This window comes from Lontra canadensis, unplaced genomic scaffold, assembly GCF_010015895.1.
Source record: "Lontra canadensis isolate GAN:19392208 unplaced genomic scaffold, GSC_riverotter_1.0 scaffold12, whole genome shotgun sequence".
Classification (NCBI taxonomy): domain Eukaryota; kingdom Metazoa; phylum Chordata; class Mammalia; order Carnivora; family Mustelidae; genus Lontra; species Lontra canadensis.
Genome location: NW_022631006.1, coordinates 6,110,126 through 6,178,161, shown reverse-complemented (window position 1 = coordinate 6,178,161; position 68,036 = coordinate 6,110,126). Strand labels below are relative to the sequence as shown.

The following is a 68,036-nucleotide window of genomic DNA, read 5'->3' as shown; positions in this document are numbered from 1 at the left end:
ATTGTTCCATACCCACCAAGCTCTTGTTATGTTATTAGAAAGAGCAAAAGTCTTTCCAATTTACATTCTTTTAAAAGTGATCTCTTTTTGAGGGGTGTTTGGGTGGCTCATTGGTTAAGCCTCTGCCTTCGGCTCAGGTCATGATCTCAGGGTCCTGGGATGGAGCCCCATGTCGGGCTCTCTGTTCAGCGGGGAGCCTGCATCCCGCCCCCCCGCCCCCGCCACCGCCTAGTTGTGATCTGTGTGTGTGTGTGTGTGTGTGTGTCAAATAAATAAATAAAATCTTTTAAAAAAATAAGTGATCTCTTTTTGAGTGTCAATGCAGATATATTTTCCTTAGTGTGTAAAATGTGTATAAGACCCTTCCACTTTGGAGAGCGAAACTTGGACCTGGACTCTGCACTCACTAGTTCTATCTCTTGGACAAATCAGGCAGCCTATTAGAGGTTAGTTTTTATCAGTAAAATGAAAGAATATCTGTCCACCTCACATAGTTGTTGTGAAGGGCAAATGAGAAGACGCAGGAGCGTGAGAACTGTGTTATAAATAGCAAGACGTTCTTGAAATGTTCTAAGGACTATATGAGACCATATGATTCTTCTCATTTCAAACCTCATCTCTTATTGGTTCTGGGGGAAATATTATTGCATCTTTAACTATTGACTTAGTGCCCTTTATTTTTGTCTGCTAACCCAGGAAGTCTAACTATGCAGAAATTGCGATGCTGAGCTCTGTCCCCTGCAACAGCCCTCCTGAAATGTTTCATTTCTTAGTTTAGTTTCTTAAAATTCTGGATATATTGCTCAAGGAGTTTTTTTGTGTGTTTTTTTTTTAACCGATTTAAGTGCAATTTCTGCTTTGTGCAGCCGAAACAACACTCTCAGTTTGTCTTTTGCAATGATCATTACCTTCATGCTTTTTAATTCTGAACTTCTCTCCCTTGAGAGGATACAGTATCCCACCATTTCTTTGAAAAGAGGCTCCAACCGTTTTCTGAATTCTGTGTGTGGCTCCCTGTGGGTGCTCTTTGTCAGGGTTAATTAAAACAAAGTTTTTTATATGTTCTCTATTCTTTTTTGAGTGATGACACTTTTTTCAGGGACAATTTTTCCAGCTTAATGCATTCTCCCTTAAGTTACCCTAGTGACTAATACCTACTGTATTACTGAAAATTCTTTAGTACAATTTCTGGTTGATTTTAATAGAATTTGTGATTAGGAGGTTGATTGGGTTTCCATTTGTAAGGACCTATTTAGAAACTGTCCCTGCTCCCCTTCCCCCAGGGGATTTACTTGGAGACAAGTCCCGGAAACCAGCTTCAGGTAACAAAGCCCAGATACAAAGGTGGGTCAGGGCAGGTGGAGACATCGGATCAGTGGGGGGATGCATACTGTCTCCCTGGTTACCGAGGAGTATGGGCCCCGCCCTTTGGGAGCCTTTTGGATGCCAATCCTAACCAGGTGTGATAGGCTAAATCAAATGTCTACTAGGGTAAATTGTAACTCAATTGGTCACCTAGCATCACTGTGGAGTTTCCTGTGTGTGTTACAATCTCATTGGCCACCTGTGAGTGGCCAGGCCCAACCGCATGGCCTTTGCCCTTAAAAGCTAGACTGTGAAACAGAGAAGGGTCACCCTCTCTTGTAAGAGGTGCGGCCCCAGGGGCGCCTGGGTGGCTCAGTGGGTTAAAGCCTCTGCCTTCAGCTCAGGAATAGAGCCCCGCATCGGGCTCTCTGCTCTGCAGGGAGCCTGCTTCCTCCCCTCTCTCTCTGCCTGCCTCTCTGCCTACTTGTGATCTCTCTCTCTGTCAAATAAATAAAATCTTAAAAAAAAAAAAAAAAAAGAGGTGCGGCCCTGAACGTTCAGTTAGATTCTTGATGCTTGGCGCAAAATAAAGCCTTGCTTGACCTTCGCTTTGTATCAGTCTCGCTCCTTTAATCACGGACCCATTATTGGGGCATAACACATTCACTCCACCATCTTCCTGGATAATTTCCCTACCCTGTCTGGTCTTTCTATCTTTTGGTTCAATAGTCTGGAAAGAACCCAAGGACCAAAGATGGGGTTAGAAATGGAGAACCAAACATTTTCAACAGAAAATTGGAAAATGCCTTTTTGTTGCTGCTGTTAAGGTTCATGCTGAACCTAATAAAAGGGGAGCAAGGATGGAGTACTGAAATAAAATCTTACCACAAACCCCTTAATAACTCGATGTAGTAACTGCATTCCTAAAGTTTCTGAACCTTCCAGGCATTTTGCAAGCAGCAGAGGCTATGTTGATTTCTCTAGCTACAAATGAGGGAGATGCCAAGTTATTTCCAAGGTCTTTCTCCAGCTCTGAATTTCTTCAACATTAACTAATATTTAACCTTTAGATTCGGGCCCTTATTGATGCGACCAGAATTATCTCCACTTCCTGCTACCTCACCTTCAAAATGCCCACGTGTGTGTATGTGCAAATGCACGTGGGTACACACATACACACGCGCGCACACACACACCCTACTCTGATTTCCTCATTTGTAAATTTTTCGCATCAACCGTTATTAAACGTAAAATGAAACTGTGAAAATGACAGTGAGGGAACTGAAGAGAGAACTGGTTTCTCTGGAATCATGGAAGCTCTGCTCACCCAGATCTGCTCCAACACGTGAGGTGCCTAAAAGTAGAGCCCACAGGACAGCACCCACAGCCCTGTATGGGTGAGGCTTCAAGTCTCCACCCGGTCTGGACTCTGAGGGGCAGCCCTGCGGCCCTCTGGTGGACACACTGTGGAATCGCAGCCTTCCAGCCTAAGCAAGGGCACAGGAGCCCACCTGAGAAGAAAGCCCCTGGGGCTCTGCGGGAGGGACCTGAAACCCTAACCAAGGGCCTACCCACCCCCCACCGACCAGGTCCTTTCCTCAGAAATGGTGGTCTCATGTCATTTTGAGGCACACTATCCTTGCAGCTGTTAGACTTGAGGTTCAAGAAAACTAGGCTGGATTTCAAACTAGGCTATATTGAAGGGCCTACATCTTTGTTAGTATTTTGGGTAATCCCAGCAAGAGAACGTTTTTTGGTGTTTTTTTTTTAATTCAGGCGAGTCAGAATGAAGTTTCCGGTGCCAGGGCTCTTGTCTCTCTTTTGAACTTCGGTTACTCTTAGTTTACACAGGCCAAACTTTTGTCTCAAGAAGATACCTGTGGCAACTACTAGCAGGGAAGTGAGGTGTGGGATACTTTTGACAGCCTATGAATGGGAGGGTGTGGTTCCCTTAAACCACTGATCCCCCAGTAATGAATGCTGTCCCTTAACATAGTCATTCAGGTAAGCAACAAATATTTGTTATTCAGGGCTATTTGCTCTCAGATCTCTTCCGTGTCCTCTCCAAGCACTGTTCCCTGTTTACCCTCGCCAATTGCCTTCCAGCTGCAATGGTCAATGGGAGCCTCTAGCAACAAGTGAGAGGTTGGCAAGCAAGAGAAAACAGGTTATGGGGAAACCTGGGTGGCTCAGTGGGTTAAATCCTCTGCTTACAGCTTAGGTCATGATCTCAGGGTCCTGGGATCGAACCCCACGTCGGGCTCTCTGCTCGGTGGGGAGCCTGCTTCCCTCTCTCTCTCTGCCTGCCTCTCTGCCTGCTTGTGATCTCTGTCAAATAAATAAATAAAATCTTTAAAAAAAAGAAAAGAAAGCAGGTTATTTTTTTTTCCATCCCTCTCTCCGTATTTTGAGCATCATTTTCCTGCAATGAGCCCACCTCCTCACAAGACAGCCCCTCCCTGCAGGCACCTGGGCGGTGCCTGCCTTGGTAAAGCCTCAGCTTCTGATTCTAGGGACACCATCCCTCCTGTGCGTCCTTCAAGCCCTAATGGTAGAAGCAGTTTCTTGTGGCTGCTAAGAGCTGGTTGTTTCTTCAGCCCATTCAGCTTCTCACCTCTATCCACTACCTGTGTGATCCATGCCCTGTTTTAAAGTCCCTCTCTGAAGTGCCCAGGATGATGGTGTTGTAGTTGGGACTAGGGACATGACAGTGAGCAAGACAGGCTCAGTTCCCCATCCCATGTTGCTCATAGTCGATCATGGAAAACAAATACGAAATAAACAATCTTAGTGTAAGTGTTTCAAAAGGGAATTCCATAGGAACATAGAGCAGAGAGGCCTGATCTAAAATATGAATAAATTTTGCAGCTTCACAGGTAACACTAGAGACTCTAGGTAAGGGGCACCTGGGTGGCTCAGTCGTTAAGCGTCTGACTTTGGCTCAGGTTATGATCCCGGGGTCCTGGAATCAAGCCCCATATCAGACTCCCTGCTCAGTGGGAAGCCTGCTTCACCCTCTCCCACTCCCCCTGTTTGTGTTCCCTCTCTCGATATCTCTCTCTGTCAAATAAATAAATAAAAATCTATTAAAAAGAGAGAGAGAGACTCTAAGTAACCGGGTCTTTATGCCAAGTTACAGGGGCGGCACGGCAAGTGTGAACGCGGCCTCTCAACCTGCCTGGCTCCAGCAGGAAAGAAAAGGAAGGGACTCTAGTGGAAGGGGCAAGTTGGAGCTTTCAAGCAGGAGTCCGTTCATGGTTGCTACAGAGAAATAGGATTAGGGTTGTTCCGTCAGCCTGCAGTTATCTTGTCTGCCAACTAAGCTCTGCCTGGTCTGGCCAGAGAAGGAGCCAGAAACATGGATGAATGTATCATCCACCCCTGCCAACCTCCAAAAGCCTGGGAGTCAGGTGATGCCCAGGCCAAGCCCACCTCCGAGAAAATGCTTTCCCGAACACTGAAGCTGCAACGTGGCAGGATTTTCTAGGCATCCTCCCAGCCCAGCCCTGCACAGTGAGAATGAGGACCAGTTCCTAGTCTGTCATGACAGTTTCCTGTTGTTGTCCTGTTGAGCTCCGGGCGTCCTTATCTTCTCTGTGTAGCCCATCAGTATTGATGAGTTCCAGATTCACTCAATAACACCTCGACTCCTCTTGCCAAATCATGAAAGCTCTAAACTTAGAGATCAGATGAGGCAGACATACTTCCTTCACCTTGGCCTTTTAAATCAGTGTACAAGATCAAAAGTGTGTTTTTTGAATGGAGGTTTTCCAACTGCCTACTACAAACGAGAGTCATTACTCAAATGTTTGGCCATTCCAAGCCACCCTGCCTTGCAGAGTTCCCTGATACGGAATGAGGGAGAGAACATGTTAGAGAGACCTCTCCTCTTTCCAAGTTCACTGCCCAGTCTCGGTTCTTATTAGACCCTAGTACAGATAATAACATTTCAACTCAACATATTACCACCCACAAGGCTCTGGTCTTGACTTTGAACTGCAGTTACTTAAAGTGTCAAAACTCATGACTTGGAGTGCCTGGGTAGATCAGTGGGTTAAAGCCCCTGCCTTCGGCTCAGGTCATGATCTCAGGGTCCTGGGATTGAGCCAAGCATCGGGCTGTCTGCTCAGCAGGGAGCCTGCCCTCTCCCTCTCTCTCTGCCTGCTTTTCTGTCTACTTGTGATCTCTGTCAAATAAATAAATAAAATCTTTAAAATTTTTTTTAATTAAAAAAAAACCACTCATGACTCAAGAAGTCATGATGAGTAGGACACTTGGATGGCTCAGTCAGTTAAGCATCTTGCCTTGGGCTCAGGACATAGTCCCAGGGTCCTGGGATCGAGTCCTGCATCCATCTTCCTGCTCAGTGAGGAACCTGCTTCTTTCTGTCTCTGCCCTCCACTTCCCCCGCTTGTGCTCTCTCACTCTCTCCCTCTGACAAATAAATAAAATCTTTAAAAAAAAAAAAAAAAAAAAAAAGGTCATGATGAGTCAGTTATGGTAACTGAGTCAGGCCAAGAAAAGGAGGGAGCCCAGGTGTTGCTTGAGACTCTGGGCTCCATGAGAAAATGAAGTCCTAATGCCCTAAGGCATCTATTGTATGTAATAAATTAACCCACTTCTAGAATGGTACTAGCCATGTACTATCCTTGGGAGAATCGAGAAAGGGTCGCCCGGATAATATTCTAGAGACCTCAATTCTCTTCCAGAGCCCCTGTTGAGTAAGGCTGGCTCAATAGCACAGAAGCTGGTTCCAGGAATACTTCTGTCACTCTCTTGAACCTCTCTAGTTCAAAGGGCCACACACAAATGATTACACGCACAACATTAGCACTAGTCTGGGAGGAATGTTTATTTTAAGAATATGGGTATATTAAAGGCATATTGAGAGAACCTGGAAAAGCAACCAAAGGAGCCCCCAAGAAGTCCACATTCTGGTCTCCTGATGGCCTTTTATCTTCCTTCTGCAGGTGTGAGACTCAGCAGATGCTTATCAACTTAACAAGGCGCCCATTCGATGAACCAAACCCATCCAATTTTAACAGAAAACGATCAAAACCAGACCTATTTTTATCTGACCTGATCACCTTTGCAGGGTCCATTTTCTGGAGAGATCTCCATAGGAACGCCTACTCCCAGCTACCCCCACAGAGTCTTGAGGGCAGGGAGGGGACTAAGACACTGGAGTGAGGAGCAGGTGGGGCTCGGGCTCCAGAGGAAGCATTGTGTTATCTCCCTAGAGCCTCCAGAACCCTGCTCCCTGGGGGGGCCAGGGAGAGCTGGTGGGGGGGCGGGAGATGCAGTGGAAGGGTGGGAAAGAGGGGCAGATGAATAACACTTAGTTTAGCACTTTTTTTTTTTAGCAGTTGTTTTCTGAATGTTTCATTGACATGTCCTAGCCCCTCAGTTAGATTGTAAATTCCTTGAGTGCAAGGACAAAGTTCATGCTGTAAATCTTGAATCTCCTACAGTGTCCAGCACAGTGCTTTTCCTACAGATGCTTAATCAGTATGCTGTTGATTAATTAGAATCTGCTTTGGGGAAAAAATGTGTATCCTTGCAACAATTACAGTATGAGGTTTATGTGAAAGTACTGTGCGAATATCACAAAGCTTAAAATACTGTATACCTGGGCACTATGAGCCATCCCGCCCCACCAAGCCTCATAGGAGCCCTCCCATCCCACCCAAATGTCCCACAGAGATAGAATCCAGAGATAGCTAGGGTTCCTCACCACTGGAACTGAGCAGAGCTTCCCCCTGGAGACAGAGCCTAAAGGCTTCTTTCTCAATTTTCTAGAAACAGCAGTCAGGGCAAAAGCTGAGGACAAAACTAACCCCCCCCACCGTCCGTCCCCCCCCATTGGCCCCCCTCCCCACACATATTTCACTGCTGCTCTGCTCCCTCAAGTCAAAGCTTTCTCTTGCCACACCCCCACATGAACACCTCCTTTAGGGCTGAATTCTAGAGTCTCACCAATAGTCAGGAACCAGCTTATACTGCCTCCCCCAGGGTTTGCAGCTCAGCTGGGCTGGGGTCTGGTGATCCTCTCTGGATCTTGGAACCTGTGAGATCTGACTGTGCATTTCAGGACAGGCCGCGCAGGGTCCCGACCCTTGGCATGGCTCTCTCACTGGTCATCCTAGAACCTAGACAGTCAACACCTTGTGGGGTAATATGATACTGACTCTCAGAAGCCAAACTCACATGAAATTGATTTGGTCTCAAAAATCAATGGGGTAAGGGTGCCTGGGTGGCTCAGTGGGTTAAAGCCTCTGCCTTCGGCTCAGGTCATGATCCCAGGGTCCTGAAATCAAGACCCGCATTGGGCCCTCTGCTCAGCAGGGGGCTTGCTTCTCTCTCTCTCTCTCTCTCTCTCTCTCTCTCTGCCTGCCTCTCTGCCTACTTGTGATCTCTGTCAAATAAATAAATAAAATCTTTAAAAAAAAAAAAAAAGAACTTCTATTTATAAAAAAAAAAAATCAGTGGGGTAGATTTCGGGGGGAATGTTATCTCCCAGTGATGAGAAAAGGTGTCATTGCGATCCACACCTGCTACCTGGAGTAACAATCCAGTAGCAGTGGAATGAATGCAGAATCAGCAGGCGGGGGGGCGGTTGACTGGTGCTGAAGGATCCTTCAACCAGAAGGTGCTAACAAGCTTGACCTTGACCGTGCTAACAAGCACCCACCTCCCAGCATGCCTTTGGGGTGACCCAAATGGCCACATCCACCAGAAAACATGCTTCTTCCCTCGGACAATACTAGAAACCCTCTAAATTCTTAACTCACAGCTGTCTTCAGCCTAAACCTCATAAGCTGAGCTCTCCTTCCTTTTTCCCTAACCATTCCATGGAATTTTCAACATAGCTTAGTTCTTTACTAAATATGGACCCCATCTTGCATCATGTATGGACAAATAAGGATCTTCACATCATCGACACCATGATGGCAAGGGTCCCAAGGCTTTTCTGGGAAGATGGGTGTCTTGCGCTGTCTTTGCACAGCCTTCCAGATTTCATCTCCACTGTACTGGGGAGCTATTCTTTTCTCTCCATGCATGGACTCCAGTGACTTTGACAGCCAGGTCTGCCCTGGGATCTCTACTGATCTGACCGACAGAAACTCATCTGACCCCTTTGCTCAGTCTGATAGGCTGTTGGTGAGTATTGTGATCGGTCATCTTCCCTTCCTTTAAGGATGCTGCATTTATCCCCTCAGAGGGTAATGCAGAGCAATTCTGAACACCCAACCTCTCTCCACCAAAGGCCTGAGCTCTGGGATGACTATCCTGCCCTGCAGTCAGGCATGCCCTCTGGCTCTGTTCCAAGGCAAAGTTGGTCTTCCTATTTCTGCTAGTTTTTAAAAAATTAATACTCGGGGTGCCTGGTTGGCTCAGTGGGTTAAGCCGCTGCCTTCGGCTCGGGTCATGATCTCAGGATCCCGGGATCGAGCCCCGCATCGGGCTCTCTGCTCGGCAGGGGGCCTGCTTCCTCCTCTCTCTCTGCCTGCCTCTCTGCCTGCTTGTGATCTCTGTCTGTCAAATAAATAAAATCTTTAAAAAAAAAAATTTTAACACTCAACCATCATGACCTTTATACCATATTTACCAACCTCAGCATAGGGAAATCTGGACTTTGAAAGCTATTCGGCAGGCTTGACTGCCCAAAGAAGTTCAAAGAACAGCCTAGCCAATTGTGTCAAAGTTGATGGTGTTCTCTAGACCCATGACTAATACATTTTTATTCAATATATTTTAAGTCGCTGTACTCAAAAGGCAATAAGACCTGAAAATGATATGCTGTTCTGATCCTGGAGCACCCAGGAAACTTTCCAGCTCAGTGAACTCTACACAAATAGAGACAGCTTAATATGCTCTAGGACAGTGGCTTTCAACCTTTTTAGCTCCCCAGTAAGAAATGCAAGTTAAATGGCAACCCAATATACAGACACACGCATGCACGCACGCACATGCACACACACACACCCACGCACTTACACACCTCTACCTAATGGAAACAATTTTTTCTTAAAACAGTACTGTCTTAGGGACGCCTGCATTCGGCTCAGGTCGTGATCCCAGGGTCCTGGGATCAAGTCCCACATCCTGCTTCTCCCTCTGCCCTGCTCTGCCTGTTCTGTCTACAGCTCTCCACACTTCTGCTCTCTCTCTCTGACAAATAAATAAATAAAAATCTTTTAAATTTTTTTTTTAAAAAACTGTACTGTCTTAGAGAAAGATGCATGTGAAAGAGATTTATTAAGAATTATCTTCAGGGAAAAGAGTTAGAGGAGATGAAGAGGCTAGGTTGCATAAGGTGCAATAATCCAGCCCAAGTCACATAGAGGGTACTCTGGACTCGGGGGAGGCAGGGGATACTGTGGGTCACACCTCAAAGGCATCTCGGTGAGAAGACAAAAAGAGTTAGAGTATGTACATCTCATCCCCAAAGGTCTTTGGGTGAGTGCTGTCGAAGGAGGGAAGGGACATTCTTAGGCCCCCAGTTCTCCCATACCTTCCAACAACATGCTGACTTTGGGGAAAGGTCAGGCACTGGATTTCCCCTGCTGTGTGCAGAAGTACAGGGATCTCAGGTGACATGGGCAGAGCAGAGACTGCTACATTTTCTACTCTGGTTTTTCATTGCTGCCTTTTGGTTTTTATTTGCTGGCCGTGAATTTAAATATCAGCATAGCCACTTATGATCTGTTATTTAACCTGCTTGAGGCTATTCTTCGTTCTTAAAATGAGAATAATAATTATCAACTTTGCTTGTTGTGGTGAGACTCAGATTTGACATAGATATCCCTAGCAAATAGTAGGCACTCAACGTGTAGCGATTATGGTTAATAAATGTATCCTCAAAATGACGCAAAAGAGTAGTACAGAAATTTCAGTGTGCTCTTGACTGTATTCAAGACAGGCATGCATAAAAACCCAAGTGGTAGAGTATGGGCGCCTTTGCAGAAATACAACAGGCATCTGCACAAAGATTCACCACCTCCTGCCTCCAAATCTTTGTTTTTTGTTCCCTTTGACTAATGAAGCTCATTTGAGCTCATCTTGAATGTCTCTCTTTCATAAAGCTTTTCCAGACCACCCGAACTAAAAATACTCTCTCCCTCCTTTGAATTGCCATGCCATTCTACTTGAAATTATTTTATGGCAGTTTTTCTACTTTCTTTTTTCCTCTCTGCAATAGCTATTAAAATCCTGACTTGGGGGGCGCCTGGGTGGCTCAGTGGGTTAAGCCGCTGCCTTCGGCTCAGGTCATGATCTCGGAGTCCTGGGATCGAGCCCCGCATCGGGCTCTCTGCTCAGCGGAGAGCCTGCTTCCTCCTCTCTCTCTGCCTGCCTCTCTGCCTGCTTGTGATCTCTCTGTCAAATAAATAAATAAAATCTTTAAAAAAAAAAAAAAATCCTGACTTGGGAACAGATAGACAAACCAATGGAATGAAATAGAATCCAGAAATAGGCTCAAATACATATGGGAATAATAAAGAAATCAAGGCATGGGGGAAAAACTCCAACAGGGCTGAGATAACTGGCTAGCCATTGGGGGAAAAAGTTAACATGGATCTCTATCTCACTTCTCATACAAAAACAAATATCAGATGGCCCAAAGATTTAAACATACACACAAATACTGAGTAACTATGTTACTCATGAAAACATGAGTGAATTTCTTTATACTCTCAGAGTAAAAAAGGCCTTTCAGAGCATGACATAAAACTCAGAAGCCATAAAAAAAAAAAAAACTCAGAAGCCATAAGAGAAAAGAGAAAAAAAATTGATTCCACAAAAATTTAAAACATCTACATGACATTAAAAAGACATAAATTCAAAAGCCAAACTGAGAAAAATATTTGCAACTCATGACAATCAGACAGTTAATGTCCTTCCATAAAGAGTTTATAAGAACAGATGAGAACACAGAGTAAACAACCCAATAAAATTGGACAAGGGACATGAATAAGTAGTTTATGAAACAAGAAATACAAATACCTGTAAACATATGAAAAGATATTCAATCACCTTAATAAAGAAATGTAAATTAAAAAAAAAATTTTTCACCCAGATTGGCAAAAATTAAAATGTTCGGTGAAACTACGCACCAGGAGGGCTGCGAGGAGCTGGGTGCCATCACACTGAATTGCCCTTTAGGAAGGTTCCCAGAGACCAGAGAAGGGCAAGCTTTTCTGGAGGGCAACTGACAATTTCTATCAAATGCCAAAAGTGCATACCTTTGGCTTAATGACTCAACTGTTGATGTGGGTTTAGTATGATTTCTAGCTATGTGTACAAAGAACACTATTGCGACATCACCTATATTTGAGGAGAGTCAAAAACAACTAAAAACAAAAGGGGACTGACAAATGAGAGTCCATCCAGATAATAAGAGAAGGAACAAGAACGAAGTAGGTTGGTATGGCCCTGCTAGTCAAAGATGTCCAAGAAATACCAAGTTGAGCAGTGCATGCACATACACACACACACACACACACACACAAATATACACAAATGAATGCACATAAAAAAGGAACACTGACAAGAGCCTTTGCTCTAGATAACTGTACTGGATCATTGCATCACTGTTACTGTCCCGGTCTTGGTACTATGTTACAGATGTCACCTCTGTAAGGTGTCCTCATTGGGGGAGGTTGAAGGAAGCATACACAGGGACACTAGATACTACTTTGGAGTCTATTGTTGTTTCAAAATTAAAAGGTGTTTTTTTTTTTAAGGCGTAGAATGTATGTATCATGTGATTCTTGGGTTTTTTAAGAAGTATCAAAAGGTAAGAACAATCCCTATGTCATTACATTCAAAATGAGTGGGTAGAGCACATGCAATCAGAAGGACAAACACACCCATCCCCTTCACTCCCAAAGGTTTGCTTGGGAAAAAAGGATAATAAATGCTTAAACTACCCCCATTTCCTTTACAGAGATTAAAAGGGGTGCAGTTTTGCTCAAGAATTTGATCTGGCCCAACAAAGGAGAAAGCCCTCAAAAGTAGACTGCTCTGTCCTTTGGCAAGGTTCGTGACGGGCCTTATTCACTTCTTCCCACAGGCCTCTTACACTGTTCTAAAAGCAAGGTAAACGAACTGAAACTGCTTTGCATAATAATGTCAAATGTTATCTCCAGAGAGGACAGGCTGGCACTGCCAGGGACACAGTTCTGTTTCTCAATGTAGCCTTGAGTGGCATTGTCCCTAAGAATGGCTGTTGGTTCTTGGAAGAGTTTGTGTATATGTGTGTACGTGTGTGTGTGTGTGTGTGTGTGTGTGTCTACGTGTGTGTTCAGTTCCTCACAGGAAAATGGAATACCTCAGGAGAGTCAAGGAGACATTTCTTCGTCTCATCCTACCAGTGAGATCTCACGGGAAACACAATGAGTTCCAGAGCAGGACTTGAACTATTGTTCTGGCCAGAGCCAGCCAAAGCCCACCTTGAAATTTTCTACCAATGCCCCCCCACCAAATAAGTCAAACTGGCAGGAATTAATAGCTTCAGGAGACTCCTACTTCAGAGTACTCTGATGTTCTGATTCCAGGACAAGGACAGATCCTCTGGGAGAAAAACCCTTGTTGTTGCACTGGAAAGATTCTGAAGACAATGTTAACTGTATTTCAAGGCTATACACCTTTAACCCACTGACCTGGGCCCTCTAGTTGATAACTTGACTTCTTTGAGATGTCAACACAATACTGACTCTGGGGAAATAAGAAACCAGATATTCTAAGAAGATCAAGCTTGACCACACTAGAAACTAGCCTCCACTGATGCTAGCAAGTCTGTCCAAGATCATATCAAGAATAGTTAACTGCTGTTAATTATTCAGGGACTGCTTCCCCTGAGTGTGGACCCTCACCTGCTTCCCCTTTAAAAACCCCTGCTTGGTCCAGGACTTTGGAGATGGTCCACCATCTTCCCAGGTTACCCACATCATAAAGAAAGCAACCTTTCTTTCCCAACGGACACTTGTCTCTAAGAGTATTGGCTTTCGAATGTCAAGCAGCCAACCTTGGGTTTTGGTAAGAAAAGAGGTTGCCAGCAAGTCTTCAACAAAGCAAATGCCTGGTTGGAGTCAGGAATCAGAAGGGTTGGGGGAGGGGGGTAACACCTGCAAAAGGAGAGGGAGGAAGCAGGACTAAGCACGAGGAACTGTTGGACCTGAGGCAGATCTGACAATAAGGCCAGCCCAACAGGAAGCTCTAAAGCAAAGATGGTGTGTTAGAGGAGCTGCGAGTTAGGCAGAAAGGGGAAGGTCCTTATTCCGCTATTGTGCTCAGTCAATGGCTGGTGTCAGCCTGAGAAGGAATTAACTGTCTGCTGAAGGCTGGCAGCTAATCAGGCTCCCAGCAGCCAGCTCGAGTCCTTTCTAGAAGGAGAATCTGAGCTGTTTTCTGCATCTCCACATCTGTATCTCACAAGGACTTTACTTTTAATTAGTTGCCTACATTAAAAAATCAAAGAGTTCATATTAAAATCCAGATTTCTACCTTCTGTTTAAAAAATCCTAAGATCTGGGCCCCTGGGTGGCTCAGATGGTTAAGTGTCTGCCTTGGGCTCAGGTCATGATCCAGGGGTCCTGGTATCAAGTCCCGTATCGGGTCCCTGCTCAGCGGGCCTGCTTCTCCCTCTGCCTCTCTCTCTCTCTCTCTCATGAATAAATAAACAAAAGCTTTTAAAAAAAATCCTAAGATCTGGCATCACGGGGCTGGTATCCTCGATGGAAAACATGGGCAGAAGTGAATACACATCAAGCAGGCAGGCTGGGTTCAGCAGGACCCAGCAATCTCTATAAACTCCCAGCCACCAAGGCCACACTGTGTTGACATTCTTAATGAGCTTCTGACATCAACTGAGTAAAGCATTCTTTTTTTTTTTTTTTAAGATTTTATTTATTTATTTGACAGACAGAGATCACAAGCAGGCAAGGAGGCAGGCAGAGAGAGGAGGAAGCAGGCTCCCCGCAGAGCAGAGAGCCTGATGCGGGGCTCGATCCCAGGACGCTGGGATCATGACCTGAGCTGAAGGCAGAGGCTTTAACCCACTGAGCCACCCAGGTGCCCCTGAGTAAAGCATTCTATGTACTATGCAAAAGAGCGTAGGATGACAGGTAAATTCACTTTAGAAAAATCAACCCATCGGAACTGGTCATACCCTTTCTTTCTTTCTTTATTTTTTTAAGATTTTATTTATTTATTTGACAGACAGAGATTACAAGTAGGCAGAGGCAGGCAGAGAGAGAGGAAGAGAAGCAGGCTCCCTGCTGAGCAAAGATCCCGATGCGGGGCTCGATCCCAGAACCCTGGGACCATGACCTGAGCCGAAGGCAGAGGCTTTAACCCACTGAGCTACCCAGGCGCCCCAGTCATACCTTTTCTAAGGTAATTTGATCAAAGTCATCAACTGGAAACATTTGACCCAGGGTACAAATGTATTTGCACCAAACACAAAAAATACATACTTCCAAGCTTGCACACTGTAGCATTGTCTGAAATAGCAAAATGAAGCAAAAAGGAAGTGAGTTAAATGTTCATCAATAGGAGAAAGGCTAAATAAATTATGGAATATCCACACAATAGAATACTGTACAGCTATTTTGAAAAGGGAGAGAGAGAATAAAGTAGTTCTATTATGTACTATTCAGAACATTCTCTAAGAATGTATTTTAAGAAATGAAATAAAGGAAAAGAAGAGAGAAAAGAAGCAAGCAGTTTGAAGGACAATATGTTTAGTGTTCTTTCATTCGTAGGAAACATTTTTAAGGGAAAAATGCATGTAAAGCATAGGAAACTTCTAGAAGGATACACCAGACCAGGAGCTATATGGGGAGCAGGTAGAAGCAGCATAGGAAAGAATTACTTTTTTACTTTTCACTTTAAAACCTTCCATCTCTTTTTAAAATCATGAACATGTGTTATTTGTATAATTTAAAGACCAGCTATTTAATGATTAAAACAACAGTGCTGAAAGTAAAATTCCAATCGAAAGAAAATTAATTTCCATGAAAACTCTCATTCCCCAACAACATCAGAAAAACGAAGCATAGCTATTCAACGTACACAGCAGGTCAGATTGTCATGACTCACTATGATTTCACATTGTGGATAAAAATGCCTCACCAGATTAGAAATATTCAGTAAAACTTATAAAAAGCACCAAACACTTGCCACACTTAATAAGTGGGCACTCAGTAAAGGTCACTGTTATTCCCCAGCCCTCCCCTACTGCCTATCCTCACCTGTGTCAATGACCAATCTAGGATGATTATTGCAAAATGCAAGATTTGTATTCCACCCCAGGTGAACAGTCACCCCTCAAGGAAGATGGGAGCGTCTCCCCAACAACAAAGGCATTTCCTCAGCTCTGCAAATGGTACTACCTCCATACATACCAGAGCAATCCCATTGCCTATTAATGTTTCCCATTCCCAAAAGATTCCAACACACCCCTGTATTTCCCTCAAAGATTTCCTACTCCCCCCACTCCACCCCCAGTTTCCAACAAACCAACTTGATGAAGAGTAGGAGCTCGAGACTCGCACACCCCTTGCCTTCCCTCTACCCTTTCCTGTCCACAGATCTCCTCCCTGATGTCCCCTGTGCTCTCCCCAAATAAATGGCACTGGAGACCCAATATCAACCCTACCCAGACAAGGAGGGGCATGTGATGTTCACTAAGTTTCCAGGCCAGAATTTTCTTTTTTCAGAACCCTCTGCTCTTTGAGGTGTGGGCTCCCTCTCCCTCCCCCAACTTCAGCTGCTGGATCTGGCTGACCACCTCTGGGCAGGAGACAAAGAGAGATCAGATCTGCCCTAGAGGCCTGTCTCTGTGAACCCAGAGCCCTGAGAACCTGAGTTCCCATCCTCCTCCATACTCTCCCCACAGGTCCACAGGTGCAGAGCACTGGGAAGGGTTTCCACAGTGCATGAGCTCTGAACAGAGGAGGAGGAAGAGGAGTGTCATGCTATCCAGCCTCTGTTGTCAATAATTCACGAGATTCAGACTGAGGGGCACCAGTCAGAGTCAGTTTTCCCAGGACATGGGGAAAATTAGACTCAAGCTCTCTTATCTCATCAGGATGTGCTAAGTACCAAAGCTGAGTACCACAGCTGCAGCTCCTCAGCTGACGAATATACTATAAATCCAGTGCTTGCCTGATAGATCACTTGCTACCCAGACTTCCCCTTTTGAACACTGAAATCCCTTTTTAGCTGCTCTGCAGAACTACACATATACTAAATGAGTCTCTAGCAAGTATGAATTCTATTAAACAGCAATTCCCAGAACTGAATTGCACAGACCAGGATTCTCTCTCTTCTAACTGTAAGGACTGACAGAGTTAGTTGCCAGACTGGTGATTTCACCAACTAACAACACTTTTCTCAACCTACCCATCTGCTTTCATCATCTTTTCTTAACAAAAAGACTAACACCAAAAAAAGAAAAGGAAAAAAGGGAAAGAAAAAGGAGCAAAAGCATATCCCTGAATAAGGAACTGTCAAGTTAAATAAGCTTAGCTTTATGAAACTCACTATATTGTCTTTCTCTGTCTCAGTTTGTCTAGAACGAGTGCAAACTTTGCCAGAGATCAGCACCACTTCTCAGTCTAGCACTGGGAGGCCACTGGGTTAAACCAATTCAGTCGCTGACATTTAGGTCTCTTGGGGGCTTTTCCACGGTATCCCATAAGCCATCCAGATTTATTAATTCTCCCAGAAACCCAGAAGGGAGATCATTTGGACCCACTTGGCGGAAGTGTAGGGTGAAGTCTTGAACACAGAATACATAGCTTGAAAGGACATTATTCATCATCTCCCCCAGCATCCTGTTTACAGATGAAGAGCCTGGCCTGTAGCAACAATAATAGTAATTCTATGATGGCAATAATTACTATGTGTTTAGTAATTTCCAGTTTTTAGAGTGCTTTTATAGTCAATAAATATTTATTGAACCGGGATGGAGGCTAAGACCTGGGGACATGGTGATTAGGGAGAATTGAGTACCACCACTGGCTGGGAGACCCTCTCACCTTTTCTACCACTTACGACAATGGGGCAGGCCCTTGAGGCGGAGGTACCAGAAGTCTAGTCCAGTCAGGATCTTTTTCCCTGCACACTGGTTACCATAGCGATGGGCATCTGCCCTCCAGAACTGTGAGGATGGAGGAGACAGTGTGTGAAGGGCAGTGCCAGACCTAGCCCAGCCGCTTCACCTCATCACATCTCTCTCCCAGGCTCCTCCACCCTCACCTGGTGACTCCGTGTGGACCACAGGCAATCTCAAAACACTGGCCCTCTTGTGAGCTATCTCACGTATGCAGACCCAGACTTTCCAGGAGATGGAGGTCCATCTTGAAGTTCTGGGAAGGTAAAGCAACCAACTCAAAGCTCCCCTGCCCTCGAAAAATATCAGGGTCAAGCGGCAGGACATTGCCGAGGGTGGGGGAGTCTGTGGGTCCCCGCAAAGGAGCGGGCCCTAGAAGAAACCTGGGGCGACCGCACAGTCCCATGGCTGCCAGGGCGAAGCCGAGGACAGCGGGGCACGACAGCCGTGTGCCGGCAGGGGGCGCCCCACGGCCACCGCCCGCTCCGGGTACGAGGGGCGGGTGCCTGGCCGGGCTAGCCAGCGGTCCCGCGCGGGGGCTGGCGGGGAGCGGGACGGAGGTGGGGCCGCAGGGCTGGGGACGGAGCCGGAGGGAGGCGGAGCCGAGTGAGGAGGAGGCAGGATCCTCCTTCCTTGGCTTACTGGGGTCATTACCTCCCCTTGGGTGTGCGGAGAGGCGGCGCCATGCGGAGGGCGGGACTGTTGCTCGCTCTCAGCTGCCGGGCGTGGAGGTCTGTGCGGATGGCCAGCTCCGGGATGGCGCGCCGGGACCCGCTCGCCAATAAGGTGGCTCTAGTCACGGCGTCCACCGACGGGTGAGTGCCGGGGCCAGAGTCTCTGAGGCTCCCACTATCCGGAAATAGGTACTAACCGCTTGACCTTTGCTTCTCTGCTGGAGTCCTCAGTGGACCTCACTGCCGGGCAAAGTCTGACCCCCGAAGAAGGGAACCACGTGGTCGGCCTGCAGCTCCTCCGAATCCTCTTGCATCGGTCCCACTTCTGCCAGTCTCCTGTCACCGCTGCCCCTGGCTCAGCTGCGCCACTTCAGTCTCCCGGGGCCCTGGGCCGCCCCCGTCAAGTGGCCCCACCTAGAGTCTGGGAAGACCAAACACCAGAATTCCAAAACACTCCAGATTTCAAAAAATCCTATCCCACGGCCTCCCTCGACCCTGCACATGTTCCAGACACCCCATTTGGCGCCCCTTTCCTGGACGGGACACAAGACCCATGTGTCCAGGTTTTTGTTTAGCTCAGTACATTTTGCCCTTGCCCTGTTTCTTACCCACCTCTCTTGTCTAGCCGTTTCTCGTCCCTGCAGGACTTTGCTAAATGCCTGCATTACACAAATCTAAAGTAAAAATGTATGCGAAATGCTAATGGCTAATAACTGCAAAGTGTGGAACCCTTACTCCCAGGGGAGTAGTGTAAAAAATGGACATTTTTTACTAGAGACCCATCCTTTCACATACACCCCCACATGTAATTAACAACAGAATTTTGAGATGATGTAGACTAGTAAGGGAGGTATCTGGGGACAGGGGGTCTTTCGGGTGAGACGCTCCAATCATGCAAGTGGCTGTTGCTACACCCCTAGCTCCTTTCTCTCCCCTCAGTCCCTGCAGGGTGTGGGGCCTGTCACTGCAGCGATCCCTGTGGAAGGTAATGACAGTTCCTGAGAACCTAGCCCCGGGGGCCAAAACCCTAGAAAAAGTAAGTAAATGAGTGCTAAAAACACGCTAAGCATGTCCATCTGTATGGTAACGGCTCTTTTACACATAGTGCAGACTGGAGGCCCTGCAGAGGGAGAGCTGGAATTCAGACCTGGGCATTCTGACTGCGGAGCTCATCTCTCAACCACTTCCCCCTGTACTGGCCCTGATAGACATCTCTCTCTGCCTCAGGATCGGTTTCGCCATCGCTCGGCGCCTGGCCCAGGATGGGGCCCATGTGGTCATCAGCAGCCGGAAGCAGCAGAACGTGGACCGGGCAGTGGCAACGCTGCAGGGGGAAGGGCTGAGCGTGACGGGCACCGTGTGCCACGTGGGGAAAGCCGAGGACCGGGAGCGGCTGGTGGCCACGGTGAGCAACAAGGGTATGGGCACAGAGCCAGGTGGTGGTGGAAGGGAGCCTGCCTGAGCCTCCTTTCCTGCTTTCCTAGACAACACTGATGTGATGCAAGCCAGCACTATTAACTGAAACGTAACCGGTCGTTCTGCGTACCATTCCACCCACACATTTTTTACCGTGTGCCTTTACTATGATGTCTCTCAGAATCATCCCATCCCAGTCAGAGAATAAAAAACCACTCTAATGCTTCAACCCTGCATCACCAACCCTTAGGTTACCCAGGAAAACAGCTGGCCCTGGTTCTCCAGTAGTTTCCAATCTAATTGGGCAGATGAGGAAGGTAAATGCGATTGCAAAACAGATGTCTCCACCCACAGACTATTATAATAATCAGTGTCCTGTTCTATAGCTTGTTGAGTCAAGTCTCTGGGAACCTCTTCTGTGAGGCAACCTACCATGTTTCATCCACTTACGTTTGCTATTCTCTTTGTCCAGAGGCTTCACAGGTTATCTCTAAACCTGACAACAACCCAAGCAAGGCAAAGACTATTCTCCCGGTTTTCAAACATTCGGAACATTCCACTCTGAAAGCTAGAGCAAAGTCCCGGGGCCCCACAGCCAGTCAGAAAGAACTATAAATCAATCCAGACCTGCCAAGCTGACTACAGACCACCAGGCATTTCTCCATTAGCATCAGGGCAGGTCTTTCATGCCCACTTGGACGTTAGTTTCAAAGAAAGTGTCAAAGGCAGTGTCAGAGCTGGAACTTGGCACCAGCCTTCCAGCGACACAAGAAAATGAGTATCTGGTAAAGGAGGCCGCTCTTCCCTCAGGCTCAGGACATACATTTTATTACCTAGAGTAAAAAGGAGACTCTACCCTAGATGGAAAGTAGAGCAGACTGGAAGGCTGGCAGAAATAATTTGATAATCGTAGAAGAAGGGTTCCTTAAACAGTGGTAAATGATGGTATGACAGGATAAAGTCATTCCATTTGGGGGGAACCATTTAGCAGTGCACTGGGGAGAGCCAAATGTGTGTCCAAGAAAGTAACTTTGGGGCACCTGGGTGGTTCAGTCAGTAAAGGCCCTGACTCCTGACTTTAGCTCAGGTCATGATCTTGGGGTCCTGAGATGGAGGGCTCCAAGCTTAGCATGGAGCCTGCTTAAAATTCTCTCCCTCTCCCTTTGCCCCTTGCCACCTCCTTTAAAATAAATACAATTTTTTTTTTTTTTTTAAAGGAAAGAAAGTCACCTTGTCTAGCATAGGCTGCTGGATAGAACCTGAGTTTGGGACCTTGATCCTGAGGGTGAAAAGAGCCTCTGGGATCCTGGGCCAACTGGTGACTAGCCATGTGAAATGTGCCTAGCAACTTAATTTTAAAATCCTGCCAGGGAAACAACCTCTAACCCCTACCAGGTCCACTTACCCTGTCCTACAGCCCTGGCCCAGAGGTGGGGCTTGAGCTAGACCTCCCAGAGGGGGTGAGACTGGACAGATGGAGGAGTGACAGGGTTCCAGATGACCCTGCAAAATGAGCAGGCAGCCAGGGAGGGCCTAAAGGGGAGAGCAGAGCACTGTGAATCCACAGCAAAGAGCATGGGCTCGGGAGTGCCGGTGGAAAATGGCCTGGTGGGAAGGATAAGGGACAGGGGCTCCATAGCCTCCCAACGAAGGTTAGATGTTCTTGGAGGAAATAAGCCACACGAGGTTTTGAGCAAGATGAATATGGATGTATTTGAAAAAGATAATCTTGCACCAGTAAGAGGATATATAAGAGTAGAAAAGACTCTGAGCCAAGGATGTTAGCAAGGAAACTGTTTCTACCATTCAGATCTAGAGCAGCAGCAGTGGTACCAGAATGGATATGCCCAAGAGATGTTTAGTGGGAACCAAGCAAGATTTTTTTTCTTCCTAACGCAGTGTCAAGAAATGGTAAATAGGGGGCGCCTGGGTGGTTCAGTGGGTTAAAGCCTCTGCCTTCAGCTCAGGTCATGATCCCAGGGTCCTGGGATTGAGCCCCACATTGGGCTCTCTGCTCAGCGGGGAGCCTGCTTCCACCTCTCTCTGCCTGCCTCTCAGCCTACTTGTGATCTCTGTCTGTCAAATAAATAAATAAAATCTTTAAAAAAAAAAAAAAGAAAGAAAGAAAGAAAGAAATGGGAAATAGGAGGGTTGAGTTGAAAACCACCTGTAGGGGCTCCTGGGTGGCTCGGTCCATTAAGCGTCTGCCTTCAGCTCATGTCATGATCCCAGGGTCCTGGGATCAAGTCCCACATCAGGCTCGCTGCTCAGTGGGGAGTCTTCTTCTCCCTCTGCCCCTCACCCCTGCTCATGCATTCTCCCTCTCTCTCTCCTGCTCTCTCTCTCTCTCTCAAGTAAATAAAATCTTTAAAAACACACACACAGGGATCCTAGGTGGCTTAGTCATTAAGTGTCTGCCTTCGGCTCGGGTCATGATCCCAGGGTCCTAGGATCGAGTCCCTCATCTGCTCTCTCCTCAACAGGGAGTCTGCTTCTCCCTCTGCCTGCTGCTCCCTCTGCTTGTGCACTCTCTCTCTCTCCCTATGACAAATAAATAAAATCTTAAAACACACACACACACACACCTCTCAAGTAATTTGTATGGCTAGTGTCAGGGTGGAGAATGACCAAGAGGGTACTCATTAGCTATTGGAGATGGGTTCTGCCTGTTGCCAACTGTTAACCTATAATGGGGAATGCTGCTCTTTAAGAAGGGTATCAGGAGCACCTGCGTGGCTCAGTCGGTTAAGTGGCCGACCCTTGATTTCACCTCAGGTCATGGCCTCTGGGTCATGAAAATGAGCCCCATGTGGGGCTCTGAGCTCAGTGGGAGTCTGCTTAAGATTCTCTCTCTCTGCGGCCTCCAAGCACACGCGCTTCCTCTTTCTCTCTCTCAATCTCAAATAATAAGTTAATTTTTAAAAAGATTTTATTTATTTGACAGAGATCACAAGCAGGCAGAGAGGTAGGCAGAGGGAGAGGAAGGGAAGCAGGCTCCCTGCTGAGCAGAGAGCTGGATGCGGGGCTTGATCTCAGGACTCTGGGATCACGACCCGAGCCGAAGGCAGAGGCCTTAACCCACTGAGCCACCCAGGTGCCCCAATAAGTTAATTTTTAAAATGGTTACTATCCAGTGGCTTCCTAATCTGCGCCACAAAGCTTCTCAAAGGCATGGGGGAGCAGAATCCAGATCACTCGCTTCTCCACTTGACTATACTTTTTCTAAAAAATATACCTACCCAAAAACAGAGCACCCAACTCCTAACCACTTTAGGGTAGCGATCACACAATTTAGGGCAGGCTTACGAGACACCTGGGTGGTCATAGCGCCTTTCTCATGAATCTTCTATGGTTCTCTGTTCAGTCAAAACCTAGACTTCTCGGGCGCCTGGGTGGCTCAGTGGGTTAAGCCTCTGCCTTCGGCTCAGGTCATGATCCCAGGGTGCTGGGATCGAGCCCCGCATGGGGCTCTCTGCTCAGCAGGGAGCCTGCTTCCCTCTCTCTCTCTCTGCCTGCCTCTCTGCCTACTTGTGATCTCTGCCTGTCAAATAAATAAAGAAAGAATCTTAAAAAAAACAAAAACAAAACCCCTAGACTTCTCCCCTCTCTGAGCCGTAGGCTCCCTGCCGCCAACCACACAGCCACAGAGCAGAGCACCTATCCCTTTGTAGCTTCCGGTGCACTTCACTCGTTGCAAGTCCGTAGGCGAGACTTACACAGAGCCAAGGCAGGTGACTGGGGCTTGGTGCTGGGATGCCAAAACTTAGCACCAGACAGTATCGATACCGGTTTTAAAACCTTACGTGATTTTCAGTTTTGTTCAATTTACATGTTGACAGCCCAAGCCATTCCTTCAGCAGCGTGGAAGCAACTGAGCTTAGCACCTAGTTAGCAAGAATAATTAGTTAAAACAGGAACTAGCAGATGGTACACATAGTTAATAACGCCCCTCCATGCGCCAAATCATGAAGCACAAAGGTGCTTAAGGGCCTGTCGTGCTGCTCGCCCAAGGCATCCGAATTGCCTGTTCCTCTGCTCCTCTCAGAGCCCTGTTTTGTTGGCAGATTCTGTTCAACCACTCATTACTCTGGCACGTGCCTTCACCACCTACTTTCAATTTATTAGCGAGGCGAGATGTTGCCTTTCTTGGCCTCCCCAGTTTAAATCTTGGTTTCCACCTTGAATCTTCCATGCCTCCCAGCCAAAAAAAAAGGCGGGGGGGGAGAAGATGACATCATAACTGAGTGGGAAACTGCTTTAAGCCCAGGCTGGTGTCTTCCTCACCATGGCTCTTGCATAACCAGTTTCCTAGTGATCCCAACTCACTTTCAACGACTCTTTAAGAATTAGCTCTGCAGCAGAAGGAAGACCGACCTCAGATCTGCCACCACTAACTGACTAGCTTTGTGCCCTCTGCAGATTATGTGGACTCCCCCAAAGACCCAGTGAGAAGGCTCCTCCTGTTCCTTAACCAGCCCTTATATGTCATTACTGAGAAATTCACTTACCTGGACCTCAGCTTCATCCCTTGTGCCATGAGGACACTGGGCTGGGTGATCTAAAGACGGCTCCCAGTGGTAACATTCTGTTGGTCTATCTAAAACAGTTTCTCGGGGCGCCTGGCAGGCTTAGTCAGTTAAACATCTGCCTTCGGCTCAGGTCATGGTCTTGGGGTCCTGGGATCAAGCCTCGTGGTGGGCTCCCTTCTCAGCAGGGAGTCTGCTCCCTTTCCTTCTGCCCCACCCCCCATTCATTCTCGGGCTCTCATGTGTTCTCTCTCTCTCTCTCCCTCAGATAAATAAATAAAATCTTTATACCAAAAAATATAAATATAAATTAATAAATAAAACAGTTTCTCTATTCAGATAGGTATGGACAGATTGAGTTTGAGATCACGGTAACTCAGTCAAGGAGAATCGGACAGTAAGCACTTGGACAAATGGGGCTGGGACTTGGTGCGAAAAGTGTAAGGGTCTGGAAATGGATTTTGAGGTGGGACCTGAAGCTGTGAGAACAAAGGAGCTCCCCCAAAAGGGAAAGTATAAAGAATAAAAAGTCAGCAACAGCTCTAGAAGGGGGGGGTGGCAGGAAGAAAAGCCTGCAAAAGAAACTAGACCTGAAATGTTTAGCAGCAGAACTTAGGGTAGCTGGGAAGAGAGATGTTTCAAGAAAAAGAGGTATCATTTTGACATCATTCTGTCCTAAGAAGGAATTCTTTATCCACATTGATAAGTGCACCTCCCTTACTGACCTGCAGTCCTAATTCAGACCTTACTCCTCTTTCTAGGCCGTGAGCCTTCACGGGGGCATTGACATCCTGGTCTCCAATGCCGCCGTTAACCCTTTCTTTGGAAACCTAATGGATGTCACCGAGGAGGTGTGGGACAAGGTGAGAGGGGATTAAAGGATTAGGGGATAGGCCTCAAGAAACAGCCAGAACAAACTCAGGCTGCTTTTAGAATGCATTTGTCAAGTTCCTGGTAAATGTGAGGAATCCTTGCAATCAGCACACACCTGGAGTGCACCTGGTAAAGGGCAGGTGGGGGGTGGCTTCCTCTCTCCTTGCCCGCCTTTCATTTCTGCTTCTCCCATTTGCTCTTCCATTTGCTCCTGGCTAGCCTTCTTCTGCTTCACTCCCCAGCTCTCTCCCCCCACATGCTCATCCAGACTCTTCTTCCAGCTCTATTTCCAACAGAGACATGCCAGCTATCTGCCTAATAGCTAATACACATAAGCTTACACAACCCCGACCCCTTTTCAGAGGCCAAAAAAGAATGATTTTGCATTAGCTGGAAAACTTTAATAGCTGCTAGTTAAGCAAAATGACTTAAGTTACCGCTTTATAACTTAAAACCTTTGAAAAAGACCCATGGCACTTTTCTTCTTAACTGCAGTGTCAAGGAAATAGGAGATCCCAATGTCTAAATTCAAGTGTGGAATATTGGGTTTTATGTGAACGTGCGTAATTACGTTTATGATATATTTCACACACCTACGGATTTTAGTTATGAAGCCTTAATTAAAATATTTGTCTTTGTTTACTAAGGTTAATATTCCCACATGATTTGGAAATGCTAAATTTTTTATGATCTCCCCTGGTTTAGGTTTTCACTCTGATGTCATCAATAACTTCTCAGCACTGAAGTTTAAGGATACTAAAATATTATAGTTTGTTTATCAGTGTTTCACAGACATAAAGACCAAAGTGCTAAATGTGCTTTAGTGAGTCAGTTCCTGATTGATATTCTTTAAAGTAGAGAAACATCTTTCATGAGCCGTCTGAATAAAGACCACATGAAAATCAGTTTTAAACCAAGTGATTTTTCTTTTTAATTTGCATTTTTTAAAATGTCACAGTACATCAAATATAAATTCAATGGCTGATCCTCAATTAAACTCTGGATTTTTTAAATAAGGACATGTGGGGAGACAATTGGGGAAATTTTGTTAGGGACAACCTATTACGTAAAATCATTATTACCAATGTTAAATTTCGTGGTGTGATAATGGATGGTGGTATGTAAGAATGTCCTTATACTTTAGGAAAAATGCTAAAGTTTTACTGATAGAACACTGTGGTGACTGCAACTTATCTTCAGTAGTTCAGGAAAAAACTGTACAGATACATGGATAGGACACATGGGGCAACATGCGAACAATTGGTGAATCCAGGTAAACAATATCTGGATATCCATCATATTTCTATTTCAACTTTTCTCTAAGATTAAAATTTTCAAAATAATAAATCGGCATGGAGAGCTTGGTAGGGGCATATTCCAGCATGCCTAGAACAATGTAAATGAGAGTCATGCCTTTGTTTTAAATGATGGATGTGGGGTTTTGACTGGAGACTGTCCCAGCGGCCCCAGAAGTGCCCCCTCATGATCCCACGTTCCAATAATGGCCAGCCAGACAGCCCATCCAGGAGGGCCAAAAACATCCGACTCCTTAAACTCAGAAGCCAGAGAAATGTTGGAATGACTCCGAGTGCCTGAGGTCAGGCCACGTTTTCCCTGGGCAGCATGGGCCACTCTGGAGTGGAACCAGTAGGCCAGCCCACTTCCAAGTTCTCCCTAGTTGGGAGAAACACAGAAAATCCAGCTCAGATCCAAAGAGGACCTGCTAATATAGGCCAAATCATGTGCAGCTGGTTAGGTAACAAGAGGGACCAGGTTCCTTTCTTTCTCACGCAAACCTAATGGGTCATTCTGTAGCTGAATATGCCAGTGACAGGGGCTTTTCCCTGGGCTTCAGCTTCTGCTTTTGCCATGTCCAGGTAAACCATCTCTGAGGTCTGCACTGGGGCCCCAGAAACATCCCAGGAACCCCGCCGTGAGTCCTCATTGCCCTGCCTTCTCCAGCTCTTCCCTCATGCTCTTTCTCCTTCTCTCTTGGTTTCAGATTCTGGACATTAACGTGAAGGCCACAGCCCTCATGACAAAGGCAGTGGTGCCAGAGATGGAGAAGCGAGGGTACAGACAGTGAGAGGGAGCCTGGGTGCAGTGGACCTCATGTGGGCTGAGGGCCAGGGTTCCCACTGAGAAGAGGGTCACTCTCTTCTTTTTCCAGAGGCGGCTCAGTGGTGATTGTGGCCTCCATAGGAGCCTACTCTCCGTTTCCTGTAAGATCCCCCTTCTTTGCTACTTCCATCCCTCCCATCGTGCATTTTTTCCACTCCCCCAGTCACCCTAACAAGTGTATGCCCCCTTTTGGAATCACACCACCAAGCCCCTTCCCACGAAATAGATGCATTGCCTCGAAAAACCCTAACCTGGGGTGGTTCACCCACAAAACAGTTTTCTGGCTCCCTTAGAGATGCCCTATTATCTACTGCCCTATCCAAAAATGAACTGGAAACAAAGACACTAACCCACTGTCTCCTTTCCCCAGGGCCTGGGACCCTACAATGTTAGTAAAACTGCCTTGCTGGGCCTCACCAAGAACCTGGCCAGAGAGCTGGACCAAAGGAACATTAGGGTGAACTGCCTGGCACCGGGACTCATTAAGACTAGCTTCAGCCAAGTGGTGAGGACCGCAAGGACCCCAAAGGGGCATCTTCCTAGACAGCAAAGCCCCGTATCTTCTGCCCCACCCCACCCCAGGCTTTTCAACATTCCCCCTCCATACCATACATCCTCCTGTCTGGATCAGACCCCACGGGCACCTTTCTTGAGGTGTGTGTTAGAGACCAGAATTCAGACTCTGCTCACACCGTTCCATATCTCCTTAAGTGGATGAGAATTGGGGAGAGCCAGCAACAACCTCACTAGCACCTGCAAAGAAGACAGTGGTAGGGAGCAACTGGGAACTGAGGAGGGCTAGGAAGTGGAAGGGGCCTCCCTCCAGCCTTCCTCGCAGTTGCCATGAGGGCAGCACTTCCTCCCCTCTCTGACCCTCTGTCTCCTCTTCTGCCACATAAAAAGATGTCCCTTTTTTCTGCAGTTGTGGAAGGACAAGGAAAGGGAGGAGAGCATAAAAGAAATCATGCAGATAAGAAGGTAAGGCTGTCACAGGGGAGGGTTAGGAAGGACAAGGATGAAAGGTCCAGTCCCTCACACAGCCCACATCTCACGGTCTTTTGGTCCCACAGACAACACAAGCATGCGCTCTCCTGCCACAAACACATAGTTTGCAATCCTTGTGTGCTGCGTCGCTACAGTGGCACATGAGATGGGCCCACTTCCATTGCAAAAACCAAACAGAGGCTCCGGCTTTCAGCAGAGCACTGCTCCAGGAGAAGCCCTGACTCCTCTCTCCACCTGGCTGTGGCCTCCACCTTTGGCCATCTGTAGTGCCCATGGACCAAGACCAAATCCATGCTTTTTTTTTTTTAAGTTCCCCTTGAGTAAAATGCCATGTTTCCAAAGCTCAGTTGGACTAAGGCCCGAAACTCCCCTTGCAAAGAAAACTCACCTCTTCCCTCTTCCCCACAGGGCTAGCCAGACTGCTCAGGCCCCTTTGGCTCCTTTTCTCTAACCTCCCTGCCTCTCTCCAGCTTTTGTCTTGTCCATCTTGTCCCCTCAAGGACACATTCCAGCAATGCCTACTCTTTACTGGTCCGGACATCCCAGAAGCCCTCAGGTGCCCCGCAAGCTGCTCTCATGCCAGGCATGAGCTGCACACCTAGTTCACAACTCATTAACAAGTTGGGGTACTGTCATCCTGGAGCCCCGGTGAATGTCTGTGCCCATGCTTCTTGGTCTTGGGTGTGCACTGTTCCAGTGTAGGACCTGGGCATCTTTTGGGGGGTGGCAGGGGGGAAGGAATTTAAGCCTCCTAGATGATGACAGTGTGCAGCTAGGATGGAGAACCACACTGATCCAGGCCTTCTAGGTTTGAGGTCCCCACTCTACCCACCTCAGAGCGTCCTGTGGCAGTTAAGGTTACAGCGTTCCCGAACTACACAATTATGGATACAAATCCCGAGAATTAGCACATTCTCCCAAAATGAACCTAACTTTAAGGGCCAAAAAGAGATTCCTGAAAAAGTTGTCTGTGAGTTGAAGCTACACAAATGCAGGGACTGAAAACAAACTGTTTACTGTTTCACAGACTCCCTGACACTTGAACAGTATACACACAGGCAAAACAAAGTTGCTGCTCACCAGTGTATCTGTATGACTTGGGATTCTGCTGTCCTGAGTTGTCTGAAAAACAAAAATGTCTCCATACTGTTTGAATATAATATGTGGTGGGTTTCGCAGGATGCAGTATTTACTATAACAGCTTATCTTCACGCTAACTCTATTTGACTGACAGGAAGCTTGTACACTGGTCCTGGATAAATCACCTGATACTTTTTGATTAAGCAAATTCATTCCCTGTGGGCCAGTTCAGGAGCTGACTGTTGAATTTTTACTCCCTTCCTTGTTGCCCCTCTTCTCCAGGATAGGCAAGCCGGATGAATGTGCAGGCATCGTGTCTTTCCTGTGCTCTGAAGACGCCAGCTACATCACTGGGGAGACAGTGGTAGTGGGTGGAGGGACCCCATCCCGCCTCTGAGGACTTAGAGAGGCCTCACCGGGGTAGAGATTGGGCTACAGCTCCTGCACTCATCGACTAGCCTTTCCCACCTCTGCCCAATATACTGCTCACCTTACACCCCACCCCAGCCCCCAAATCAGTTCCACCCTGTGAAAAGATCCAGCCTTCCCTATGATCAAGGTATGGTCTTGGGATTCGCTCTGTTGCTGAAGCCCTGAGTAGAGACTTCCACTCAGAGAAAAGGGCAGGCCTGCTGAGAAAGCTGAGTCTATGTTGCAAAAAACAATACTTTTTTTCCTGGACTTGGGGGAATTTGAGGGAGACGGGTTTGAAGGAAGCAGGGTGGAAAATCAACAACTTGCAAAGAAAGATACAAATAAAATGCAGATGATCATGTTGCTTTGAATTGGTGTATTCATTTTTCATTGTGGGGTACAGAGGTGTGGTAGCCAAGCAGAGATTCTTTGTGGACTACATCTCTGCATCCCCTAATCCTCCTCCCTGTCTCCAGTACCTAAGCGTGGAGCTCAGGGGTGGATGTGTCTGCAGAACTGCCAGCTGGGAGGAGGTGGCCCAGGAACTCCCGGGTGATACTCTCGGCCTCACACCCGCGGGGAAGATGCCAAGGACGCTGCGGGGATCCCTGAGGCTGGGCAAGCGGGAGGAAGGATGAACACCCACAGATCTGGCCAGGTCCTCTCCTGGCATCGCCTTTGGCTCTGAGTTCCCTTGTGGGTCAGTGAGTAGGAGCTGGACGCATTCTGAGCGGTAGGGCAAAAGGAAGGTGCCTTGCAAGGATGACCCAGGGAGGGGTACCCAATACCACAAAGAAAAGAAATGGATTCTGCTCACGGTGCCCGAGGAGTGGATAGCACGGAAAGTGGACGACACCCCAGCCCGGGAGACGGCCCAGGCTCCAGGCGACACGCACCAGGCGTCGCAAGCCGGAGCCGGCGGGAGGGGTGGGCACCAGCGCGCGCGGGATCTCACGCGGCTCGGAGGCGCGACGCGCATGCTCAGTCCCGCACCTCTCCGGGCGGGGCGAGAGACCCGGGCTCCTGGGCCTGCCGGGGGGCGGGGGGGGGGGAGGAGCGCTCGCGCAGCCGCCCCTGACTGGAGCGGGCTCCGCGGCTGCTGCAGCGCTCAGCGCCCGGGCCCTACCGGAGCCAGGTCTAGCATGTGCCGCGGCTCCCCGGCGGCGGCGGCGGCTCCTCTGCAGCAACGGCAGCAGCAGCAGCCGCCATGGCCAAGCCCAGCGCGGAGCTCACCCGCGAGCTGCAAGGTACGAGGCTGCGGTGGTCTCTGGGACGCCCCGTCCCGGAGCATCCCAGACCACTGCGTTCCTCCCGCGGTACACCCCATTCCCGGTGCCTCCCCCCCTCCCCTCGCCGCGTGCCTTCCGACTCCAAGGCAGCCCCCTGCCCCTGCATCCTAGCTCGGGGTATCGCTGTCCCCGGAGCATCCTCGGCTGCACGCCTCGCCTCACCCTGTCGGGACCTTCCAGTTCCAGAGCCTCCCGTCCCGATCTTCGGTGACAGGTGCAGTCCCCTGACGCTCCCTGGGGCTGACTCTCATTGATCCTGGCCCATCCATCGGTGAGGTGTCCAGTCTCTCCTCGGAGGAGTCCCCAGTTCCCCGCCGGGCGGAGCCCGGCCCGCTCCGCCCGGCCAAGGGAGCTGCCCCCCGGTCCTGACCGCCTCCTGGCTCGGCACCCTCCCTCCTCCCGGCCCCGCCCCGGAACTAGCCCTGGGAGCCCCTCCAGCAGCCCCGCAGCTCCCAGACCAGTGGGGCAAAGAAGGGAGTCGGGGAAGAGGCCCGGGATTGGAGCAGGGTCTCTGCAGCTCGCCTCCCAGAGCCCCGGTCTTAGCTTGCCCCTTCTCCCTACTCACGCCCACACCTCAAGGTCTCTCCTGTTTGCATGGCCAAAACCCGACCCCCCAGCACTACCACAACCATCACTCACCCCCGGCCCCAGGTCGGGGAGCACAGGCTAGACCACGCAGAAATCAGGACGTTCAAGGATACTCAGAGGCATGCTGCACCGTGGCAGTTTCCCATACCTACACACACACACACACACTCACTATCAGATGTGTGTGTACACACATCTTTAAAGAAACGGCACCCCCATCACACACACACACCCACACACACACTGGGATATCTGGATGGTTTTGCTAGGAACTGGGTACTGAGCTCATTTAAACACTAACTCCTCACAGCCACCACCACCACCACCACCACCCCCCACCTCCCACCCCTACCCCCTACAGCAGAGCTGTCTTTCACAACTACAAGCACAGCACGCTCATTCACCTATCCACTCCTACCAAGGCCAAACACAGGCTCCCTGGTGTCTTCAGAAGGCAGGCACACATCCATAGTAAAAGGCAGATGCTCACAGACCACCCAAAATATAGTCAAAGGGACACCCCCACGCCCCCACACACTGACTCACTATGTATGTTTCAATGGCTGCTGGAGTGCATGGGTTGGAAAAATCCTTCACACCCTCAGAAGTGTAAGACACACCCTCCCACAGACAGTGTCACTCAGCAACTGTCCCCTGACTCAGGAACATCAGGAGCCAGAGTTTTCTCCACACCCCCCTCCTCTCCAATAGGAAGACAGAAGCCACCCAAGAAGGAAAGCTCTCTCTGTTTATTTCTCCTCTCATCTGACCCCACACCTGGAGAACTCTGGGGAGGTAGGGGTGGCCAGGGTAAGGGGGAGCTCTGAGCAGGCCCCCCACCCACCCACAGACAGCATCAGGAGGTACCTAAGCCAAGGGGCTGTACTCCAACAACATCGGGTGAAGCTGGAGACGAAGCCCAAGAAGTTTGAGGATCGAGTTCTGGTGAGGGCACTGGGCTTGGGCTGGGGAGGTAGGGGCAGGCAGAGGGGGCCTAATCAGGGAGAGCTGGGCTGCTGGGAACAAAGAAACTGGGAGGCAGGGTGGACTGGGGATCATGGGGGCACAGAGGAGATGAAGCCTAAGGAAGGGAGCAGGCTGGACTTGGTGGATGTCCAGGAGCCCAGGATGGGGCATGAGAGAGAGGGAGGATATCTGGAGCAAAGGGCCACTGCTGACAGGGATTGCACACAGGCTGAGGGTGCTGAAGGAGGACAGGAGGCCTAGACCTCAGGAGCCACCATTTGCTGCTGATGTTCTTTTCCTTTCTCTGAAGGCCTTGACCTCCTGGCGCCTCCACCTCTTCCCCCTTAAAATACCAGCCAAGGTGAGATGGGCTGAGGAGCAGGGGTGCACCCACCATACTCCCTCCAGAATCAGGCAGCCAGGCCCTAACCTTGAAATGAGCATCCCTGTGCCTCCCACACACAGGTGGAGAGTTCCTTCAATGTCCTAGAAATCCGAGCCTTCAACACGCTCAGTCAGAACCAGGTGAGTGGCACAACTTGGGCCCTGCTCTTGGGGCCAGCAGGAGGAAGGAGTTGATGTCTGGGGCCCTGGTACTCCCTTTCCTCCAGATCCTGGTGGAGACGGAGCGTGGCCTGGTGAGCATGAGGCTGCCATCGGCTGAAAGCGTGGACCAGGTGACACGACACGTGAGCTCTGCCCTCTCCAAGGTCTGCCCTGGCCCGGGGTGAGTGGCAAAGGAGGAATCTCTCAAAGGATTAAACAACGAGGAGAATTCCCCCTCCTTCCCCTGGCCCTGGGCTCCCGGAACACTGAGGAGAAGAGCCCTTATGTCCCCACTCCTGCTTCTTCCTGGGGACCCAGAAGCTATAACGGAAAAAATCGACAACCTCTTTCCACCCCTGTCTGGGATGGATGTTCATTTTCCAGGTGTCTAATCCGGCGTGGAAATGCTGACACCCCTGAAGGGCCCCGGGACACATCCCCCAACTCCGAGACTTCCACATCTACCACTCACAGTGTCTGCGGTAAGCAGGGGCAGACCTGATGCAAGTGGAACCTCAACCCCCCTGCCCTTGTCCAGAGTCCTTTGCACCTGCCTTGAGGACTCCATAGCTCCCAGACCTCAGAGGTTCATGGTGTCGTAGGAACCCAGGACACTGGCCACATAAAATGACCTCGACCTTTCCTTGAACCCCAAGCCTGTTCCCCATGCCCTTACTCCTCATGGAGCCAGCTCATGCCCTGCCCCACAGGTGGCTTCTCCGAGACCTATGCTGCCCTGTGTGACTACAATGGGCTGCACTGCCGTGAGGAGGTGCAATGGGTACGTTGGGCAGGGAGCTGGCGGTTGGGCAGGTGGGACCCAGAGGGAGAGGGCAGGGGGGGTGGGGAGCAGGTATGAGCCAGTTCCACCTCTCTAAGGATGTGGACACCATCTACCATGCTGAGGATAACCGGGAGTTCAATCTTTTGGATTTCAGCCACTTGGAAAGCCGGTAAGCAGATGGAGCAGAGACTCAATCCCCCTACCCCAAACCCTTCCAGCCTCAGCCTGACCCTGGCCCTTTCAGGTTCTCTCTTCTAGTCCTACCTACAGCCCCAGCTCTATCTTCCCAACTCTACTGCCCCTTGCCTTCTACCTGGCTAGACTTCCCCAGCCCAATCACCCCATCCCTAGATTCTTCTGCTCACCACTTTCCTGCCCCTTCAATCTGCCCACAGAGACTTGGCCCTAATGGTGGCAGCCCTGGCCTACAACCAGTGGTTCACCAAACTCTACTGCAAGGATCTGCGGCTGGTAGGGACTAGGATGGGTGGGAGGAGGGGCCGGAGATTAGCGCCCACTTTGGCTCCTGATCGGAAAAACCCCCTCTGTCCTTAGGGCTCTGAAGTGCTAGAACAGGTGCTACATACCCTGAGCAAGTCGGGGAGCCTCGAAGAGCTGGTGCTGGACAACGCCGGGCTTAAGACGTGAGGCCAGCCTCCTCCCTGGGCAGCGGTGCCCCACTGATGTAGTCTTAGAACCTCAGAGCATGATACAGGCCTCCACGCTATCTCCTCCAGCTCCTCACTTCATAGAAAAGGAGATTTAGGCCCAAAAAGGTCACACAGAAGTTTGTGGTCAAGCTGGGACTCAGACCTAAGCCTCCTGGTGCCCCAGCTTCATGGCCTCTCCCAGTATGCTCCCTGCCCCATCCCCTTCTTCTATCAACTACCCAGCAGGGGGGCACTGCTCTAGCCTCAAGGACCCAAAGCTCCGCTTTGTCTTGGCACAATTTCCCAGGTCCTTCGGAGTGATGCAAGCTCCCTGGCAGGCGCCGATTTGGTCCCCATCTGTGGGGGCCTCTGACCTTTGCAGTCCCTTGCAGGCAGGCAGGTGGATGAAGAGGGGAAGCCCAGGGGCTGGGACAAACAAATCCTTCCTCCCCTTCCCTGAAGGGACTTTGTCCAGAAGCTGGCCGGGGTGTTTGGGGAGAACGGGAGCTGTGTGCTGCATGCCCTCACTCTGTCCCACAACCCCATCGAGGACAAGGGTGAGCCCCAGCCCTGAATCCTACCCCCACCGCAACACAGACCCCTGTCCTCACCCAGAGCCCAACCCGGGGCCGAACAGGGGCTCTCCAGCCTGATGCCAGCCCTTGCCCCAATACTGCTGTCCTTGACCCCAGGCCTGTACCCACTTCAAGACCCCACCCTGACTCTGCACCCACCCCGTGCGTACTGCCAGCCCCTCATGGCCCATTTCTCTCTCCACTCCCCAGGCTTCCTCAGTCTGAGTCAGCAGCTCCTCTGCTTCCCCACTGGCCTCACCAAACTGTGCCTGGCCAAGACTGCCATCTCCCCTCGAGGTACTTCCACCAGGGGCCCTGACCTCTGACTTCTGCTCCTCCTCCAGAACCCTCCAGAGCCTTGTGTCCCAGAGGTGTAGTAACACACTCACATAGCATCCCAGGGATCTGAGGGAGGGAAAGCCACATCGTAGGGTGGTGTGTCCAAGAGGTGGGGATGGGGTCCAGTCCAGCTCAGTGCCCGCTGTGCTCAGGGCTCCAGGCACTGGGCCAGACCTTCGGGGCCAACCCAGCCTTTGCAAGCTCCCTTCGATACCTGGACCTGAGCAAGAACCCTGGGCTGCTCGCCACAGACGAGGCCAATGTGAGTCCACAAAACAGAGCTCAAGCCCTGTGGAGGAAGGCTCAGGCTTCAGGACCCGGGCGTCTCTGCCCTGTAGCTTGGGGGTGGAGGGGTTCTATCACCTGTACCCTGGCAGCCCCTCTGTCCTTGTTCCCAGGCCCTCTACAGTTTCCTGGCCCAGCCCAATGCTCTGGTGCACCTGGACCTGGCAGGAACCGACTGTGCCATTGACTTGGTGAGGGGTTGGTGAAGGGAGAGCCAGCCTGAGGGGATTTAGGGAGGCCAGCGTGGGTCCCTGCCTCACTGCCCGTGCCTTGAGTGGGCAGAGCTGGTGGGATGACTCCAACTTCAGCTGAATTCCAAAGCAACACCCACAGCTCACACCTGTGGGGCATGCTGTCCTGGTAACTGCCCAAGGTTGTGCTGGCTGTGCCTAAAAGCTGGCCCTCCTTCCATTCCCCAGCTGTGTACCCTGGCATAGGGTTGAGACCTTCAGGAGGAAAGGATTTTCCCTGTCGCTTGAACAAGGCACCTTAGGAGCCCCTGGTAGCCCTGGCTTTGCATTCCCTGCCCATGAACCTCTCTACCACTCCTGGGGGTCAGGCAGGGAGTAGACCCACTCTCCACAGAGGGGGACACTGAACCATTAAGAGGCAAAGTGGGCATTCACAGAGGGGCTCACACAGACTGCCTGCTGAGGGTGATGAGCCAGGACCTTGAGGGGGTGGGAGGGAGGAGTCCTTGCCAGCCACTCCCAACACCCCTCTCAGCCTCTGTGAGACCCGCCATGTTTCTCCCCACAGCTTCTGGGAGCCTTGCTCCACGGCTGCTGCTCCCACCTAACCTACCTCAACCTGGCACGCAACAGCTGCTCCCACAGGTGGGAGCACAAGGGCTGCAGGGAGGGATGGGGTGAGCCGTCGGCATCCCCCTCCCTTGCTGACCCCAGGAGTCTCCGCAGGAAGGGCCGGGAGGCCCCACCAGCCTTCAAGCAGTTCTTCAGCAGCGCCTACACATTGAGCCACATCAACCTGTCTGCCACGAGGCTGCCCCTGGAGGCCCTCAGGTCGGGTGGGTGCAGGGTTGGGGGGAGTCCAAGTGGGAACCGTTAGAGAAGAGGGTGGGGGTAGAGGTGGGCCTGCTGACCTTCCTCCCACAGGGCGCTGCTCCAGGGCCTCTCCCTCAACAGTCACCTCAGTGATCTGCACCTGGACCTCAGCAGCTGTGAGGTAAGACTTCCTTTCCCCAAGGCCCCTGCCAGTCCCCTACCCATCGCCCCACTGTTCATTTCTCCGACCTTCCTCAGCCCCTGGCTCCATATTGCCTCTGTGCTGCACCGCTGTGGCCCTTGGACCTGACCACACCTCCACTTTCCCTTCTTAGTCTGCAGTCTGTGTCCCTCTTTTCAGAGGTCATTTTCAAGTTTATAGCCTTCCCACTGAAAGCTTTGGGGTGGGAGATACCAGACTTTCCCACCAGAGGGCAGGAGAGAGCTATCTCCAGAGTCAGGGCCTGGAGATATTTCTGGCTAAAGGGAGGGGAGAGAGCCTTAGGAAAGGATCTGGTGTGGAGAAGGGGCCTCCTGATTTCACACCTGCGACCTAGAATGTCCTTGAGTCCTAGTGTGACTACTCTAGTTTCTAAGCATTAAAGGTGCCCTCTCCCCCTATCCCTGCTTTCCCCACTGTGTCCCCCGCAGCTCCGCTCAGCAGGAGCCCAGGCTTTGCAGGAGCAGCTGGGGGCTGTCACCTGTGTGGGCAGCCTAGATCTGTCAGACAATGGTGAGTAGGGGCACTTTCCTTCCTGGGGACCAGTGGGGCATAGAGGAGAACCCCTGAGGATACTCCAGTGAGCCTCAGGACTCAAGGCCAGACCTCTCCCATCTGTTGGCTAGCGTTTGACTCCGACCTCCTGACACTGGTGCCTGCACTTGGAAAGAACAAGTCCCTCAAGCACCTGTTCCTGGGCAAGAACTTCAATGTCAAGGCCAAGTGAGGCCCCCTCCCTATAGCCCCCGACCTCACTCCACCATCCACATACCCTTTTGGCTCACTGTATTACCTCTGGCCTCTCCCTGCTCAAGTCACCTCCTGCTCCTCTAGTAGCATGACCCTAGCCCCTCCCCTCCTGCTCTGAGTCCTGACTCCCCACAGGACCCTGGAGGAAATCCTCCACAAGCTGGTGCAACTGATCCAAGAAGAGGACTGTGTGAGTGCCTGGGCCTGGGGAGGGGACCCATGGTGACAGGGGCTGCAGGGGGTGCGGGGACTGGGCCCAACTCTGCTCTTGCCCACATAGTCCCTACAGTCGCTCTCGGTAGCAGACTCGAGACTGAAGCTTCGCACCAGCATCCTCATCAATGCGCTGGGCAGCAACACCTGCCTGGCCAAGGTGGACCTGAGCGGCAATGGCATGGAGGACATCGGGGCCAAGATGCTGTCCAAGGCCCTGCAGATCAACTCCTCCCTCAGGTGCAGCGCACAACTGGCCCAACCTGGGGCCCCAGCCCCCACCCTCAACACGCCCTCCCTGCTTGCCCCGTTGCTCTGTACCCCAGCTTCCTGGACACCCTCAGGCCCAGGGTCAGAGTCAGCTCCATCACCCAGGAAAGAAGGGAGGACTCCAGAGCTTGCTGCGTGAGGGAGGGGTCACCAGCAGCCGTTCACTCTCTCCCCAGAACCATCCTATGGGATCGGAACAATACTTCTGCCCTGGGCTTTCTGGATATTGCAAGGGCCCTGGAGAGGTGAGCAGAATGGGGCTCTGCCTTGACCCCAGCCCCAGCCTCCGTGAGCCTGGACCCTGGGCCTGGACCTGCTACAACAGCCCCTACCCCAGCTTGCTCATCCTATTTGCACAGAAACGTTAAGAAAGGCCAAGGGGGAGAGAGATTGTCAGCAAGGGGGATCTGGGGAGCAAGGGCCCTTCCTCACCTCTCCCCCTCCCAGAGCTATGCCACTGTGCCCCACAGCAACCACACGCTCCGCTTCATGTCCTTCCCCGTGAGTGACATCTCCCAAGCCTACCGCAGCGCCCCTGAGCGCACGGAGGACGTCTGGCAGAAGGTAGAGGCCTAAATGGTGGGGGCAGGACAGCAGAGGGAAGGGCCCACATCCCAGGCCCTAACGCCTCCCACCCTGTCTTTTCCAGATCCAGTGGTGCTTGGTGAGGAACAACCATTCCCAGACATGCCCCCAGGAGCAGGCCTTCCGGCTGCAGCAGGGCCTGGTGACCAGCAGCGCCGAGCAAGTAAACGTTTCCCTCTGGGCCATGTGGGGCATGTGTGCAGTACACGGGGCTCAGGCGTGATGTGATAGAGCACGGCACGCCAAGGGGGCGGGGCATGAAAGAGGCATCCTGTGGCTGTCATAACTGGACTCCGCATGCGGATGAGCAAAAGACAGCGCCTTTGTGGTCTGGCCTCAGACCTGAGAGAACAGGTGGGGGACCCCAGACAAGGAGTGTTCAGGACTGCAGGAGTACCCCTGGGAATTCAAGGGCACCCCAAGAAGAAGAGAGAACAGGCCATCCAGAGACACCACTACCCCATCAGGGCCAACAACAGGAGCACTGCCCCAGGGGACCCAGAAATGGGGTGCCTGGGGTCCCACCTGGGAAGATGAAGGTGCAAGGATACCCCCCCCTGACGCTTTAACTGGCTGTGCTCCAGATGCTGCAGCGGCTGTGCGGCCGAGTGCAGGAGGAGGTTCGGGCCCTGAGGCTGTGCCCCCTGGAGCCTGTGCAGGATGAGCTGCTTTATGCTCGGGACCTCATCAAGGATGCCAAAAACTCACGGGCGGTGAGCTCTCTGCAGCCCTACCCTCTGGCACAGACTGAGAGCCTAAGAAAGCTAGCCACACTGCCCCACGAATATCCGGGCCCTGACCCGCACATCTGCCCTCCCAGCCCAGGGCCCCCTGGGATGTGGTCGGGCCCAAAACTGACCCTCTGCTGATAACCCTTCCTTCTGCAGCTGTTTCCCAGCCTCTACGAGCTGGGCCACGTGCTGGCCAACGATGGGCCTGTACGGCAGAGGCTGGAGTCAGTTGCCAGCGAGGTGTCCAAGGCTGTGGACAAGGAGCTGCAGGCAAGTCCAAAGTGTTGACCAAGGCTCAAAGCTGAGGGCTGAGGTCAGCACAGGGAAATTACTGGGGATAAGAAGGAAATGCAGAGTTGAGGCCACTGTACTTCCAGTGTGTCAGGCTAGAAAACAGGGTTTGGATTTTTTTCTGCTAGCTTCCTCTTGGCCCCCAACTCTGACCTCTCCTCTTTGGACTCTAATCCTTGGACTGACTCTCCCCCGTCCATACAGTAGGGTGGAAGGGACACTGGCCAGGATGAGGGGAAGCCTGAGTGTCCCAGGCTCTGCCTGGTAACCAGCCCTGGAATGTTGGTGGGTCCCTTGGTCTCACCAGAGGGAGCTGGAATTTACCCCAATTTACCCAGCTCTGTTCTACCAGAATAGACTAGAGTCTCTTCTGTTGTGGCGCCAGCCTGACCCTGTGCCCCCCTGGGGCTCTGGCCTCCCTTCCCCCACACCAGGTGATTCTGGAGTCGATGGTCAGCCTAACGCAGGAGCTATGTCCCGTGGCCATGCGAGTGGCAGAGGGGCACAACAAGATGCTGAGCAATGTGGCTGAGCGCGTCACGGTGCCCCGGAACTTCATCCGAGGGGCGCTGCTGGAGCAGGCAGGACAGGACATTCAGAACAAGCTGGAGTGAGAGGCGGAGGGGGTTGGCACTGGGATGGGGCTGGATTTGGCCCAGAGCATTTAGGGACTTGGGGCCCAGATATCAGCAATGAATAATGAATGGCACAATCTCCATTACAAGGGATAAATCTTTAACTAACTGCAACCTTGCTATTAGGGTCTCACTGGTCTTTGCCCTAGAAATCTAAGTGCTGAGCCTGAGTTTAGGAGCCTGGCAGTGCACACACGGGTGTAAACACACACACACATAGTCACATGTGTGCACTAAGAATCACTTCCCAGAAACAAAGCACAGCTTCCTGGGGAGGCATGGACAAAACTGATGAGTAGGGGTGCATGTTCTACACTCTGCCCCCCCCCGAGTTCTTGTTGCCAACCCTCCACCCCCACCCAGAGCTCTCATTCTGGGTGCCCCCACTCACCAAAGCAAAGGAAAATGATCACGCATACATGTGAAATAGCTGTGCTCAAGAAGAACCAGTTTCTGGGCTTCCAGCAGAGACCAGCAGGGTTTAGTCAGCACCCCAATCTACCCAGCTCTGTTCTACGGGAACTTCGGGAGTCTGGCGTGGAGCCCCCTTGCTCCTCCTCCTTCTCAATTCCTCTTGGCGCACCCTCCCAATCCACACACACCTATGCTGGGGGTCAGTGGGTGGGATGGGGCATGCATTTATGAGACATAAGGGAGACCTAAGACACCTCTGTGGATGGCCAGGCCAGCTGCCCAGTCCCTTAGGCATCTGGGGAAGGGCAGGGCCGAGGCTCAGGGGCCACCGAGGGGGTAGCTGAGCTGTCCCACCTGTGCCCACAGTGAAGTGAAGCTCTCAGTCGTCACCTACTTGACCAACTCCATAGTGGACGAGATCCTACAGGAGCTGTACCACTCCCATAAGAGCCTGGTAAGGCTTCTGAACCCCAGCCAGGCTCAGGTACACCCCCCACCCGACGTCATCCCATCTCCCCCAAGCAACCATCTCCCATAGCCCTGGAAAGTGGACAGCTTCCCAGGGAACTGGTTCACATCTGTCCTTCCCCAGGCCCGGCACCTGGCCCAGCTAAAGACACTATCAGATCCACCATCGGGGCCAGGCCAAGGGCAGGATCTGTCCTCCCGGGGCCGAGGCCGGAACCATGAGCATGAGGAGACCACAGATGATGAACTCGGGACCAACATTGTGAGTTCCCCACCACCCCCATTCCCCACCCTAAACTAGGAACCTCCAGAACACTGGTCCCTTCCCTTTCTCTGGACTACGCTGTCCCCTGTCGCTGGGCCTGGTCTCATCCCCCACCCCAGTCCAGCCTCGCCTCTTTCCTGATCCCAATGCCTCAGCCACACAAGGGCAGGGAGGCAGGAGGGGGGGCCCTAAAGAGACGGCTTTGTGAGGAATAGGAGGCTTCATGTGAGGCTCCTGGGGACTTGCAACCCCGGGCCCACCCTTTGTCTCCATTTCTGCAGGACACCATGGCCATCAGAAAACAGAAACGCTGCCGCAAGATCCGGCCAGTGTCCGCCTTCATTAGTGAGTCCCCAGCCTCCAACCTGATGCCCTCCAGATTCCCTTCCCAGGCCCTGGTCCCTATTTAATTCTGCTCACCCACCTGCTTTCTCCCTGGGCCTCCTGCTGGTCCCTCTAACGATGCTGTGCCCACAGGTGGGAGCCCTCAGGACATGGAAAGCCAGCTGGGGAGCCTGGGGATCCCCCCCGGCTGGTTCTCAGGACTCGGGAGCAGTCAGCCCACCGGTGGTGGCTCCTGGGAGGGTCTGTCCGAGCTGCCCACTCATGGCTATAAGCTAAGGCATCAAACACAAGGCAGGCCCCGACCCCCCCGGACTACCCCTCCAGGACCTGGTCGGCCCAGTGTGAGTCCCTACATCCTCACAAAAGGACCAACTTCACTTAGCAATGCCACAGCCAGAGGTTCTAGCTTTAGGATCCCAATGCCGGAAACATTAGCCTTGGGGGATCAGGCAGGGGCCCTAGTAGGCCACCAAAAAGAGGATGGGATTATGCAGTTTTCCCAGATAGGAAATCGCTGTCTGCCAGATAGTGGCATTTCCCATTTGGGTGAGGGACAGAGCCAAGAGCCACCAAGCTTAGGAAATTCCCAAGTGGATTGAAGTCTCAATTTCCATGGGGCCAACAAGAGGCAAGGCCAAGTCCAAAGGCAAAGACCCTGAGTGGTTGGGGGCAGTGGGGAGGACTTCCTGATCCAGATGAGATATCCTACAGGACGTTCCTCCCAGCAGGTGCCAGTGACCGGGACTCGTCAGGAGAATGGGATGGCTACCCGCCTGGATGAGGGGCTGGAGGACTTTTTCAGCCGAAGGGTCATGGATGAAAGCTCCAGGTGTGGCATCTAGACACAGTCCCATTTTCCGCAGGTGAAGGGCTCCTGTGTCCCCAGCAGTCACGGAGGGCCTGTCCAATGGCAGGGTCCCAAAACCAGTCTCTCTGGAACATTTCCCTACGTTCTCATCCTTCCCCACCCAGCCCTTACCTCCCATGTCTCCTGGCTCTCCTCAGGACAGCCGGCAAGGATGGGATCAGGGTGAACCACCACAATGGGATGGTGGGGACAGGGTGGGTGGATGAGGTGGCAGCAGTTAGTAGAAAGAGGTCCGGAGGGTATATCCTCTGTCACAGTCCTGCAGACCCCCAGCATCGATCCAAAAGAAATGGAGTCACTTGGAGAAACTGAGAGAATGATGGGGGGATGGGGATGCCTGGGAGGAAGGAGTTGCTGGGCAGATGGGGGGAAGGAGGCTGCTGGAGGATTATGACAGGGAAGGTGAGGACACCATCTCCCCTGAGAAGGAAGTAGAAAGGATTACGGGGCGGCAGGAAAGGCTGGGTGAGAGAGGAAGATGGGAGGTTTATCAGACCCAGGACTACACTAACATGGCACCAGCCTGGACCCTGAGCGAACTCTGCATCTGGCATTTGCATCTGCCCAGGGCTTTGTCACTAACTCACCCCAACCCTGCCCAGCTACCCCCGGACCCTACGGACCCTGCGGCCAGGCCTCTCGGAGCCGCCGCTGCCTCCGCTCCAGAAGAAGAGGCGCAGAGGCCTGTTTCACTTTCGCCGGCCCCGGAGCTTCAAGGGGGAGAGGGGGCCAGGGTCCCCTACCACTGGGCTCCTCCTCCCTCCACCCCCGCCCCCACCCCCAACTCAGGAGAGCCCCCCCAGCCCCGATCCCCCCAGCCTCGGCAATAACTCCTCCCCGTGCTGGAGCCCAGAGGAGGAGAGCGGCCCCCTCCCTGGATTTGGGGGGAGCCGGGGGCCTACCTTCCACAGGAAGATGGTAAGTGAGGTGAGGTGCTGTATCCTGCCCAGTTGCTGTTCTGCACATAGCCCACCCACTTGCCCCGCCCCAGACAGTTAAGGGGAGAATGCTAGGACTCAGGGTTCTGGGGAACTTTGGTCACCCCAGCAGCCCCGCTCCTTGAGCGGTCTAAGCTTGGTGACCCACTGCATGCTGGGAGTGCTGCATGCCAAGGAGGGTAAAGGACGGACTCCTCAGAGGAGGGCTGGAGGGTCAGAGGGCTGGAGCAGGGCAGCCCCAGGGCTGGGGACTTAGGGGGGCAGGGGCCCTCTTCTACTCCCTTGCTGCCCACAGAGGTGCTTCTCCATCAGGAACTGCTTGTAAACCCGAGGCCTTGTTCCAGGGCACTGAGGGGGCAGAGCCAGGGGAGGGGGGCCTGGCCCCTGGGACGGCACAGCAGCCAAGGGTCCATGGTGTTGCCCTTCCTGGGTTGGGAAGAGCCAAGGGTTGGAGCTTCGACGGGAAACAAGAGGTGAGGGGAGCCCAGGCACCTACCGTTCCTATGGATCCCTGTCTACCTTCCCTTCCGAGCCCCATCCCTGCTGGGCCAGCAGAGAGATTCTGTGGTGTTAGAAGGTGTGAGCTGCAGGTCTGCTCATTCCACACACTTGCCTGCCACGAAAGCCCAGGCAGGTCGCCTTACTGCCCAGAGCATCTACTTCCTTGCCAAGCAGGCAGTCATAAAACTACTTACCTCTGGAGCTCCCTTTCTCAAACTTTGGTGACTTACCACCTTTATGACTGATTTTTACCTTTCCCACATACCACCTGTATTACTTCATATATCTATTCTTTCAAGCAACTCACCTTTTTAACTTATTCTGGTCCTAAGCATGATCGGTTTTTCAAATCATGGGTTTGTTGTACCAGTCATGTTTTTTTTTTTTTCCTACCACACAGAAAATAAACACAGAACTATTAAAATAACAGGACGTCCTTTGTGTAAACCGTTTCTTACACCCTTGGCTGGTAGGGATGCCACTTTGCGGGGGGAAAGGTCTAAGAGTCTAGGGAACAATGCCAGGAGAACGGCATGAGATGCCCGAGCAGAAGTCCCTTGTTGACTGCAGCCTCGTGGGGAGGACGCTTTTCTTATGACTTGACTCAGCTGTCCTTTCAGGGCACAGGCCCGGACCTGGAGGGCAGCACCCAGGCTTGGCAGAAACGGCGTTCTTCAGACGATGCAGGTGAGAATAGTCACCCTCACTTCCTCTCCTTGGGCCCTCTCTCACGGGCCCCTCCTAACGTGTCTATACCTTCCCCCTTTCCCATCCCCTCCCCACACTCCAGGGCCTGGAACCTGGAAGCCCCCACCACCACCCCAAAGCAGCAAGCCAAGCTTCAGCGCCATGCGCCGAGCAGAGGCTACATGGCATATAGGTATGGAACACCTCTTCCTGCCCGACCACTCTAAAGACCTGGGGTGTGTCCAAAGACCCAGAAGCCACAGCCCGTGTTGGGGAAACTTACACCCATGATGGGGCAGTGAGGAAGTCACAACAGTACAGATGTTTCCAGATTTTACAAAGCCATATCCAAAAGAAACAAACAAGCCAATCCAAAGCAAATTCCCACAGAACAAAAGTGGCTTTGCCAGCAAGGGTTAGGAGATAGGAACAATGTGTTGTGGATGGTTCCAGGGAATTCTGTGGGGCAGATGCCACCTCAGGCCACCAGCAGCCGAGAGACATCCCTATAAAGAAGGCCTCTCTCTTTGCCCCTCAGCTGGGAAAGAGGGTGGGCAAGTACCAGCCGCGCCAGACCCACCTCAGACATTCCAGTCTCCTCCAAAAGTAGCTGGCCAGGCCATCCTCAGTCCACTCAGAAACGTGTCACAAGGAAGGGGCGCGAGCCATGCCTTGGAGGTCAGAAGCCACAGGTGTCAGTCCCGGCTCAGGCTCCACCAGTGTTGACCTTAAGCAGGTCATTTACCTTCTGTCTTCAGAACTCTGAAGGGGCAAATAAATTATGATATGATGCTTGCTTTTTGTTGGAGCACATTTCACTTAAGGAGCCTCTAAAGGAAAGCTGGTCAGCTTGGCATCAACTTAATTGCACACAGGTCTCAGATATGACCCCCCAACATCACTGACATCGGGAGACAAATCTCCCGATAGAGGTTGATTTTTGCCCCCCTACCCCACTCTCCTCCCAAGGCTAGGGCCCAAGTCCATGGTGCAGAGCCTGTGCTCCTGGCCCTCCAAGGCTGTCCCAGCACTGAGGCCATCTTTGCAGATTATTCCATCCCACACACAGACCAGTTAAAACACCTAAAGGGAGGCTCCATCCCTCATTTAGGAAACCACAAGAGTCAGAGGCTCCACTGTACACACCTGCCATCAGCACCCTGCAGGTCCCTTTTACTCACACCTCACAAATACACACGCAAACAAGACCTTCTGGGTAGCCCCCCCACCCCCTGCCGGGCACAGAGGTGGGGGGGGTGCCAGGGCATCCCCCCCCACCCCCTGCCGGGCACAGAGGTGGGGGGGTGCCAGGGCATCTCTCCCCAAGGCTCTCACCATCTAAATCAGACTGGCAGACAGAGTCCTGGGAATGCCAGGCTGCAGCCTTGGCAGGGCCCTGGGGCACTGCAGGCCTGGATGGGCAGCCATGCCTGGGGACCCAGGAGTCCCTTGGCCCTGGCTTTGCCCCAGCAGGAACTGCTCTTGGGGAGAAACAGCTAGGCTAGAGCGCCCCCTCCCCCCCACCAAGGTGATGGGCTCAGGACAATCTTGGAGACCAAGGGCTGTGGAAACACGAGAGCAGGGGCAATGCAGGGCAGAGAAGTAGGAGCAAATGGGCTTGGAGGGGGAAAAGTCCTGGCTCCAGAATGCCTTTTCCTGCAGCTTCTCCTCTGTTCCCATTCTCCAGCTGAGGAGAGTGCCCCCAACCACAGCTGCCAGAGCCCCAGCCCAGCCTCTCAGGATGGGGAGGAGGACAAGGAGGGGACCCTATTCCCAGAGAGAACCGTTCCTGCTAGGAATGCCAAGGTGAGGGCTGGCAAGGTGGACGGGAGAGGCCCTGGGATGAGGTGAAAAGACTAACTGACCCAGCATTTTTCCTTCTTCTGCCAGCTGCAGGACCCCCTTTTAGCTCTACGGCCCCCCAAGCCTGTGGCTGTGCCCAGGGGCCGCCGCCCCCCACAGGAGCCAGGGGCCAGGGAGGAGGTTGAGGCTGGGGTTACAGCTCCAGGAATGAACAGAGCCCGGCTGAGACTGGGCTCACACCAGGACCAAGAGGAGCCTGAGGTCCAAGGTCAGCCCCCTGGCTGGAGGGGGTTCGGGGTGCCTCTCGGACCTTGTTGCCCATATCAGGACCCTCTCCCAGGCTTGGAATGAGTCACAGGCTGGATAAGTGCCCAGCCAATGAGCCCTACTCATGTGCCAGGCCTCCCTTGACTGTCATTTCTGGGCCCCCAGATCCAGGCCGCCGGACTGCCCCCCTAAAGCCCAAGAGGACACGGCGGGCACAGTCCTGTGACAAGCTGGAGCCTGACAGAAGACAGCCCCCTGACCCCACAGGTGCCAGTGGGGTGGGCGAAAGGGCGGTCCCCCTCTGCCTGACATGGCATACCCCACACAGAGAGGCTGGCTTTCCCTGCCCGGAAAACAGAACTCACCGGATTTGTCCCCAGCAGGAACCAGTGAGCCAGGAACAGACTGACAGCCACAGCAGCACCCTGCCCAGCCCTCCTCTCGACATGTGCCTCACAAGGACTCAGACCCCCCCCCCCCCCCCCCCCCCCCGCACCTCCAGGCCTTCTGCCAACCCATCCCAGGGGGCAGGATGGCAGGATGAGGTGTGGGGACAGCAGGTGGGGGACAGGAAGGGAGGGAGTGACCTGGAGAGAGGGAGGCCAAGCTTGGGGCAGGGCCAGCTCCTCTCCTGGAAGGGTGGATCTGTCCCTCTATCCCCAGGGACTCTCTCCCTCCTTGTATAGAATAAAAAAACAGACTCACTGCCTGCCTGGTCTTTGCTGTCTTCCCCATTCGCTGCCGCCACCCCCCACCATCTGCTCCCCCTTAGTGCTCAGTGCTTGGCCACAGTGAGGAAAAGTAAGGAATCCCCCAGAGGGATGGGAATGGGACTCTGACAAGAGAGAGACAGACCTGAGAGATGCTAAACGGGAGGGTACTAAAAAATACCCCCAAGTGGGGGGTGGAGGGTCATGTGCAGGATCTGGGCTGAGCTGGCTGGAGCAGAGACCAAAATGACTGAAATCAGTACCAGTGCATGTTGTGGGGGATGTGCAGTGGGATCAGAAGACCCCGGTGTCCCAGGAGGAGACTGGGGAGCAGTATGCTGTGTGGTGTGTATGCAAGCTTACACAAGGCAGGCTCACGGATGGTAGAATTAAATGGTGTAGTGTTGTCTTAGGGGTACCATCAATAGAAACCTCAAAAGTAGAGTGGCCTGAAGGTAAACAGTAGTGTCTACATCAGGAGATGATCAAATTAATTGCTTCCCATTGGTGTACTAACGCACACTACCTTGGCATTCAAGGCTACGTTCAGGGAACTCCTCCTCTGTGAAGGCCTTCCTGATGCCTTCCCCTGACTCATCTAAATTAAACCTCCCTCTCTCTGACCCATTGCTTCCTGAACCACTACATAATTTTGCACCCCTCACCCTTCATCGCATCTGTGTGTTAGCCTATCATCTCTCTGTCTGTGGGCCTGTCTGTTCTCTGTAGTGGCACCTCTCACAGGGGCAGGAGCCACATCTCAATCCCCGTGCAGCCCCAGCCCCTGGCACCCAGGGGATGTCCAACAAATGGCTGCTAGCTTAATATGCGAGCAGCTTAGAGGATAGAGGGCAACAATGTTCCGGTGAACCCTCTCGTGGACTCATCCCAGGTCACCATGACCCCAAATGTCTTCACGCATGGCATGCAGTTCCCCCGGCAATCTTTCTCTTTCCCTGGTTTCACTAGGGCTCAACTAACATCTTGTTACCTCAAGATCTGTGTGTGACATGGCCCCTCCCACAAGGATGTGACCACAGAGGTTGTGGGGGGGCGGTGAGTCATGGGCACTGAGAAGATGCCTCAGGAATCAGCCCTTCAGCACATCTCCCTCCTGGCAGCCCCTGCTTCAGGATGGGAGACGGTGTGCCCTTAAGCAATTGCGTCCATTCCTTTACGTGTCCCTGTTGAAAAGCATCTAGGGAACAGGACCTCCTTCTCAAAGCTGTGAGATTTAGCGTGGTATGGGATGGTTTTGAAGGAGCACGTGAAGATCTCCATCCTGTTGTATTTGGGTTGGTGTGAATGAGTGTATGTGTGTGTGACAAGTATAGCCCCGTGTTCCTTGATGTGTTACTGTGAATATCCCCAACAGGCTTGATGTGGAGAGCGCTGTGCGACCGGGTGTGTTTCCGTATGTGTACCCATAGGGCTGTAATTGGCGTGATGTCACCGAGAGTTTATGTGCTGCCGCCTGTGTGTGTCAGGATACGTGTGAGCCCATGACTCGTGGGTGCCTGTGTCTCCATCATCTTCTGGTGTGAATGTGTGTGTGTGCAAGCCCTGCCACAGCGTGTGCAGGGGTGTGGGTGTGGTGTGAAGGGGAAGATGTGTGTCACTGTGTCTGTGGGGGTCCTGCCTCTGAGCCACCCCCAACCCGCCCTCCTCCCCCGGTTCTGTGGTTCCCTCCCAGGCAATGGCCCTGCCCCTCCCCTCTTCTCCCTCCCAACCGGTCTATGCGGGGGGAGCTGGTGCTGCGGCCCCCCCATCCCTCCCCATCCAGGCCCCATAAATAGCAGCAGAGCCGGAGCCGGAGCGGGCGCCAGCGGCTGGAGCAGCAAGGGAGTCAGGGCCAGGGCCAGAGAGCCGGAGAGAGGAGCCACTGACTAGAGCCCAGGTGAGCCTACCCTTCCTCCCTAGCTCAGCCCCAGCCTGGCCCAGCCTGGCCCAGTCTCCATAACAACGTCTTCCCCAGCCCCCAGAGAGGTCTCCAGTCCTGCCCGATCCCCTCACCACCACATGCCCCTGCCCAACTCAGGGACCCTGCGAGAATTGGGAGACTTGTGGCTGGAAGGCAGAGCTCCCCACCCCCCCCCCCAGACCCTCCCTCACATTTCCAGAAAGGTAAGCATTATGGGCGGGGTGGGGGGGGCGGCGGGGGGGACTCAGCCAGAGAAGGGTCCCAGTTCTGAAGGAGGTACAGGAACTGGCACACCCTTCTGGATACAGACACACAGCTAAAGGACAGACACACAGGGTGGGGGCATTCAGACACACCAACGCGCACTCGCTTGGGGGAAGCACGACACAGGAGCAGACAGCCTCACCCTGCGATGTGGACAGACACAGATAGATGAACTGACCGGCCGTGAACTCGGGCCAGCATACCCCTGCCTGCTGCTGCCCGAGTCTTGGTACCACTGCTGGGGGAGGGTGGCATGCGTGCATCCCACAGGCAGCATGGAGGGGGCTGTGGCTCCCCAAAAATCCTGTCGCTAAGAGACAGTGCCAGTGCTGCCAAGAAGTGTGAGAACAGGGGAGGTGGGGAGGGAAGCGAGAGTTGTCATAGTGGGAGTCCCTGCCAGGAACCTGGAGGAGCGTTCAGCAGGGGCAGGGCTCTGCCTCTAAGCGCCCAAGCCCACCACTCCTCCCTTGCCATAAGCCACCCAGAAGGTAAGTGGGGGGAGGCAGAGAGGGACAGCCCCGCCGGGCATCTTACGACCTGCCCCCTCCTGCCCACTGCAGACTCCGTTCCTGAGGCCCACCCCCTTCAGGCTTGCAGGGGCTCCTCCACCCATTTCCCCACCCCCTTGCCCCAGTTCAGCTCCCTCTGCCAAGACTGAGTGCAGTGCTGGCTCCAACATCGGTCGGGAAATAGCAGAAGGTGCTGAGGTAGCAGAAAGCATGGATCAATCGATGGCCCAGGAGCCAAGACTGCCAGGAACCCCACACACACCCCCAGCCCTCTTCAGCCCCATCCATACATAGTAGGCCAGCAGGGGTGACAGAGACACAAGGCAGGAGGCTCAAGTCCTCCACCCTCCCTGTTCACAGCTCCAGGGAAGCCAAGCTGAGAGCAGGGGCTGGGGGGTGAGTAGGGGGAGGAAGCAGGAGATCTGTGAGATTCTAGGGCGTCGGGAAGCAGGTGGGAGTGGGGCCCAGGTTCCCAGAAGACAGACCCCTCCCCTAGCAGATGTTCCTTTCCAGTGTCCAGGCCATCTGCTCTGTCCCCACAGTGACATGTCGGACCCTGAGATGGGATGGGTGCCTGAGCCCCCAGCCATGACACTGGGGGCCTCGCGGGTGGAGCTGCGGGTGTCCTGCCATGGCCTCTTGGACAGAGACACACTCACCAAGCCCCACCCCTGCGTGCTGCTCAAGCTCTACTCTGATGAGCAGTGGGTGGAGGTGAGAATGGGCTCGGGTCTTGTCTTAACTAACCTCCTGGCCTGGGAAGGGGGTTGCTGGGAAGGGACAAGGATAGCCTCACAGGGGAGTGTGAGGACTCTGAGGGGCCTCTTCTCAAGGCTGTGGGGGTAAGCCGGGAGACAGGCCTGCCATCATGACAAACACAAACCATTTTATAGCTTCCAAAGTCCGCAGAGTCCCAGAGGGTCCTGAGAGGGGCTGAGAGGAAGCGGCACACTTCCCAGAGACCCTATGGGAGCCCCAAAGGACTGATGGTTCAGTCAGGGGGCTGGCAGCACCCTGAGCTCAGGGTTGAACCTAGCAAGGGAAGAGCTAGTCCCTGGGGATACGGGAGACCGAGGAAAGCTGGCATGAGCAGGGTGGTCACGGGCAAGGAGAAGCCGTCTGGGTTCCCAGAGCGCCCTCACCCCTCCTGCCGCAGGTAGAGCGCACAGAGGTGCTACGCTCCTGCTCCAGCCCGGTCTTCTCCCGGGTGCTGGCCCTTGAGTACTTTTTTGAGGAGAAGCAGCCGCTGCAGTTCCATGTGTTTGACGCGGAGGACGGAGCCACCGGCCCCAGCAACGACACCTTCCTTGGCTCTACCGAATGCACCTTGGGCCAGGTTTGCATCCCTATCCGCCCCATCCCCATCAACTTCCACCTCTGAAAGTCAAAATAACAGAGAATCAGCTCCGGAGCGAGATTATTTTGGGCTTGGACCCCATCTCCGCCATTCCCTGGCTATACAGCCTTGGGCAAGATACTTAACCTCTTAGTGCCCTCCTCTAAACAGTGCCTACTCTTCATGTTGCTGTGGAAACTGGGGCACCTAGGTGGTTCAGTTGTTAAGTGTCTGCCTTTGGCTCATGTTGCTGTGGAAATTAAGTTCCACCCTAGCCCAAGCCCAGCCCCTGGGAGCACTCTAAGGACACGTGTGACCCCGTTCCTTGTTCCCTGGCCAAGGTAGGTGGAGGTGTCACAGCTGGGGCTCCCTCCACTTCCATCTCCAGATCGTGTCACAAACCAAGGTCACTAAGCCTTTGCTGCTGAAGAATGGGAAGACTGCGGGCAAGTCCACCATCACGGTAGGCAAGGTCACCTGTACTCCCCCTTGGGTGGGGCATTCAATGCCCCTACATGGACAGCCATGGTGACGTTATGTCCAGGACTGGCCCCCCCCTAAGGGGAAGGGCATAAGGTGGCCCTTTGGGTGGTAGAGGGAAATCCTGCCACTTGTCTCCCCCTTGCAGATTGTGGCCGAGGAGGTATCCGGCACGAATGACTATGTGCAGCTCACCTTCAGAGCCCACAAGCTAGACAACAAGGTTGGAGCCCCAGAGTGTGGGCCCCCATCTTCCTTGTTAGAGAGCACAGCTCCCCTCCCCCATAGTCAAGACAAATCAAGGCTGCTCCCCCTTCTCGGTGTTAGCCGCCTCCCCCTACAGACCTCACCGCACTTACTGGTCCTTTCTGCATCCCCAGGATCTGTTTAGCAAGTCTGACCCTTTCATGGAGATCTATAAAACCAATGGGGACCAGAGTGACCAGCTCGTCTGGAGGACTGAGGTTGGTGACTGGGGCTGTGGGGAGGGGGAAGGAAGAGTGGAGTAGAGGGATGTGGCTAGGAGGTGACCAGCTCTCTGGTGCCTCTCCAAGGTGGTGAAGAACAACCTGAATCCCAGCTGGGAGCCATTCCGCCTGTCCCTGCACTCCCTGTGCAGCTGCGATGTCCACCGGCCTCTCAAGGTGAAGTCCCTGCCAAGCAAGGGCAGCCTATGAGAGCAGCCAACCTCTGTCTGAGACATTGCCCCTAAGTGTACCAAGACCCTCTCTCTCCCCCATGTGATAAGTCCTTCCCACTGTGGTTTAAAGACCCAGTCACAGCTCAACGTTCCCACTTTGCATACCTTTTATCAAGGCCAAAGTCCCTGTCAGATGGAGCCAAAGAATAAAGTTCAGCAGGTAGCCTCTTTGGGCAGGTTGAAGATGTCTATCTGGGCCTAGGGACTGTTAGCCTCCGCCTCCCTCAATCCCTCGCCCTGCCCCCCAGCAACCACAGCAAAACAACCCTGACCCTTTCCACTACCCTCCTCGCCTTTTCAGTTCCTGGTGTATGACTATGACTCGAGCGGGAAGCATGACTTCATCGGCGAGTTCACCAGCACTTTCCAGGAGATGCAGGAAGGAACAGCAAACCCTGGGCAGGAGGTGCCACAGAGATCCCTGGGAGAATTCTGAGAGGGTTGAAGAGCCCAGTATATGAGATGAGGGAAATGATGGAAAGTAACTGGGCTCAGTCTAAGGAGGGAGCCCTTGGGGTCTTGGTCTGGGAGGCTCTGCTGGAAGGGAGACAAGGGGTCACCTGCTGGAACTGTGACTCTGGGCTTGTGGGGTGTGTGGGGTCTAGATGCAGTGGGACTGTATTAACCCCAAGTACCGGGACAAGAAGAAGAACTACAAGAGCTCGGGGACTGTAGTACTGGCGCAGTGCACGGTAAATCCCAATGACACCCTCACGTCGCACCCTCAGATTCCACCCTGCCCTTGTTTCAAAGACCGGTTTCTCTTCTTCTGAGAACGGAGAAGTCTTGCCCTATCCCACCAGGAACTTCAACTTCAAAAATCTCCCCTCCCCTTCCCCCCCACTTAAACCCCACCCAGCTCCTTCCTCAAACAACCATCCTGCTACTTTACCTCTTTCCCTCCTGCTAGGTGGAGAAGGTGCACACCTTCCTGGATTATATCATGGGCGGCTGCCAGATCAGCTTCACGGTAAAGGCCCGGGAAATATGAGGGTCACAGGCAAGAGGTGGGGGCTAAACACATAATGACCAGACGAGCCCCAAATCCCCCTGCCCCTCCCAGGGCCTCTCATGAGCCTCAGCATTGTCATTTTGTACCCCTTACCCCACTCCATGATGAGGCTACTTGTGGGCTTGACTGGATTTAATTAATTTTTTTAAATCACAGACAGAGATCACAAGTCAGACAGAGATCACAAGTAGGCAGAGAGGCAGGCAGAGAGAGAGGGGGAAGCAGGCCCCCCACTGAGCAGAGAGCCCGATGTGGGGCTCGATGTGGGGCTCGATCCCAGGACCCTGGGATCATGACCTGAGCCAAAGGCAGAGGCTTTAACCCACTGAGCCACCCAGGCACCCCATTGACTAGATTTAATTTAGTCCTCCCTATAGATCCTAGCTCTGAGCCAATCCTCAGTGAACTCTCACGGATGCAGTGTGACCCTGTCCCCACGTCCACTAGGTGGCCATCGACTTCACCGCCTCCAATGGGGACCCAAGGAGCAGCCAGTCCCTACACTGCCTCAGTCCCCGCCAGCCCAACCACTACCTGCAGGCCCTGCGCGCAGTGGGCGGCATCTGCCAGGACTACGACAGGTGGGAGGCGGGTAGGCTAGGGAGGAGGGAACGGGTAGGGAGGCCTTGCCGGATGGGCCCCACAGCCTTCTCTTCTCCCCAGTGATAAGCGGTTTCCAGCATTTGGCTTTGGCGCTCGAATCCCCCCCAACTTTGAGGTAGGCTGGGATTGAGAGGAAGGGAGGATTTGGTGGGAGAGTAGGCAGAAAACCATCTTCTAGCTGCACTGGCCTTATTCTCACAGGTGTCCCATGACTTTGCTATCAACTTTGACCCGGAAAACCCTGAATGTGAAGGTAAGAGGGCAGATTTTTGCCAGCCCCACCCCACCCCCATACGGCTTGCGCAGCTTGTACAACCCCATGCAGGGGCACAGGCTCCATCCTCATGGGCCCAGCCCCCTGGCCCATCTCACCACTCAGCTCTTGTCTATCTGGCACTCCAGGCCCCTGGCCCAGCATCAGACCAGCCAACTCTCCTGCTTAGTAAGGAACTTAGGGGGCCAGGCAGTCCTGAGACAAGCAAGGACCTTCTTGCTTAAAGGGTGTCCAAAAGGGCTCCCTGCTAATTTCTGCTGGCCTCACCCCCTCACCTACAGAGATCTCCGGGGTCATCGCCTCCTACCGCCGGTGCCTACCCCAGATTCAACTCTACGGCCCCACCAACGTGGCCCCTATCATTAACCGCGTGGCCGGGCCAGCTCAGCGCGAGCAGAGCACCGGCCAAGCCACGGTGAGGAGGCGAAGCAGGCAACCAGGCTCTGCCCCACTGGGTGTCCTCCGGTGGAGCCGGGGCCAGGGCCTGGACTTGGGGTGGGTGCCAGCGCCCTTGCACACAGAGCCTACCCTTCCTCCCCTCCGCCTGCCCTCTGCCCTCAGAAATACTCCGTGCTGCTGGTGCTCACGGACGGCGTGGTGAGCGACATGGCCGAGACCCGCGCAGCCATCGTGCGCGCCTCCCGCCTGCCCATGTCCATCATCATCGTAGGGGTGGGCAATGCCGACTTCTCCGACATGCGGCTACTGGATGGCGACGACGGTCCCTTGCGCTGCCCCCGAGGGGTGCCCGCGGCCCGCGACATCGTCCAGTTCGTGCCCTTTCGGGACTTCAAGGATGTGAGTGCCCGGCGCCCCCTCCCGGTCGTAGGACTCCTCAGCTCCTCAAGCCCTCAAATCAGACCCTTCTCTCCCACACCGGATTGATGGCCTGCGAAGGACGCTGGAGCCCAGCGGGCCGCCCTCAGGGCTCGTCCTCTTGCCTGGGCTCGTCCTCTTGCCTGACCCCGCCCCCACCCTCCGGGCCTGCTAAACCCGTCCTCGCCCCATCCCCAGGCCGCACCTTCTGCGCTTGCCAAGTGCGTCCTGGCTGAGGTGCCCAGGCAGGTGGTGGAGTACTACGCCAGCCAGGGCATCAGCCCCGGGGCTCCCAGGCCCTGCACACCGGCCCCGACCCCCAGCCCTAGCCCGTGACTGCCTCCCACCGGACCAACGCTCCCTCAGCCTCTCAGTGAGTCCCGGGGGCCCAAAGCGGTGGCGGGGGGTGCAAGGTGGGACTTGGTGGAGCACATCCGGGCTCCGTGTGGTGGTGTAGGGGACAGTGCTAATGACTATCCCGCCCTGTCCCAGGTGCCTGTCCTGACCCTTGTGACTCAAGTGACCAGTGCCTCTCCCTCTTGGACCAGCTGTGACCCCTAGGTCCTGGAAGTGCGTGGTGAGCCCTGCTCTTTCTCTCCAGGCCCCATAACCCTCAGCCTTGTGATTTTCTTCAGTGATCCTGACTTTCTGATCATTAATAAAGGGAACCACTCCTAGCACTTTAGTCTCTATCTATTATGCCCCAGATGCCCATGAACGGTCCATAATGCCCACCCATCCACACACACCATTAAGAAATGAGGACCAGCACCTTTCATATCTGAGCCAGAGCTCCCACAAAGCCTGGGATCTCAGCGGTTTCACCCTAGCTGTGTGCCAGTGGGATCCGAGGAGCCCATCTACCCTCACCTCCCAACCTCAGGGGGCCCAGCACCATGGAGGTTAATTACCAGAGATGGGGGGTGGTAATGAGGGACTGTCAAGGGGGCAGGTTGATCCCCTCTTACAGCTGTCTCTAGAGAAGCCCAGCTGAGTCCCTCAGGAGCTTCACTCCAGCCCCCACACAGCTGTGGGGCAGGCCAAGCAGGGGTGTTGGGGGGACAGAGGGAGGGCAGCAGGTCTGTGAGTGGATTATGAACACAGAGGGGGCATCTGAGGTCTGTGTAGCCTGGTTTTCCTGGGTGTGTAAATGTGTGTGTGTGTTCATGCATTATCCCTACCTCTCCACGAGTGTGGCCTTCGTGTTTCAGAAAGCCAGGCTGTGTACCCTTAATAACATTAACAACAACAGTGAACGTTATTGTTTGGCATGTGTGAAACTTTGTGCAACATGCTTTAAGTGCATTCACGCTCACTCGGTAGTTAGCATCACTTTCCCCATTTTTCTTCAAACCAAGGGAGGTTTCATTTAAATCCACCCATCAGCAAAGAACTGGTGAGCCTGGAATTGAGCCCAGACCCATCTGACTGAAGTGCCTACACTCTTAATCACGGGTGTGCAACTTCTTTGTGAGCCTCATCTTGAGCCCCAGGTGTATGGATATGTGGGCTGATTATGCATATGGGGGTGGGTGCCTGCGGATGGCTTCTCTGTCTGTGTGTGTGCTGTGCAAGGCCTCAGCCAGTTAAGGAAGGTGTGCAAAAGCAAAACTGGGACTGGACTGATGCTCCAGAGAGGGTGAGAACACAGGTGATATCCGGAGCAAGGGAAGAAACAACGAATCCTGGAAGGACCCTCTCTGCCCCAGCCTCTCCCTTCAATGATATGTGTGGAAGGAAACGAAGGAGGAGAGGACAAAGGTGTTGTGAGCCACTCAGGAGAGAGAAGCCAGAGCCAGAGAGGGTGGCCAGTGGCCAGTGTTGGAAAAGGAGAGAGAAAGAGAAAGAAAAAGAAATCCTGGGGGAGATGGAGGAGATATTGCAGGCTCCTGAGTGGAAGAGGGAAGAGCTGGGCTGGAGGAGGGGGAGGAGGGAACAAGAACTGTGATGAGAAAAGACAGCTGGGGAGGGGGTGGATAGAGGGGGCAGAAAGGAAGAGAGACATATGGGAGCCTCTTCCCCACCCTCAACTGCTTCTTCCTATTTATTATGTCCCTTAGGGGACCTATGACAGTGGCTGGTGAGGTAGCTGCTCCCAGTTCAATGCCTCTGCTCTGCCCAGAGCGCTCCCCCCGCCCCACCCCCCACTCTCTCTGTAGGCAGATGAACCAGAGGGCTGGGTAACCATGGCAACTATGGGACCTCAGGATAGCCATAGGCAGGCCTAGCCCAGTCACTGATGCTCCTGGGCTTCTGTGCAGTGCTGGTAGGAGGAGGAGGCTCCATCTGGCCCAATCCGCACCCTTCTACCCCATTTTCACTGGGCCTCCAGAACTGAGACTCAACACACACACACACACACACACACACACACACACACACACACACGAGGAGCAAGGCTAAAGAATGAACACTTCTTAAATGGTAAGAACATTTAGCCAATAGTATAAAGTTCTGCCTGAACTTCAAGTTTAATTCACAAAAATCTCATTCTTTCAGCATCTTGTCATACTGAGTAAAATCTCACCTCAGCCCTCAGCAAGGCAGGAGGTAGCAAGGGTACCCTACACAGGTCTGGAGGCCAAGGCAGCCTGGAGGGAGCAACAGAGGACCGGTGTGTGGGCTCCTCCACTGACCAGGCTGCAATCAGCAAGCAGGAGCAGGACAGGAAGTCCCTTTGGTGAGGTTGTCCTGGGGGCTTCTTGGGGAGAATCTTGGGGCCCCACACCAAGGAGATGCCAAAACTGTAAAGGTGTCAGAAGTCATCCAGCCCAAGATTGGGGTAGGTAACAAAAACCAGGGAAGCAAGTGGTTTTCTCAAGGTGACAGAGGTATCCCATGGCAGAGCTGGGACTGGCACCCAGGTCCCCAGACTCGTGCCCAGAGGTCTCTCCCAGCCCACACCAACCACTCCCAGAGCTCCTCAGGCGTTTGCTGCTCTGGGCCCTGGAGGCCACCGGGCTGGGTAGGAAGAAAGCTTCTTGGATAGAGTTCTTAGTCTTGTCTTGCTGTTGGTAACTGAAATCTTGAGAAAATGCAGTCATCCTAAAATGCGGAGTTTACAAGCCTTGGAATGAAAACATGGCTTCATTGCTAATTACCACCTTAATGCACTACAGGTTGAAAACCTTGAATTAAAATCTAAACTGAGGGGGAGTCACACCACTCCCTCGCCTCCCATTCACTGTCACCCAGCTATCAACCACGCCTCCCCACCCTCCCCCTCACACACAGTGCCCTGCACTGGCTCCTCCAGATCGCAGCGTCCTGGTCACGTGGGGATGGAACGGGAAGTGGAGGGTGCTCTGGGCTGCCTGCGTGATTAGACTTCTCTCCCAGAAAATGACCAGCATCTAACCTCGGAGCATGCCCTGAGGGGCTAGGAAGTTCGGGGATATTTATGTATAGTCACACCACGTAGTGTCTGGCGCCAGAAGGCGCTCAGTAACCATCTAATGAACGGTACAGTGGCCTCCTGGGTGGTGCCCCCCACCCTCCTACGACACCACTCCGAGGCCCCTAGCTGCTCAGAGGAAGAAGTGGGCGTGGTCCCCGGCCCCAGGGCCGCTCGAGGTCAGCCGGTCACAGCGAGCCTTATAGAGGTCACGCTCCCTGGCCAGGCGGGCCACCTCGGCCCGCAGCGCGTCCAGCTGGGCGGCCAGGCGGGCGCGCTCGGCCTCTAGCCCGCGCCGCTGCTGCAGCCGCTTGGAGCGACAGGCCTGCGCGTAACCTCGGTTCTTCAGCGTGCGGCGCCTCTGCTTCAGCCGCAGGGCCTCGTCGCGCCCGCAGCCTCGCAGCTGCCGGTTGAGCTCCCGCACAGACATCGACACCAGCGCCGCGTCCGAAAACCGCTCCGCCAGCTGCAGAGCGAGAGGGCGGGGAGCGGGTCAGCGCGGGGCCCTGCCCAGCTCCAACCTAGGGTCGCCCGTGGGACTGCCCCGCCCCCGGGAAGCTCCGCCTTCGGCCCCCGCCTTACCGGATGCTCGCCGGCGCACCATATCCACCCCGCAGTCCAGACCCCGCCCCAGGTCCCGACAAGCCCCTCCTCCCTGGGGAACGCGCGCCTCTTTGTATCCGCCCTGCGCCGCAGGCCCCGCCTCCCACGGTCGGGCGAGCCAGTCGCACGTCTGGAGCCTGCGCCATTCCTGCGCGGTGCTTAGCGTTAGGTTCGAGGCACTTTTAGTGTCCAGTGGATACGCGCCCAGGCAGACCTCGCCTGCCAATGCACCTCTCTCCCCTGTCCTGAAGGCCGCAACCCTGTGACCCTCAAAGGATTTGGATTACATCCTAATGCCCTCAACACCCCCATCTGTGTCTATAATTAATAGGATGAGTCCCAATCCTTCCTGAGAAGATTGGGGGCTGGGGAAGCACGATGTTTGAAAAGGCCAACCTCATTCCCGTTCCCACAGTCTGAACTCCATTCCACACACAATTCTTTCCCAAGTTTCCACAGATGGGAGTATATTTACCTCCCCGTAAAGAACTGCTCCCCATTAATTCTCAGCTCTCCCCTTTTGGTACTCTTCTATCCTTCTCCCTCTTCTGGTTGGGACTACTCATTTCTCTCCATTTGGAAAAAGGGGAGGGGGCAGAAGGTAGTTTTCTCTACCTGATTTTCTTTCAAGGGCTCTTCCGTTCTCCTGCCTTCTGTCTCTTCCCCAATCCATAACTCTGTCCAGGAATTCTTCCCCTCTTGAGCTGTCCTCCCTCACCCTGCCACCCCTCAGACCAACACACTGATCACTCACCTGGGCATGTTGGGCCCCTGTCTCCTCTGGGCTCCCTGGGTAGTAGCTGTGGGGCCCCTCCATAGGGACTGGACCTTGACCCTGCAGCAGCTCCAGGGCCTCCTCAGGACTCAGCCCCAGTGCCTCCCCAGCTCCCAGCTGCTGCTGCAACGTGGCCAGCCAGTACAGCTCCTCCAGGCCTGGCCTCGGGCCCTCCGTAGGCCCCACCATGCCTGGCTCACTGAAGGTGGGTGAAGGAGGCACTGAGCTGTAGGGTGTGGAGCCCAGTGAGGCTGTTGGGGGGCCAGATCGCCCCTCAGAGGGTTCCCGCTTTACCTCAAACTTCATCAAGTCAAAGTCATTGACATATTCCATAGCCAGGGGGCTGGGAGGCAGTGCCATCCTGGGGCTGGATTGGGAGGGGTGCACCTGCAAAAACAGAGGAGAGCTGGAGCCTGCCTGCCAGCCTCCTTCACTGGAACGTGCTTCTCCCAAGGCCCAAGTGCCCTGGAGAGCCAGAGTTCTGGAAAATCCTGGGTGATGGTGCAACACTGTTTCTTAAAAAGTCACCTCTGGGCTGGAACAACTTTTCAGGTGGCAGGGGGTACTGACTGGGGGCAGGCAGCTTAGAGGCATGACTGAGGAAGAGGACAGACAGCACGGCCCCTCGCCCCACTGGTGCTACCGCAAGCTATGAAGAACAAGAGGATCATGGCAGTGCTCCCAACTCTAGTGCTGGGGCACACTGAGAGGCTCTGTCATCTCAAGAGACATCATTCTATTTCCAAGCAATCAAAAAATTTTGCTTAAAAAAAAATTTGCTTAATTAACTGTGACAGAGTATATGTCTATTTTTGGACAACGGGAAGGCGTGTATGCCGTGAATTTTAATGTACAGAGATAATGCATTGTTATACCTCTCAAAACACCCTAGGTCGATGTCTTGCACACAGGAGGGCCTCAGTGCACATCTGTTCTATGGGTTAATCAATCAATTAACAATTAATCCCTTTTATAGGAGCATGAGATGTTCCAAAGAGAAAAGAAAGGTCCTAGAATTGGTTCTAGAAAGATCAGGACTGGGTGGTGACCGTTTTTCCCCAAGCCAATATCTCCAAAGGGAACCAACCAAAATTGGTTTCCTCCTTCTATTCAGAGCCTGCTATGTTGTGCAGACTTGGACAGATCACCTCCCCCATTCTGACCCCCATTTCCTGTTTCGTTCAATAAAGGCAGTTAGACTTTCCCATTTCCCAGAGTGTTCTGGGAAACCCTAAGTCTGAAAAATACCCAAGAAGAAGTTGATGCTCAGATAATTTTGAGAAATGCTGCCTCCCATCCCCATGTTCTGCAGATTCACAAGCATAGCAACATATTAATCTGAGAAATCCTTCCGTAAACCATCTGTTCAACCTCAACCCAGAGTGTCCCAAACTTATGTCAGCAAGGAGCTCTCTTCCCTGTTATCAACAACAGAGTGTGTACTCACCTGAGGAACATCAGGCTAGGTGACCTCAGAGATCCCTCCCAGCCTGGAATTCCCAAGCTAGAGCCCAGCTCCCAGTTCCAACAGCCCCACTGCCAGCCCCCAAAGGGGCAAGGCAGGGAGTGCTAATCCCTGGGGCTTGGCATATGGCTCCATCTTGACACCCCATGCCTAGATAGCCCCCTTTTTAATGACAGCTCAGACGATCAGGCTCTGCCCAGAGAGGTGGAAGGAAGGACGAGCGCTTCTCTCTTCCTGTCCCAAGGAAGGTCTTTGCCTTCTCTCTCGAGCCCCTCATCCTTGAGAGGACAGGGGCAGTAGAAACAAAGACACAGATTGAAGGAATGATCCCTGGCAGGGAGGAGATGGTGAAACACTGTCCAGAGAAAAGTGAATGAAGAGATAAGTGAGGAGGGTTAGTTATCAGCCTGCTGTGATAGCAGTGAGGGACATGAAGCCAGTCAGGGTGGGAGTGGGGCAGGGGACAGAAGTGTGAGGATTCTTGAAGGTAGACAACAGAGAGCAGACAGCAGGGGACGGAAGAGAAGGTTGTAGGTGAGAGGCCTGGCATGAAGGTAGGCCCTGAATATACTCACTTGGGGGATGGTAGAAATGATGTGTCAGTGTCAGGCAGGCACAGCTTCCCCAGAGACCGGAGACCCCATTGAATGGGGTCTGGTGCCTCCGTGCTCAGAACAAGGCGCTGTGGGCACCAAGTCCATGGGGATGCTCTTAAAGGGCCAGCGCTTTGAGGTCATCTGGGGTCCTCAGGCCTCCAGCCAATGAGGTAAGGAGATCATTTGCATATCTCATTGGCCTGGGGTGTTGGGGGGAATGAGAAGAGGGGAGAGGACAAGTAAGCCTGTTCTCAAGTAAGGAAGGGGGCATCTTCCCCAACAAAGCTCTTTCCTGATGACCGGTCTCGCAGACGCTCAGTTCCCCGGTACTGAGAGTGCTTTGGCCTGGCCAGCCACCCCCCTGTGAACACCACCCTCAACCCTCAGCGACTGAGAGCCTGGGACTGGAAAAGAGGCCCAGGGCAGCTCCCGGTGCCCTCACCCTCCAACACTCTACAGCACTTTGGCAGTGTTTGCGGGAGTCCAGGCAGTCCTGAACCCACTCTCACCTAGCCAGCTGGGTCTATTTCCTGTGTTCAGGAATCCTCACACTTCTGTCCCCTGCCTCACTCCCACTGTGAGGCCCCAAGTCCCTCACAGTTATCATATCGGAAAGACAGGCAACAGTCCCCTCAGTGAACGTCCAGGACTTGGCCACCCAATCCTCAGCCTCTCCCACTCTTGATGACCCAGTCCCAGGACAAGCAGCCCAGCTCAGGAGAAGGAGCAGCAGAAGGGAGAGTGGGGATCTCTGTTCCTTCCTTCCGGGCCACCTCGGGACACAGGAATCTAATCACCATCAATCCATCCGAGACACTTCTGCAACTGCCCTCACACGCCCTCTGCTTCCTCTCCCCTTTTCCCTGCGTGTATCTCTGTCCCTGTCTCTTCCTCTCTCACCATCCTGGTTCCCAGATGGCTGGGGGGTGACCTACATTTTCAGCCTAATCCCCTAACACCTCTTAGAGCTCTCATCCCTGAGTAGAAGTTGGAACAGGGATACTAGGAATTAGCTAAGGAGGTGTTTAAACCTGTCTGAAGCTGTTTAAAACAAGGTGTGGGCTAGAATAGAACCCTGGAGTTAAGGGCTATCCCCTACCTGCTAAGGATACCCAAATGTTCCCATGGGGTTAACAGGCCCCCTGTCCCAAGTCAGAGAGAGACCTGGGTGTCCATCAGCCCCGAGGATCATCAGTTATAAAAATTAACCTGGTCCCAGCTGGTGGATTCAGATGAGAACAGTAGTTTTTAAAGTGTGGTTCCCCCAACCAGCAGCAGCATCTGGGAACTTGCTAAAAATGCATATTCTCTGAGCTCACCTCAAACCCACTGAATCAGAAACTCTGGACATGGGACCCCCGAAATCTGTGTTTTAATAAGCCCTTGGGGGACTTTGATGAACACTGAAGTTTGAGAACCACTGGTCTACAGAATACCTGCAGTTAACGCAGCTTTCCCTGTGTGTGTGTGTGTGTGTGTGTGTGTGTGTGTGTGCGTTTGCGTGCACACCTGTGGTCTCTCTTACCATGCTCAGTACACACACAAAAAAAGACCTAGATCAGATGACATCACTCTCTTCCCACATTTGTCCTGCATTTCAAGGAGCAGAGAACCTTAGAGACCATTGTCAGGATTTAAGTAGTAAGGTTTCTCAGTGTAATTGCCTGGATCCACCTCTTTTTGCAGAACCAAGGCCTGGGAACAAGGCCACAGATGGGAATGGGGATCATGGAGACAGGGAATTGAACACACATCCACAGAATGTGGCTTTGAGGCACATAGCCAGGAAAAAGAGCCCAGAACTTCCTGAGTTGAAGAAAGAGTAGGAAGTGTTGAATGTAGCCCCTTTCTCCATGCCTGGCCTGGCCAGACACTTGCCCCCGAGCAGCTGTCAGATCTGTGCTGATCTTCTTGTTTACTGGAGGGCTCAAGGAGGGGTGGTTACTAAGCTGCTAACGGGCTAAAAGAGTCAGACTAAACAAGCTCAGGCAAACTGAGCCGCTCAGGGCTCAGACCAGGTGCCACTGAATAGGGAAAGGAGTCCGTTAGGGCAGTGAGGGTTGGGCCAGAGGAAAGGAGCAAGGGCACAGAGAGGAGAGGCAACCAGTGGGGCCCCAGGAGGTGATTAATGGGTCCTCTCGGTGGGGGTGTACCCAGAGCCTGGGAGATGCACACTGAGAGTGACTGACTCCAGGACTTCTGGGGACAGGGAAACAGGAGGGAAAATATGATGCCAGGCAGACTGCAGAAATGATGAAACAGAGGAAGGGAGGCAGGAAGGCTTAGCAGAGGGGGCAGTAGGTCTCCACCTGGGATGGAGGACAGAACAAGCTGGGGGTTCTCCAGGGATTTCTATTAGAGGAGTTGGAGGGATGCAGGCCCATGGAAGAGGCAGGCAAAGGGCTGTGGCAAACTAAAAAAGAAAGTCTTCTGGAGAGGACCAAGAAGGGAGTAAGGGGTAACAAGAGGGGGTGCTAGGAGCAAGGGACCAGAAAAGCAATGGCAGTAGAAGGAAGGGGCATAGGAAAGTTAAGACTGGGGACCAAGAGCTAGAAAGAAATAGAGAGGAACAGGCAGATAGGTGGTCAGGCCACAGAGGAGGCACAGCGGCCAAAGGACAAAAAAGGAGAAAGATATAAACAGAAGCATGTTGGACAATTGGGGGAAGAAGGCCAGGCAGGTGAAGGGCTGGGAGAATTGGGGCACGACATGAAGAGGGAGGAAAGGAGACACAGTCAGTAATCTGGGGTGCCATCACTACCTCCTCAGTCCTGCCCTCCAATTTTTGGAGCCCATTAGACCCTGTAAGCCCTGTAAGTTCTGGCTTTTGGTATCTAGATCTTCAGTAATGGATCCAAATCTTCAAACCTCTTCCAAATCTACCTGCTATATTCATTTGACAAGTGTTTATTAAGCACAAGGCACCATGCTAGGCATTAGGGACACCCCAGTAAATCAGACTAACACCAGCCCTCCCTTCATGGAGCGTACACACTGATGAAATATGGAAACATCAACTTACTGCCCATAGGCCCAGGCAAGAGTGGCCCCTGCCCTGGGCCCTGTGCTTTTGGAAGGCTTCATTCTGGCTGTGTCCCACCTCACGGGGTGAGGAATTCAGGCCTCCTCCACCCACGCCCAATCCCCTTCTGGACCACACTCCAGATACCCAGCAATTCCCTGTTCAAAGTTCCCCAAGCCCACTTCTAGGGCCCATACAGACCTCTCACCTGGGTTGGCCTTTGCAGGAGTGGACCACACTACTAGTACATTCACCCCTAGACACACAGGCTGGCCAATGGTGACTATTTGCAGGAGGTCTTAGACAGAATTGGGATGTGTAGACAGAGAGATCCACATGTGTGCCCATGAGGGCCCTCACAGTACAAGATGGTGTCAGGAGTGGGAAAAGAAGCAAGCCCAAAGGCCCGTGGCCCAACGCTTCCTCTTCCCCTACCACCACATTCTACCATAGAATCCTGAGGACTCAAAGTCCAAATCTGAATTCAAATTTGAACAACATCCCAGACCATTATGTATATTCATCAAGGCAAAAGAATAGAACATATTTTATTTAACAGTTTCTTAGCATAAGTTCTACATTTTATTTCTTTTAAGATTTTATTATTTATTTGACAGCAAGAGACACGACGAGAGAGGGAACACAAATGGGGGAGGTGGGAGAGGGAGAAGCAGGCTTCTCGCTGAGCAGGGAGCTTGCGGGACTCGATCCCAGGACCCCGGGGATCATGACCTGAGCCTAAGGCAGACACTTAACGACTGAGCCTCCTAGGTGCCCCAAGTTCTACATTTTAAATGTTTAAAACCCAAGGGGGCAGCTAGCCGGCTTAGTCAGTTAAGCAACCAACTTCTTGGTTTTGGCTCAGGTCATGATCTCACTTTCACTTTTGTGGTACAGAGCCCACGTCAGGCTCTGCACTCAGTGTGGAGTCTGCCTCAGGTTCTCTCTCCCTCTCTCTTCTGTTCACTCTCTCTCTCAAATAAATAAATAAAATCTTTTAAAAAAATTTTTAAACACAAGGTTTGTGAGCCTGTATTTGCATTCTTTCTTTATTTTTATATATTATTTATTTTTATACATTTTTATTTATTTATTTAAGTGATCTCTGCACCTCACAGGGGGCTCAAACTCACGACCCAAGCAAGAGTCGCCCGCTCTTCCAACAGAGCCATCGAGGTGCCCCTATTTGTACTCTTGCCTCACATATGTTAGGGAGGAGCTTACATGAAAAGAAACCATTATAAGTGAGGTGAGTCCTGTGAAGGAGAAGGGCAGGCACTAGGAGATTTTCTCTTATGAAGACATAATCTAATTGGTGGGGGGGGGTGGCATTACAGGGACAACTTGTTTAATGAAGTCACATTAAACTGAGACTGGTCAGGTGAGCAAGAAGTGACCGTGTCTGGGGGTGTGGAGAAAGGGGGATCCCAAGCTGCCAGAACAATATACACAAGGGCTCTGGACAGGAAAGAGACACGTGTACAAAATGAACAAGTAAAAAGACCAACATAGCCAGAGAGTAGAAACCAAGGACATGTGAAGAATGTTGGTAGTTGAGGGTAGAGATATCAGCAGGGGCCAGATCCAGCAGGGCCTTGTAGTCCAAGTTTAAGATTTGGGCTTTATTCTAAGAGCAGGGAGAAGCTACTCAAGAACTTTTGGCAGGACTGTGATGCGATCGGACTGTGTTTGTAAAGATCGCTTTGGATATAGTGTGGAGGAGGGCAAAATGGAATCAGAGTCAGATTGGGGTCTAATGCAGTATCCAAGTGGAGTTTAGCGGATATCTGAAGCTGGAAACAAACTCTGAGATGAAAGCTTGTATACAGGTGGTCCCCTGAGGGGGCGGAGTAAGGTGCCTTCTAAAAGCAGAGAGAGGAGCACCTGGGTGGCTCAGTGGGTTGAGCAACTGCCTTCTGCTCAGGTCATGGTCTCAGGAACCTGGGATTGAGCCCCGCATCGGGCTTTCTGCCCGGTGGGGGGGCTTACTTCCTCCTCTCTCTCTCTCTGCCTATCTCTCTGCCTATTTCTGATCTCTGTCAAATAAACTCTCAAAAAAAAAAGAAAGAAAGAAAGAAAGAAAGAAAAGAAAAGCAGAGAGAAAAACAAGACTGGACATCAGGAAAAGCAGAAATGCTTTGAAATAACTAAGGAAAGGGGACCAGGCCCTGTACCGCTGCATCAGCTGGTCATTGGATACACACTGCCCCAGGAGAGGGCTATTACATTTGGTGAGACTGCTCCTTCCAGCCACAGGTAGTTCTCAGGGAAGTATTCAGCTGTGAGCCATTAGCAGCCAACACTCCAAGGCTGGGACAATGACCAACTGGATCCTATGTGGAGGATCTAGGTGACACACCACACACATGTAGGGGGTCTGTAGGATGTCCAAAGGCCAGACCCAGAGGGCCCAGGGAAAGAGAAAATGCAGGCCCTGGCAAGGCTGGTCACACCCTGCCCCCTGGTGGTGGTGCGCCTCCAACCCTGGGCCCGCTGGTAGACCAGGCTGGGCAGAGGGCCAGGTCTGGTATGAAAGTGTAGCAAATAAAGAGAATCAACACTACAAGGAAACACTCGTGGAAGCCCCTAAAGTTAAGGAAGGACACCATGAGGGAGAAGGATTCAGGAATGTGAGATTTGTTTATTCTTTGATTCAAACAGCATTTATTAGCTGTATGTTGTAGACCAGATCCGGCCAGGAACTGGGATAAAAACAAGACTAAAATTTGGGTCCTCCTTTCAAGG

The 68,036-nt window shown here is 52.5% G+C and overlaps 4 protein-coding genes across 9 annotated transcripts; 3 read left to right on the top strand and 1 right to left on the bottom strand.

The window, feature by feature from the left end:
* The first annotated feature begins 18,109 nt into the window (after positions 1-18,109).
* On the top strand, positions 18,110-29,723 carry LOC116867031 (dehydrogenase/reductase SDR family member 4). Its single transcript, XM_032856333.1, has 8 exons — positions 18,110-18,240; positions 19,327-19,504; positions 24,803-24,904; positions 26,917-26,987; positions 27,085-27,136; positions 27,406-27,540; positions 27,958-28,013; positions 29,403-29,723. Exons 1-8 carry the CDS (start codon positions 18,110-18,112, stop codon positions 29,515-29,517), a joined length of 840 nt encoding a protein of 279 aa, XP_032712224.1. The 3' UTR covers positions 29,518-29,723.
* Positions 29,724-30,647: 924 nt separating this feature from the next.
* CARMIL3 (capping protein regulator and myosin 1 linker 3) lies at positions 30,648-47,515 on the top strand. Of its 4 annotated transcripts, none has more exons than XM_032856328.1 (40): positions 30,648-30,781; positions 32,262-32,356; positions 32,688-32,738; positions 32,843-32,902; positions 32,989-33,104; positions 33,308-33,405; positions 33,634-33,704; positions 33,803-33,876; positions 34,103-34,178; positions 34,263-34,351; positions 34,820-34,914; positions 35,143-35,229; positions 35,424-35,533; positions 35,670-35,747; positions 36,316-36,392; positions 36,474-36,578; positions 36,672-36,741; positions 37,212-37,293; positions 37,407-37,503; positions 37,666-37,720; positions 37,811-37,983; positions 38,190-38,258; positions 38,484-38,577; positions 38,663-38,761; positions 39,183-39,311; positions 39,486-39,599; positions 40,055-40,230; positions 41,036-41,123; positions 41,262-41,399; positions 41,684-41,747; positions 41,880-42,088; positions 42,476-42,576; positions 43,218-43,533; positions 43,898-44,026; positions 44,675-44,741; positions 44,845-44,934; positions 46,429-46,547; positions 46,638-46,812; positions 46,977-47,078; positions 47,192-47,515. In XM_032856328.1, the coding sequence occupies exons 1-40, from the start codon at positions 30,742-30,744 to the stop codon at positions 47,218-47,220; spliced, it is 4,107 nt and encodes a 1,368-aa protein (XP_032712219.1). In that variant the 5' UTR covers positions 30,648-30,741; the 3' UTR covers positions 47,221-47,515. The 4 variants fall into 4 exon arrangements, with proteins under 4 accessions (XP_032712219.1, XP_032712220.1, XP_032712218.1 ...); XM_032856329.1 differs by having other exon boundaries at positions 46,632-46,812; positions 47,195-47,515; XM_032856327.1 differs by having other exon boundaries at positions 46,632-46,812.
* A 1,814-nt stretch (positions 47,516-49,329) lies between these two features.
* CPNE6 (copine 6) lies at positions 49,330-56,113 on the top strand. 2 transcript variants are annotated; one of them, XM_032856330.1, is made up of 17 exons: positions 49,330-49,418; positions 50,758-50,929; positions 51,372-51,551; positions 51,940-52,014; positions 52,180-52,254; positions 52,412-52,495; positions 52,586-52,675; positions 53,033-53,137; positions 53,337-53,423; positions 53,642-53,701; positions 54,191-54,324; positions 54,407-54,461; positions 54,548-54,599; positions 54,902-55,035; positions 55,182-55,418; positions 55,635-55,809; positions 55,929-56,113. In XM_032856330.1, the coding sequence occupies exons 2-16, from the start codon at positions 50,762-50,764 to the stop codon at positions 55,770-55,772; spliced, it is 1,674 nt and encodes a 557-aa protein (XP_032712221.1). In that variant the 5' UTR covers positions 49,330-49,418; positions 50,758-50,761; the 3' UTR covers positions 55,773-55,809; positions 55,929-56,113. The 2 variants fall into 2 exon arrangements, with proteins under 2 accessions (XP_032712221.1, XP_032712222.1); XM_032856331.1 differs by lacking the exon at positions 49,330-49,418 and adding an exon at positions 50,100-50,194.
* Positions 56,114-58,669: 2,556 nt separating this feature from the next.
* Positions 58,670-60,601, bottom strand: NRL (neural retina leucine zipper). 2 transcript variants are annotated; one of them, XM_032856335.1, is made up of 2 exons: positions 60,188-60,601; positions 58,670-59,296 (listed from the first exon to the last, which is right to left on the bottom strand). In XM_032856335.1, the coding sequence occupies exons 1-2, from the start codon at positions 60,566-60,568 to the stop codon at positions 58,964-58,966; spliced, it is 714 nt and encodes a 237-aa protein (XP_032712226.1). In that variant the 5' UTR covers positions 60,569-60,601; the 3' UTR covers positions 58,670-58,963. The 2 variants fall into 2 exon arrangements, with proteins under 2 accessions (XP_032712226.1, XP_032712227.1); XM_032856336.1 differs by having other exon boundaries at positions 60,503-60,601.
* Positions 60,602-68,036: the final 7,435 nt, after the last annotated feature.

Bases quoted from the DNA above. Each gene is read 5' to 3' on its own strand.
- LOC116867031 (XM_032856333.1), top strand. From the start codon at position 18,110: ATGCGGAGGGCGGGACTGTTGCTCGCTCTCAGCTGCCGGGCGTGGAGG. The intron at 19,505-24,802 runs GTGAGCAACAAG...TCCTCTTTCTAG, and splicing joins GGGAGCGGCTGGTGGCCACG to GCCGTGAGCCTTCACGGGGG. The intron at 24,905-26,916 runs GTGAGAGGGGAT...TCTTGGTTTCAG, and splicing joins CCGAGGAGGTGTGGGACAAG to ATTCTGGACATTAACGTGAA.
- NRL (XM_032856335.1), bottom strand. From the start codon at position 60,568: ATGGCACTGCCTCCCAGCCCCCTGGCTATGGAATATGTCAATGACTTT. The intron at 59,297-60,187 runs GTGAGTGATCAG...CTCGCTCTGCAG, and splicing joins CAGGGGCCCAACATGCCCAG to CTGGCGGAGCGGTTTTCGGA.
- CARMIL3 (XM_032856326.1), top strand. From the start codon at position 30,742: ATGGCCAAGCCCAGCGCGGAGCTCACCCGCGAGCTGCAAG. The intron at 37,721-37,810 runs GTGAGTGCCTGG...TTGCCCACATAG, and splicing joins TGATCCAAGAAGAGGACTGT to TCCCTACAGTCGCTCTCGGT. The intron at 39,312-39,485 runs GTGAGCTCTCTG...TTCCTTCTGCAG, and splicing joins ATGCCAAAAACTCACGGGCG to CTGTTTCCCAGCCTCTACGA.
- CPNE6 (XM_032856330.1), top strand. From the start codon at position 50,762: ATGTCGGACCCTGAGATGGGATGGGTGCCTGAGCCCCCAGCCATGACA. The intron at 53,138-53,336 runs GTGCCACAGAGA...TGTGGGGTCTAG, and splicing joins CAGCAAACCCTGGGCAGGAG to ATGCAGTGGGACTGTATTAA. The intron at 53,702-54,190 runs GTAAAGGCCCGG...CACGTCCACTAG, and splicing joins GCTGCCAGATCAGCTTCACG to GTGGCCATCGACTTCACCGC.